The sequence below is a fragment of the Natator depressus genome, chromosome 2 (genome assembly GCF_965152275.1).
Source record: "Natator depressus isolate rNatDep1 chromosome 2, rNatDep2.hap1, whole genome shotgun sequence".
Lineage (NCBI taxonomy): Eukaryota > Metazoa > Chordata > Testudines > Cheloniidae > Natator > Natator depressus.
Genome location: NC_134235.1, coordinates 97,526,859 through 97,596,411, shown reverse-complemented (window position 1 = coordinate 97,596,411; position 69,553 = coordinate 97,526,859). Strand labels below are relative to the sequence as shown.

General features: G+C 44.3%; 1 protein-coding gene across 1 annotated transcript; it reads left to right on the top strand.

Moving 5' to 3' along the window:
- Positions 1–33,668: 33,668 nt before the first annotated feature.
- On the top strand, positions 33,669–69,309 carry LOC141982528 (lysine--tRNA ligase-like). Its single transcript, XM_074944721.1, has 14 exons — positions 33,669–33,752; positions 39,583–39,658; positions 46,122–46,287; positions 52,603–52,696; positions 54,129–54,315; positions 55,717–55,842; positions 59,439–59,558; positions 60,437–60,599; positions 61,015–61,188; positions 63,817–63,902; positions 64,936–65,021; positions 65,901–66,027; positions 67,503–67,646; positions 69,207–69,309. Exons 1-14 carry the CDS (start codon positions 33,715–33,717, stop codon positions 69,273–69,275), a joined length of 1,656 nt encoding a protein of 551 aa, XP_074800822.1. The 5' UTR covers positions 33,669–33,714; the 3' UTR covers positions 69,276–69,309.
- The last annotated feature ends 244 nt before the right edge of the window (positions 69,310–69,553 follow it).

The following is a 69,553-nucleotide window of genomic DNA, read 5'->3' as shown; positions in this document are numbered from 1 at the left end:
AGTCTGTTTTTGAAGTCTTTTTGTTGTAATATTGCGACCTTTAGGTCTGTAATCGAGTGACCGGAGAGATTGAAGTCTTCTCTGACTGGATTATGAATGTTATAATTCTTGACATCTGATTTGTGTCCATTTATTCTTTTACGTAGAGACTGTCCAGTTTGACCAATGTACATGGCAGAGGGGCATTGCTGGCACATGATGGCATATATCACATTGGTAGATGTGCAGATGAATGAGCCTCTGATAGTGTGGCTGCTGTGATTAGGCCCTATGATGGTGTCCCCTGAATAGATATGTGGACACAGTTGGCAATGGGCTTTGTTGCAAGGATAGGTTCCTGGGTTGGTGGTTCTGTTGTGTGGTGTGTGGTTGCTGGTGAGTATTTGCTTTAGGTTGGGGGGCTGTCTATAGGCAAGGACTGGCCTGTCTCCCAAGATGTGTGAGAGTGATGGGTCGTTCTTCAGGATAGGTTGTAGATCCTTGATGATGAGCTGGAGAGGGGGCTGAAGGCGACGGCGAGTGGCGTTCTGTTATTTTCTTTGTTGGGCCTGTCCTGTAGTAGGTGACTTCTGGGTACTCTTCTGGCTCTGTCAATTTGTTTCTTCACTTCAGGAGGTGGGTACTGTAGTTGTAAGAATGCTTCATAGAGATCTTGTAGGTGTTTGTCTGAGGGGTTGGAGCAAATGCGGTTGTATCGTAGAGCTTGGCTGTAGATGATGGATCATGTGGTGTGGTCTGGATGAAAGCTGGAGGCATGTAGGTAGGAATAGCAGTCAGTATGTTTCCGGTATAGGGTGGTGTTTATATGACCATCGTTTATTAGCACTGTAGTGTCCAGGAAGTGGATCTCTTGTGTGGACTGGTCCAGGCTGAGGTTGACGGTGGGATGGAAATTGTTGAAATCATGGTGGAATTCCTCAAGGGCTTCTTTTCCATGGGTCCAGATGATGAAGATGTCATCAATATAGCGCAAGTAGAGTAGGGGCATTAGGGGATGAGAGCTGAGGAAGGGTTGTTCTAAGTCAGCCATAAAAATGTTGGCATACTGTGGGGCCATGCGGGTACCCATAGAAGTGCCGCTGAATTGAAGATATACATTGTCCCCAAATGTGAAATAATTATGGGTGAGGATAAAGTCACAAAGTTCAGCCACCACGTTTGCCGTGACATTATCGGGGATACTGTTCCTGGCGGCTTGTAGTCCGTCTTTGTGTGGAATGTTGGTGTAGAGGGCTTCTACATCCATAGTGGCAGAGCAGAGCGGCTGGTGGAGTGGAGCAGTTTGTGGGATGGCTGGTGGAGTGGAGTGGAGCCCCATGGAGAGGTTGGGGCAAATCGGCTTTGGACCACGTAAGGTGCCCCTTAACCCCCACCACCACCATCTTCACCCAGGTTGGGAGGTAAAACTGCAGATAAACTTTCGAACTCTGGCACTGCACTGACCAGGGACAGAGACTTTTGGGTTGTTGGACTTTTGGGACTTTGGGTGACTTTGGGTTGCTGGACTCAAGAACCAAAGGGAAAGGACATGCCCCAATTTGCTTGGGGTGGGTTTATTTTGCTCATGGGTTGTGTTATGAATCCTGTTGGCGGTGTTTCCCCAACATAATGCCACATTGTTTCTCTCTGTTATTAAAAGGCTTTTGCTACACTCAGACTATGTGCTTGCGAGAGGGGAAGTATTGCCTCTTAGAGGCACCCAGCGGGGGTGGTATATATTTGTCCCAGGTCACTGGGTGGGGGCTCGAGACAGTTTTGCATTGTGTTACTGGAATGGATCCCCTAGATACTGAACCCGGCCCTTGTTGCTGCCAACTCTGACGGGCAGAAGGGTTACACAAATATTCTCTGTTAAAGTATTTTTTTTCCTGAAACTTTCTTCATAACCTTGAATGTTTTTATGAGTAATTTATTCTTTCAAAGTGCAGCACTTTGGCATGGCCTCTAAAACAATTCCTGAACACACTCCAATTCATGACTTGTTGAAATTCCTCTCTCAATTAGCATAGGTTTCCCCCCAGCTTATTTTTTAGCCTACTGCATGCTATAATAGCACAAGAAAATGCTCTTTTTTCACCCTATTTACTAAGAAAATTAGAATTTTAATATAAATCACCTTTTTTCAAAGTCCTTTTTTTCAAATTCATCAAAATAGAGCAAAAGAGCTCAGTATTGTCACAAACTTTTAGATAGCTTATGAATACTGTACATCTGATAGCTAAATAGTTGTTAGTACTGGAATATCTTCAAACTTTCAAAGATTCAGTACTTAAAAGAGAACATTAATATTTCTCTGAAATGTTGCTGGATTAAAGACCATTAAGCCACATTAGGATGAGAAAATACCACACCAGAAACCTCTGAGGATTTTTGTTTTGTTTTGGTGGATGTGGGAGGTTCTAGGGCTTTAACTCTTTAATCAATGAGTATTGTATTGCCTGCTTCTCCATGGGCCCAGTCCAAACTAATGAAGTCAACTGAAAGGCTTTTCGTGAAGTCAGTTGAATTTGGATCAGACTCCAATACACAGAAAGCTTACTCAGCTAATTAGTTGCAGAGTAGTGGGATGATGAATGTTGCAGAATACATCACATATATGGGGAGTAAGTGTATCCCTGTGATTTATAAACCCACCTGTACTATTCCCACAGCCAGATGAATGTGTCTTGGCATCCAGGAGCTGCAGAGTTAGGACTAGGAATTAGTGCCACTGGATAGGGTTTTTCTTGCTTGTGATAGTGTGACAGATCCTAGCAAGCCACACTACCCCCAAAGCTTGTTAAGAATCCAAGCCTTCATGCTCTGGGCACCCAGCTTCTTTCCGAAGCCTAAGCAGCCTTCAGTGCTGGTTCCTCCCTTGGCCTCTCTGGTATATTTCCTGGGCACTGACTCTCAATTTGCTACCCTTTCTTGGAAATGGGGCTTTTCGGTCCACCTGAGGACCACCACTGACTCTTCAAGATACCCTAGTTAAACACACCCCTGTCCCAGAACTCCACCCCTGGTTACACTATAAATGTTTCAGGGGCACACAGTAGTTGTGAAGCAGTCACAGTATAACACCTTTATGCTCTTTTATATTTAATCAGACACAGGAGAGTACAGATCATGTCCCTGCCTCAGTTTCCTCATCATTCCAAGGCATTCTTTGGGCTGGTGTTTGAGTCCCTTGCATTGTCCAGAGTCATTGGGACCGTCTGGGCTTAGGAAAGTGGACAGACAACCCCCTTCTCATTAAGCTGTCACATGCTTGGTGACTTCTCCCTGGAACCCCTTATCCAGTTTCTGTGACCCTTCTCTTCCCTTCTCCATGCTTCCTCTTGCTGTCTGGTCCTGTTTCTCTGTGTTTCTTTAAACTCCACCTGGTCTCTTTTGTTCTCATACCAGTAAGTTTCCACTGCTCCTACCTTCCCCCTCCTTCCTCAAGAGGAATCATCTAAACCGTTTTTTCTAACGGTACAGCTGCTTTTTAAAAATAATCTCTGTGAGGTCTAAGTACCGTTATTAATCTTAAGTATTTCCCTTTGTATTAGCTGGTCTCTGTGTACATGTTACAGGCCCTGTCAGCAATGGTGGATCCACATATGTATAGGCACTCATAAGAGAGCAGTATTTCATAATACAACTTCACAATATCAATCAGAATTCATGAGTTGTACAGATAAAGCCCCATTCATCACAAGTAGTAAACCTGAGCTAAATTGCAAGATCTCTCTCTCCTCTCAATCTCTTCCCCCTTCTCTCTCTCTATATTTTTGTTTGAAAAAATGGAGTACCATATAGAGAGAATGCCGCAATTATTAATGATTTGGAGTGTGACTGATACCTGATTCAGAATTGATTTGAACACAATTCCAGCCTCCTTAATACTTTAAGTTTCTCAAATATTGGCCCTCAAAAAAAGAATTCATAATGATTCAAGTAGATTTAAGTAACTTAATACAATTTGGTCTAAAAAACAAATGAAACCTTTTAAAATGCAACACAATTAAATATAAACAAAATAAACATTTACAACTATTAAAATAAACTGAAATCCCTCTCCTAAATTCCTTGTGTACCCAAACTTGTAGTGAAATCAGTGAGAGTATTTGGTGCACAGAGAATGCAGGATCTGGATTTTTGGAATACGGGTGCTGGCTTGATACAAAAAAAGGAAAACTATGAGAAATGTAATGAACAGAAGTCACCATCATTGGTGATCCCTTGATTCAAGGATAATCTCTCCCATGGATTTACATATGGGCTCTGAAATGACTCAGGAGCCCAATCCTGGAACCACAGATCCGCCCTCAGTAGTAATATTTCAAATCCTCTAAAATAGTTTGCCATTTATCTTTTCTGGTGCGGGGGAGGCAGGGCTGGTTTGTTGCCAAACATGCAGATGTTTCCTGGCGGCATAGGTGCTGGAACAATTTTAAAATTGTAAAGGGGGTGCTGAAAGTCATTGAACAAAACTGTAAACCCTATATATGATAGAAACCATGCTGCTGCACCCCCAAGACCCCTAGTTCTATGCCTGGTGGGTCAGCTGCCCACTGAAAGAAATTTTTTATTCTTCCTTCCTTCTCGCTCTCTTTTCAGCTTCGAGGGCAAGGCGCTTTTCCTCAAAGCAGCCACTGCCTGATGGAGGATGTGGGGCCATTGAGATTGGTTGGTGGCTTGCTCCTCCCAGCTTGTGATGTCAAGAAGTAACCTACAATACGTGTCAAATGACCTATGTGTGCAAAAACAAAATAGGCATGTGAGTAGAAATCGCATACCTCATGCATTCATATTTACTTTCATATAATACAACTTCTGACAAGTTATTCTGGGAAAGAATTTCTGTCCCATCTGGGAGTATATTCAGCTGGCTTCTAGTCAAGTATTCCCTGCCCTCTAAAACAGTTTGCAATATATCTTTTCTGATGGGCGGCAGGGCTGGTTCCACTGTTGCTAAACTTGCAGTCGAACCACACCAGGGACTACTTGAAATACTAGTGTGGTGGTTGCTGTCCATGCTGTCGTGCCACGTGGTGCAGAGAATGAACTGTTTTGTGCTGAGGGCTCTGGACTGATAACTTAAGCCCAACTGGAGAATCAGGATATCTCTGCATCTCTTGTGACTCTCACACAAATGGTAAGTCCTACCCTCTTCCTGTGTAACAGAAAAGCTCTATTCACTGTTTCTCTTTCACCATAGTCACTACTTGTACTGCTCCTGGTTATTGTCATCCTCCAATTCATTTCCCTATCCCTGAGTGACATTCGGAGGGGTTTGCCCAAACAGTCATTCCCAACAACAGTCATTCCCAACAGTCATTCCCAACATTCTCAACAGTCATTCCCAACAAGGAGGGTTATACAAGTTGTGGACCAAGGGCATGTCTGCATGGAGACACTCAGGAAAGTTAAGCTGCATTAACTAAAGGTGTGATGTTAATTTGGTATTAAGCTCCTGGATGGGTGCTTTCATTCAGAAGTAAAGTGGCCTTAGTTTGCTGTAGCTGAAACTAAAGCAAACTTGGGCCACTTGAATGAGTATGTCTGAATGAGTGTGTCTACACAGGGATTTAATGCACTTTAAATTCACACTTTAATTTGGCTTTACTTCCTATGTACACAGACCCCTGCAGCTCCGCATGGGTCTAAGACAGCTCTTGGGGTGGTGAGGTCTTTGACATTTATCCTTAACTTGAGGCTTGTTTTGGGGATTATATATAAATGCATGCTTTACCCTTCTACCTTCAACAGGGCAAGTTATGGCAATCCAAAGCACTATGTACTCCATGATGTTCTGTCCCTGCAGGCCTGCTTGCATGCTGGAATAAGTTTAGGCCCCACAGCAGGAGCCCCGCAAGCCTGCGTCACTTGATACAGGCTCTGAGACTCCGCTGCAGGTTTTTTACTGAATTGTAGACATCCTATAACAAAACCAAACATCTTGTCAACATATTAAACTTACCATAGCACAGGGAACCTGGGTAGAGTAGAGTAGAGGGGACATTACCGTGTGTGGACGTGAGGGTGACAGTCCTACCTAAGTCTTGTAAAATAACTGTTGGCCAGTGAGTCAGATTCTGGGATATGTCTGTCTCAGGTCAACCTGTCATACAGGGTTGAGATGCAGTGGATTTCAAGCCTTAAGCTAACTTTATATTCTACAATTGAACAGGAGAAAAGGAATACACTGAGTTTTCAGCAGAGGGAGCCATTGGCACAATGTGTAACTCTGAAATGGGAAATCCAAACAGACTATTTATTTTTTCAGTAGTATGCCATAATCATGTGCTATACCCCATCTGGTCTCTTAGGCCTTGTCTACACTACGAAATTAGGTCGAATTTATAGAAGTCGGTATTGTAGAAAGCGTTTTTATACAGTCGGTTTTGTGTGTCCCCACACAAATGCTCTAAATGCATGTAGTCGGCGGAGTGTGTCTACAGCATCGAGGCAACCGTCGACTTCCGGAGCGTTGCACTGTGGGTAGCTATCCCACAATTCCCGCAGTCTCTGCCACCCATTTGAATTCTGGGTAGAAATTCCAGTGCCTGATGGGGCTAAAACATTGTCGCGGGTGGTTCTGGGTACATATTGTCAGGCCCCCCTTCCATCCCTCCCTCCCTCCATGAAAGCAAGGGCAGACAATCGTTTTGTGCCTTTTTTCTTGAGTTACCTGTGCAGACGCCACACCACGGCAATCATGGAGCCCGCTCAGCTAACCGTCACCGTATGTCTCCTGGGTGCTGGCAGACGTGGTACTGCATTGCTACACAGCAGCAGTTTATTGCCTTTTGGCAGCAGACAGTGCAGTATGACTGGTAGCCGTCGTCAATGTAGTCCAGGGTGCTCTTTTAACCGACCGCGATGAGGTGAGGGGTGCCTGGGCAAACATGGGAGTGACTCAGCCAGGTCATTTCCCTTTTAAGTTTCATCTCATGACGATTCAGTCCTAGCGGCAGAGCACTGTCTTTTTTAATCTGCAGCCAGCAGAAGATGGTGGCCAGCAGTCACTCTGCACCGTCTTCTGCCGAGCACCCAGGAGATGATGATGGTTAGTGGTCGTACTGCACAGTCTGCTGCCAGCAAGATGTATAAAGATAGATGAAAGTGGCTCAAAACAAGAAATAGACCAGATTTGTTTTGTATTCATTTTCTCCTCCCTCCTTCCGTGAAATCAACGGCCTGCTAAACCCAGTTTTGAGTTCTATCCTTGAGGTTTTGCGTTCTATCCTTGAGGGGGCCATTCTGTTTCTCGCAAAGCCACCCCCTTTGCTGATTTTAATTCCCTGTAAGCCAACACTGTAAGCCATGTCGTCAGTTGCCCCTCCCTCCGTCAGAGCAACGGCAGACAGTCGTTTCGCACCCTTTTCCCTGGATTGCCCGAGCAGGAGCAGACACCATAGCACAGCAAGCATGGAGCCCGTTCAGCTCACCACAGCAGTTATGACCATTGTAATCGCCTCGCACATTATTGTGCAGTGTATGCAGAACCAGCACCTGAAAAACCAGAGGAGGAGGCGACGGCAGCGCGGTGATGAGGACATGAACACACTTTTCTCTAAAACCGCATTCCCCTGCAATTTGGAGATCATGGTGTTAATGGGGTAGGCTCATGCTGTGGAACGCTGATTCTGGGCCCAGGAAACAAGCACAGAGTGTTGCAGGTCTGGGATGATTCCCAGTGGCTCCAAAACTTTCACATGCGTAAGGGCACTTTCATGGAATTTTGTGACTTGCTTTCCCCTGCCCTGAAGTGCAAAAATACCAAGATGAGAGCAGCCCTCACAGTTCACAAGCGAGTGGCAATAGCCCTGTGATAGCTTGCAAAGCCAGACAGCTACCGGTCAGTCGGGAATCAATTTGGAGTGGGTAAATCTACTGTGGGGGCTGCTGTGATCCAAGTAGCCAACGCAATCACTGAGCTGCTGCTATCAAGGGTAGTGACTCTGGGAAATGTGCAGGTCATAGTGGATGGCGTTGCAATGGGATTCCTTAACTGTGGTGGGGCAATAGATGGCATGCATATCCCTATCTTCGGACCGGACCACCAAGGCAGCAAGTACATAAACCACAAGGGGTACTTTTCAATGGTGCTGCAAGCACTGGTGGATCACAAGGGACGTTTCACCAACATCAACGTGGGATGGCCGGGAAAGGTTCACGACGCTCGCATCTTCAGGAACTCTGGTCTGTTTAAATGGCTGCAGGAAGGGACTTACTTTCCAGACCAGAAAATAACTGTTGGGGATGTTGAAATGCCTATAGTTATCCTTGGGGATCCAGCCTACCTCTTAATGCCAGGGCTCATGAAGCCGTACACAGGCATCCTGGACAGTAGTAAGGAGCTGTTCAACTATAGGCTGAGCAAGTGCAGAATGGTGGTAGACTGTGCATCTGGATGTTTAAAGGGTCACTGGCGCAGTTTACTGACTCGCTCAGACCTCAGCAAAACCAATATTCCCATTGTTATTGCTGCTTGCTGTGTGCTCCACAATCTCTGTGAGAGTAAGGGGGAAACATTTATGGCAGGGTGGGAGGTTGAGGCAAATCGCCTGGCCACTGAATAAGCACAGCCAGACACCAGGGCGGTTAGAAGAGCACAGAAGGAAGTGCTGCGCAGCAGAGAAGCTTTAAAAATCAGTTTCATGACTGGCCAGGGTACTGTGCGGCACTTCTGTTTGTTTCTCCTTGATGAAAACCCGCCCCCTTGGTCGACTCTCATTCCCTGTAAGCCACCCGCCCTCCCCCCTTCGATCACAGCTTGCTTGCAAAGGAAATAAAGTCACTATCGTTTAAAAAACATGTATTCTTTATTAATTGATTATAAAAATAGGGAGATAAGTCACAAGGTAGCCCGGGTGGGGTGTGGGAGGAGAGTAGGAGGGAAGGAAAAGGCCACTTTAAAACTTGTTGAATGCCAGCCTTCTGTTGCTTGGGCTGTTCACTGGGGTGGAGTTGTTGGGTGCCTGGAGCCTCCCACCGCGCATTCTTGGGCGTCTGGGTGAGGACGCTATGGAACTTGGGAAGGAGGGAGGGCGGTTAAGCAGGGGCTGCAGCGGCAATCTATGAACCTGCTGCTGTTCATGAACCTCCACCAGACGCCGGAGCATGTCCGTTTGATCCCGCAGTAGCCCCAGCGTTTCCTCATGCCTCCTCTGATCTTCCTGCCGCCACCTCTCCACACGTTCATTGGCCACTTTCCTGTACTCTGCTATTGTGTCCCTCCACACAGTTCTGTCAGTGCCGGACGACTGCATGAGCTCAGAGAATATGTCATCGCGTGTGCGTTTTTTTCGCCGCCTTATCTAGATAGCCTTTGGGATGGAGGAGGGAGGCTTGAAACATTTGCAGCTGCTGGAGGAAAAAAAGGGAGTGAAGTATTTAAAAAGATACATTTTACAGAACAATGGCTATACTCTTTCACGGTGAACAACACTATTCACATTACATAGCACATGTGATTTTGGCACAAGGTTGCATTTTGCATCTTATATTGAGTGCCTGCGGCTTTGGTGTTAGAGATCACACACGCAGGATCGGGCAACAGAATTCGGCTTGCAGGCGGCCGTGGTAAGCCATAGTCTTTCAGCTTCTGCAACCTTCATAACAGCAGCCCCCTCCTTTCCCATACCAAGCAAAGCCCGTTGAGTTGGCCATTTACTGCTGCAGTTTTCCTGTTAACATGCAGCAGCAGAAACCAAACTAACCCCCTCCCCCCCGATCCAATTCTCTGGGATGATCGCTTTTCCCCTCCCCCCACCGCCTGGCTGGTATCAGGGAAGATCCCTGCTAGCCAAACGCGAAGAGCTCAGCGCCAATGGCACCCTCTCCCACCGCATGTCTAACCATGGGGAGGATTTCTTTTCAGCCACCGGCAAACAGCCCAGTAGGAACGGCCACCTCTGAATATCCCCTTAATCAAATTCCCCTATTTCAACCAGGTGACCATGAATGATATCACCCTCCTGAGGATAACACAGAGAGATAAAGAATGGATGTTGCTTGAATGTCAGCAAACACCGGGACCATACGCTGCCAGGCTTTGTCATGCAATGATACCAGATTACTTGCTACTAGCATGGCGTGGTAAAGTGTCCTACTATGGAGGACAGAATAAGGCTGCGCTCTCCAGAAAAGGCTGCAAAGGCTTTTAGAGTACCTCCAGGAGAGCTTCATGGAGATGTCCCTGGAGGATTTCCGCTCCATCCCCAGACACGTTAACAGACTTTTCCAGTAGCAGTACTGGCCACAAATGCATCCCAAGTCCTCAGGGCTACTTAATCATTAAAAAAACACTTGCTTTTATAACATGTATTATATTTAAAAAGGTATACTCACCAAAGGTCCCTTCTCTGGCTTCATTAGGTTGGAGGGTATTTCAGTCAGGTTGCTAAAAAAAATCCTGGCTGTCGGGGAGAACGGTGTGCTGTGTGCTCTCCCCAAGCTCGTCGTCGTCCTCCTCATCTTCCCCATCTGCAAAATCCTCAGCCATGGCGGACAGTATCCCATCCTTGGAGTCCACGGACAGGGGTGGGGTAGTGGTGGTGGCCCCCCCAGAATTGCATGCAGCTCAGCCTAGAGGCAGTATGTTTGGGGCTCTGTGCCGGAGCATCCGTTTGATTCTTTGGTTTTCTGGTACGCTTGTCTGAGCTCCTTAAGTTTCACGTGGCACTGTGTTGCGTCCCTGATGTACCCTCTGTCCCTCATGGCCTCTGAGATTTTTTTAAATGTTTTGGCATTTCATCTTTTGGAATGTAGTTCTGATAGCACGGATTCCCCTCCCCGTTCAGCGATCAGATCCAGTACCTCCCGTTCGGTCCATTCCGGAGCTCTTTTTCGATTCTGAGACTGCATAGTCACCTGTGCTGATGAGCTCTGCATGGTCACCTGTGCTGATGAGCTTGCCTGGCCAAACAGGAAATGAGATTCAAAAGTTCCCGGGGCTTTTCCTGTACACCTGGCCAGTGCATCCGAGTTGAGAGTGCTGTTCAGAGCGGTCACAATGGTGCACTGTGGGATAGCTCCCGGAGGCCAATACCTTCGAATTGTGTCCACACTAACCCTAATTCGAAACGGTGATGTCGATTTCAGTGCTAATCCCTTCGTTGGGGGGGAGTACAGAAATCAGTTTTAAGAGCCCTTTATGTCAAAAAAATGGCTTCGTTGTGTGGACAGGTGCAGAGTTAATTCGGATTTAACACTGCTAAATCTGACATAAACTCATAGTGTAGACCAGGCCTTAGTCACCCACCACTTTTTCCACCCTCTCTCTCTCTGGGCGTGTGTCATAAATATAAAGGGAAGGGTAAACCCTTTTAAAATCCCTCCTGGCCAGAGGAAAAATCCTCTTACCTGTAAAGGGTTAAGAAGCTAGGATAACCTCACTGGCACCTGACCAAAATGACCAATGAGGAGACAAGATACTTTCAAAAGCTGGGAGGAGGGAGAAAAACAAAGGGTCTGTGTCTGTCTGTATGATGCTTTTGCCGGGGCCAGAACAGGAATGGAGTCTTAGAATTTAGTAAGTAATCTAGCTAGATATGTGTTAGATTATGATTTCTTTAAATGGCTGAGAAATTAAGCTGTGCTGAATAGAACGGATATTCCTGTCTGCGTGTCTTTTTGTAACTTAAGGTTTTGCCTAGAGGGATTCTCTATGTTTTGAATCTAATTACCCTGTAAGGTATTTACCATCCTGAATTTACAGAGGTGATTCCTTTTATTGTTACTTCTTTTTTACTATTAAAATTCTTCTTGTAAGACCTGAATGCTTTTTTCATTGTTCTTAAGATCCAAGGATTTGGGTCTGTGGTCACCTATGCAAATTGGTAAGGATTTTTACCAAACCTTCCCCAGGAAGTGGGGTGCAAGGGTTGGGAGGATTTTGGGGGGAAAGACGTTTCCAAACAACACTTTCCTAATAAAATAAACCCAGATAGACGTTTGGTGGTGGCAGTGGAAGTCCAAGGGCAAAGGGTAAAATAGTTTGTACCTTGGGGAAGTTTTAACCTAATCTGGTAAAAGTAAGCTTAGGAGGTTTTCATGCAGGTCCCCACATCTGTACCCTAGAGTTCAGAGTGGGGAAGGAACCTTGACAGTGTGTCTGTGTTTCTTTGAGCTACATTATTCTTGCACATAAATATATAAAAATGAGAAACAGACAAATATTTAAAAAGCAAGCAATGCATCATTATTTTTTTTTAAAGAAAAACTCTAGGACATTTCCAGGGTGCTTGTTAGTGTGATTATTAAACAGTGTTTGTACTGAACAACATCAAAACAATGACAATAATATCTTGATAGTACCCCTTGTAACCACCTACACTAATTTCTATATGTTGTACTGCAGTCATTGCAAGGAAAAAAGAAAAAGGTGATCGTTTTCATGTTCATTAAATGTTTGTGAAAATATATAACACAATAAATACATCTATTTAATTTAAAAAATACTGAACATCTAATTCCACCATTAAATATTTAAACAACTCTGGTAAATTTTAATTGTATGAAAGTGAATGTAAAACTGGTCCCTTCTTAGGATATGTCTACACTACGAAATTAGGTTGATTTTATAGAAGTTGATCTTTAGAAATCAATTTTATACAGTCGATTGTGTATGTCCCCACTAAGTGCATTAAGTTGGCGGAGTGCGTCCTCAATACCGTGGCTAGCATTGACTCACGGAGCGGTGTGCTGTGGGTAGCTATCCCACAGTTCTCGCAGTCTCCACTGCCCATTGGAATTCTGGGTTAAGCTCCCAATGCCTGATGGGGCAAAAACATTGTCGTGGGTGGTTTTGGGTACATGCCATCAGTCTCCCTTCCCTCCCTCCATGAAAGCAATGACAGAATCGTTTCGTGCCTTTTTTCCTGGGTGACCCGTGCAGACGCCTTAGCACAGCAAGCATGGAGCCCACTCAGCTCGCCACTGCTGTTGTGAGCATTGTAAACACCTCGCACATTATCCTGGAGTATGTGCAGAATCTGGCTAAGAAACGCCATCATGAGGATAATTGTGAGGAGGACATGGACACAGACATTCCTGAAAGCACGGGCTGTGGCAATTGGGATGTCATGGCGGCAGTGGGGCTGGTTGATACAGTGGAACGCTGATTCTGGGCCCGGCAAACAAGCACAGATTGGTGGGACCTCAGTGTTGCAGGTATGGAATGATTCACAGTGACTGCAAAACTTTCGCATGCGTAAAGCCACTTTCCTTGATCTTTGTGAGTTGCTTTCCCCCACCCTGAAGCACAGGAATACCAAGATGAAGCTGCACTGACAACTGAGAAGCGAGTGGCGATAGCCCTGTGGAAGCTTGCAATGTCAGACTGCTACCGGTCAGTCGGGAATCAATTTGGAGTGGGGAAGTCTACCGTTGGGACTGCTGTGATCCAAGTAGCCAGTGCAATCACTGACGTTCTGCTATCAAGGGTAGTGACTCTGGGAAATGTGCAGGTCATTCTGGATGGCTTTGCTGCAATGGGGTTCCCTAACTGTGGTGGGGTGATAGACGGAACGCATATCCCTATCTTGGCACCGGACCACCTTGCCAACCAGTACGTAAACCGCAAGGGGTACTTCTCACTGGTGCTGTAAGCACTGGTGGATCACAAGGGAGGTTTCACCGACATTAGCGTGGGATGGCCAGGAAAGGTGCATGATGCTCGCATCTTTAGGAACTCTGGGCTGTTCAAGCAGCTGCAAGAAGGGACTTACTTCCCAGACCAGAAAATTACCACTGAGGATGTTGAAATGCCAATAGTTATCCTTGGGGACTCAGCAATTCACAGCAGGAAGCAATTCACAACTGACAGCACATGTGCTTTAGGTACCAGGTTGCATTTTGACTTTTATATTGAGCGCCTGCCAGTACGGTGACACATCACACATGGCTGGGGAACAGAATTTCCAGGCAGCCATGGTAAGCCAAAGGGTACGCAGGGTTGGCTTCTTCCGCCTTCATAACATGTGGGAATGATTTCAAACTGCAGCGCCCTCCTTTCCCAGAGCAAGTAATGCTAGTTGGGTTTCACATTTAAAAGGAGGGGCTGCGGTTTTCAGGTGGATGTGCAGCACACACCTCTCCCCACCCTGCCGTGTGGCTATTCTCCAGGATGATCCCTTTTAACCAAGCGCAAACAGCCCAGCATGAACGGGGTCCTTTTACTATTCCCTTACAAAAATTCCCCTATCACTCTCCTGAGGCTAACACAGAAAGATAAAGACCAAATGTTGCATGAATGTGACCAAAACCCAGGACCATTCGTTTGCATGCTTTGTGCTGCAATGATTCCAGACTACTTGCTACTGGCTTGGCGTGGTAAAGTGTCCTACCGTGGAGGATGAAATAAGGCTGTCCTCCCCAGAAACGTTCTGCAAAGGCTTTCAGAGTACCTCCAGGAGAGCTTCATGGAGATGTCCCTAGAGGATTCCTGCTCCATCCCCAGACATGTTAACTGACTTTTCCAGTAGCTGTACTGGCCGCAAATGCATCCCAATTCTTCAGGGCAAATCAAACATTAAACACTATTGCTTTTAAACCCTGTACTGTAGTTACAAATGTGCACTCACCAGAGGTGCCTTCTCCGGCTTCAGGGCTGGGGATCCCACCTTGGGAGGGTATTGGCTCCAGTGTGAGGAAAAGGTCCTGGCTGCCAGGGAGAACAGATTCACCTCTTGCCTGCTGAGCATTCTCCTCCTCCTCCTCTTCCTCATCCACAAAATCCTCCTCCCTGTTGCGTGAGACTCCCCCCTTGCAGGTGTCCACAGACAGAGTGGGGTAGTGGTAGGGTCCCCCCTAGAATGCCATGCAGCTGATCATAGAAGCAGCATGTGTGGGGCTCTGACCCCGAGCGACCATTTGCCTCCTTTGCCTTTTAGTAGGCTTGCTTGAGCGCCTTAACTTTCATGCAGCACTTCTGTGTGTCCCTGTTGTAGCCTCTCTCCACCATGCCCTGTGCGATTTTTGGCATATATATTAGCATTTCTTCTTTTTGATCGGAGTTTGGCCTGCACAGATTCTTCCCCCCCATACAGCAATCAGATCCATTGTCTCCCTTTCGGTCCATGCTGGAGCTTGTTTGCGATTCTGGGGGGACTGCATGGTCACCTGTGGTGCTGAGCTCGCCACTCTGACCAAACAAGAAATTAAATTCAAAATTTCCCAGGGCTTTTCCTGTGTACCTGGCTAGTGCATCAAAATTCAAAGTGCTGTCCAGAGTGGTCAAACTGGAGGTCTCTGGGATAGCTCCCAGAGGCCAATACTGTCGAATTGCGTCTGCACTACCCCAAATTTGACCCAGCAAGGTCGATTTTAGCACTACTCCCCTTACTGGGGAGGAGTACAGAAGTTGGTTTGAATAGCTTTTTAGGTCAACAGAACGGGTTTGGTTGTGTAGATGCATTCATTTAAAAATCGACCTAACACGGCTAAATTCGACCTAACCCCGTAGAGTAGACCAGGGCTTAGTCAACAGATCTGCTCCTAGGACGTATGCAGAGTCAATTCTGCTTAGTTTAGCAATTGAAATAGATTCTCACTGCTTTTTATTCCTGTCATAATCACAACACCAACATAACAAAGGTCCCATTTCAGTTAGGGAATCTTAGCAAAATATTCCCTCTGATGAGATCATTGGTTCAGATGCTAACTCCTTCAGCCTTAACGTAGAGAGCTTCAGGGCTTCAGCAGCTCATTCCAACACCATGTCAAATAAACCTACTCTGAGCTGCAATAGTTAGAGTAACAATGGGTTTGGCTAAAATTCCTTGTGCAGTTGCTGTCTAAAAGAAAGAGAGGACCGGAATTCTTGCTTATGTGTTAACAGAACTGAGTGCTAAGGGCTTGACCCTGAACCACTGAAGTCATGGGAATTTTTTCCATTGAATTTGATGGGAACAGAATCAAGGCTTTAATTGCAATTATGATACCAGGGAAATACATCCAAGCAGAGCTATGGTCTTTACTGGCATCAGGGGGCAGAATTTGGACATAATAGGTTTACACAGATAAAAATGAGGTAATTTGTCTTGCAGAAATTAAATACTGATGATGCAAGAGAAGGAAAGAACCCATTATGATTTTCAGCTTCCTGGTTGAATTGCAGGGCTGACAATTGAGATAAAATCTATTTGACCTTTTAAACTCAACAAATGTGCTAAGGCAATTGAGAGACAATCACAGATCTCCAGTATATTTATCAAAGTCCCTTTTTAAAGAAGGTTGGCATTTTAACATACTTTCATATTTACATTATATTACAAATATTACAAATATATTGTGTGAGAGAGACACACAAACACATTTGTAATGCTGTTATGATTTAAAAAAATACAAGAATTGTTGTATCAAAATAATTTTGCTTTAGGGCACACTCACGCATTCCTTGCACAGGCAAACTCTCACTGACTTCAAAATCCTCTCTCAGTTCAACTTTAAACTTTAGATGCAAGACGCCAAAGTATCTTTGCTTCTTTTGTCTGACTATTGCTAGAAAAAAATTGGACTAAAAATGGACCACAAAAGCTTTAGGAAAAGGAAGAAGAGGAAGTCTTTTGTTAAATGGTCTGCCAACGGATAGTTGGTTGTGTAAGTATTGTAGGGCATGTAAAACTGACTTAAGTAAAAAGAAAAGGAGGACTTGTGGCACCTTAGAGACTAACACATTTATTTGAGCATTAGCTTTCGTCAGCTACAGCTCACTTCATTGGATTCTGTAGCTCACGAAAGCTTATGCTCAAATAAATGTGTTAGTCTCTAAGGTGCCACAAGTACTCCTTTTCTTTTTGCGGATATAGACTAACACGGCTGCTATTCTGAAACCTGTCTTAAGTAAACAACTCCAGAGATGAATGGGTCCTCCTCAGAGCCCATTACAGCATGTTTCTCTGAAAAGGAAGCAAAATGAAGCAGGGTAGAAGGTAACCTGAAAGGATTAATCATGACCAGTCCAACTGAGGTAGAGAATCCAGAAGGAGCCCTGACTGAACTCATTTTAGATGACAGTCTTGAGAAATATGATACGCTATCTACTGCCAGATAGCCTGACAATCGATCACTGTTGGCCTTGGAGCAAATCAAAGTGGCTAGAAACATACAGAGAAGAATATGTTTCTCTGCCCAGATCTATCATGTCAATCAAATGTAAAAAGATACAGCACACAATTTTTTTTGTTCGAGATTTATTCTCCTTCCTCTCTCAGTCAGCTGGCTGCCTTCCTGAGTCTTGATGGAAGTTAGAAGTACTGGACCAAGGCAACTGCTTAACTCCAAGGGGCATAGTGGAGTGAAGATTAAATGTTGCAGATTTTTCTTTGTCGTTTGGCAGCACATACAACTGCAGTTCAGCTGCAGAGGGGGCACATTTTTACAGTAGCTGGCCAATAGAAGTTCATGGTGAATTTGAAATAAACTGTTCACTGCGCAGGAAAGAATCTCTCTTCCTGCAGTTGCAGACAGTTATTTGGGGTATCAGAGCTATGAACTCAGTGCAGGGGGTTTGCAGCCAGAAGGCCTAATTTCAACTTCCCAGGAAGCAGTTGATGTTCATCATTAGTTGGCATGAACATTTAAGGATGCAAAGTGAGTTTGTTCACAGCTGAATAGCACAAATCATACCTCTGCTACAGAGTGTGTATTGGAGTGAGCCCCCTCTGAAATGCACCAAGGGACCAATGCTGCTAGATGCTGAACTCTTCCTTGCAAGGTGCTGAGCATGACTTCAGTAGGATTTGAAGGATCTCCTTATATTACCTAATTTAGGCTGTAGCTTCGGGTGTGCGTAGATACAAAGCTGTGACTAGCCTATGCTAGCTGCCTCAGGCTTGCAGGGTTTGGGCTATGGGGCTTATGATGGGGTGAATTAGGCCAATTAATCTATAGGCTGCACCTGGAGGAAAGCCAGTGAGTGCTAAGGCCTAATCTGTGGCTGAAGTCCAGCTGTGGGAGAAGCTGGGCTGGATTTATAAAGCCAGGAAGCTGGTAACAAAGGGTAGCTATAGTCACTTTCTAGGAGTATGTTTGAGGCTATGGGCTTCAGTAGTTTGCAGTTACCCCCTAGGAGGAGGGAGTTTGAATGAGTACATCTAGAGGAGGAGGGGTAACTAGCTGTAGGAATGAGTCCAGGGAAGGTGCAGTGAACGGTTGCCAGGTACAGGGTCCCTGGACTTGAACCTGGAATAGTGAGTGGGCCTGGGTCCCCTACTAGCTACTGGGGAAGTGCCAGAGAAGACTGCCTGAGACCAGTTGTGTGGAAGAACTTTTGTACACCAGAAGGAGAACATATGCTGAGTCACCTGGCTGGAGTCCTGAAGAGGAGGCACTGGTTTCTGGAGCAAGAGAGGGGCCATAGACTGTGAAAGAGACAGAGTGTGGTGGAGTGCAACTGCCCAGAACTCATCCCCCAAACCCCCAGGAGCTGGAGGGGGTGCCATCTGTGGTGAGTAGAGTGCCCTGTCACAGGGCTGTTTAACTGCAGTGTGGATGTTTGGGTTCAGGCTAAGGCCCAGGCTCGGAGACCCTGTGAAGTGGGAGGGACCCAGAGCTTGGGCTGCAGCCCAAACCTCTACCCTGCAATTAAACCGTGCCTGAGTTAGCTGGTATGGGCGAGCCATGTGTGTCTAATGGCAATACCCTCAGTTAGTATCTGCTATACAGCAGTAAGACATGCTAGCAGTGACTCATGATCAACTGATAACTTCTGAAATAGCAGAAGTTTAATAATAAACCTTCTGCTTTTCCCAAGAATACAGTGATTTATCTTTCAAAACTGAAAGCAAATCAGCTGTTGAGTTTTATAGCTCCTCTGTGCCATGATTGTGTTTACTGCCAGAACCTTTTCAAAGGAGTACAAATTATTTTAAATTAGCAGGCCTGGGAGCAGGGCATGTTAAGATTGCTCTCCTTTTGCCACTTCCTAGCACCCCTGGATTGTCTAAAGCTCACTCTCTCTGGTGAGGAGATGTGCAGAGGGTCAGCTTACCACTCGGCATGTCCCTGTGGCTGTGTGTAGTTTGGTAGCTTCCTCTGTCTCTCAGAGCAGCACCTGTAGTTTGGCATTTAGCTAGGTCACTTCCCAGTCTCTCCCCTCATTGGGAAGTCCACAAACAAAACATGTTTCAGAGTAACAGCATGGGAAACTAACACAAACAGCCCATAGGAGGGGTGGGGGACACTCTCTCAGGGTGTATCTGCAGCAGGTCCTCCCTTCCTTAGAGATGAAGACCTTTGGGTAGCTGTCCTTTGGTCCTTCTTTCCTGCTCTATCCCCAAGTGAGCTGTTCTGTTCCTTTTAACGCCTCCTCCAGCCTGTTCATCTTTTGCAGGTGTGGCAGGTCAGGGCTGGCTGAGCCCAGAGCAGCCTATTAACCCCTCATTGCCTACTGTGGGGGTTTGTATACCCCATCACAGCAAATCATTCACTCCTCCGTGAAGAGGTGGTACAGCATTCCCAAAAGAGGAGGTCCTGCCCCATCTACTGCCTCAGGCCCCGTCTCCTCCTGCACTTGAGGCCCCACCCCCGGCTTAGCCAGAGCAGGCTGGAAGCCTCAGACTCTCTATCTTCCTGGGGTGGGGGAGCCAAGAGAAGCCCTGTGGACCCCCTCGCCCATGGCAGTTGGGTCTGTGTCTGCCCGTGTGTCTTATTCCAACCTGAATCTGGCTGGGGAGGGGGGCTCAGCCCAGCCATGGTAAGAGCCACACAGGCAGCTGTGGGGAGCCGCATACCCTCCACCTGCCAGGTGTGGGGGCCTGCAGTTGGGATATGGGCTGGGGGTTGCTCTTGCCCACTCACCCCAGGCAGGTGGAGAGTCTGCGGTGCGGCACTCCCCAGCTGGGCTCCAGCCGCTGGCCTGAGCGAGGCCTCAGTGGGGAGAGGAGGAGTGGGGCCTCTTGGCAAAAAGTGGATGGGCCAAGCTCATCCACTTTCAAAAAGTGGGAGGACCCTGGCCCCCCATTCCAGCCACTGCTTCAGTGCCTGTGTGCCCACCTACTGTGCTCATCACCATGGTATCCGAGTGCCTTGCAAGAAAAGAAAGGAAGAAGTTCATCCTTTGCCATGTGTTTTTTCTCATAGCTGCCCTGTGCCAGTGAGAGGTACTTTGTTAGCTCTTGTGGTGGTGGTTTTGTTGTAAATCACTGAAGGAAAGCTACGATATAAAGATGGGTCTTGTTCAGAACAGCAAAGCATACGATCCCCCTCCTCTCAGGAAGGGAGTTCAACAGCCATAGGCAAAAAGACAAGGAGTACTTGTGGCACCTTAGAGACTAACCAATTAGTCTCTAAGGTGCCACAAGTACTCATTTTCTTTTTGAGAATACAGACTAACACGGCTGCTACTCTGAAACCAGCCATACGCAGTTGCTGCAAAGCTCTGTCCTCGGCCATCATTAGTCATACTTTGTGTGGATAGCTCCATTGCTGAGGAGCAGAGTTGTTGTCGTGGTTGGTCCTGACCTGCTATAACATAAGGATAATGCTTTCTCTCTCTATATAGGGCTTTTATAAGGTTTCCCAGCACTGTGGTGAGTGCCTGCCTTATGGGTGTTATAAAACTCTGTAAACATTTGCAAGTACTGATTGTGCAGTGCCTTTCCTATGAAGCTCATAAATATCATGGAATTTTCAAAAGCCAATCTTGTCTTCAAAGTCAGTGTTAACTTCAATGGGAGAAGTTAGATTAACAGTGAATGCTTTTTAAACCCCCACTTACAATATATTGTATCCCTGCAAACCTCAATGAGCATCAATTGTATGTTGCAGGTATTTTAACAAGGGCACCCACAAAAATGTTACCTGTCATCTTCTGATAAGCACTGTGACTAGCAGGACATGTGCTGTAATCAGGTGTATGAGGGACTGGGAAATCAACAGTTTAAATGTAAACATTTTCTCAAAAAAGTGCTTTTTTATCTTAGTGGTTTATGATAGGAAGGAAGACCTGTGGGCTAGCAAATGTATGTTAGCTATCTTTTCCTGGAAATATTTTGTTTCTGGAAAGTACATTGACAGTATATATTCAGCCTGAAATGTAGGGGGCTGTAATGGGGCATGCTCTGTCCCCACCCTCTGATGCACAGAAACCTCTTAGCCGCTCCAGTGAGTGGTACCTCCATGTTATTAATTTACATTCCCATCACCAGCACCAATAGTCTTGTGCAGCTAAGTATTTACACTGGTTTCTTGCCCTTTCCTATAGGGCTACAGAGATCTCCCTCCCTTAAGATCTTGGAGCATACTGAGCTCAGCTAACCCAATCCTCTCTTCTTCACTGCCTTTCTATGTCCTTGTATAGCCCTCAGCTGATGGCTAATTGGTTCATCAGCCCCCAGACTGATCAGCTAATTAGCTGCATATTTCCCTATCAGCCTTCTCTAGGGGAACTAATAGGTGCCTAAGTGATCAGAGGGTTGGCTTACTAATTAGCCTCCAGCACTCTGTCACAGGGGCTAAAGAACTACATGGGATCCAAGGATATTCCTCTGTTATGTAATTTCAAAGGCAAAATATTTGCTCTTCAGCAGTACCGTTGAATCCAGGGTTAAGTCCTTTCCAGCAGAGATGATTTAATATTATCCAGTGATGGAGTCAGCTCCTTGGAAGCAGGGAAAACATCCCCACCTTCCTGTCACAGAGTGGACTAGGCCTTCAAAGAGAGAACTGCTCTAGCTCATCTGTACTTCATTAGCAGCTTTGATGGGTCCTCACAGGGAATAGGTATTCCTATCAAGAGCCAGAAGGGAAAAAGAAACAGTAAGACACTGTCACTGAGAGAAGATGGGCAGGAATTCCAATCACCTGAAAATACTTTTGTGACTCAACCACCTTTCAGCTCATCTATTCCTTGGATAACACACAAGGAGAGATGCCAACCATCTTGGTCTTTTATCATTAAAAGAATTGACCCTCAATAGTGCTGAAAAACATCAGATAACCAGTCTCTCAGTTTAACCAAAGATAGCCTTATATGTTACAAATCTGGAGAACAGGCTTACGGTGATTACATTGTTACTCTACTCCAAATTATGAGCTCCCAATTTTTCTTATTTATATTTGTCTTGTTCAGGACAGATCAACAGTTCTACAGACCTTACACACTTTTATCTAGGTTTTGTATGTACCATTTTAGATGTTAGTAGACCATAGCGTACAAGCAGCATTAGACCATAGTGACATTTCCACTAACTGTACATAACACACAGTTCATATATGGAAAACCTTAACAGAGCACACCTTGTGTCTAACAGATTTCATATGTATAAAAGTTACAACAATTTGATTGCTAGTAAATTTTCACAATAAACTACAAGGTGTTCTGGGAATACAGTTTGTTATACAACTTTTTGCCTATATAAAAAGCATTCTGGAAAGAGAAACGCTGCCCATGTCCTTTTGGCTGAAAATGGAAAAAGTAGCTTATATTCCATAAAGCCTTTAGAACCTCTCCTTTGAGGTTGCAGGATTCTTTTCTCTTTGGGTACCGATTGTTTGAATAGAAGGTGCAGAGTTGGTTCTGAGTGGGCAAAACAATGTTAGTTCTCCTGAGTTTTACTACTTTTATGGAAAGTGTGACACGATTGATGCAACTGTTTGCAACTCGAGGCAAGTGAAGTCAAAAGTAAAATGTATGCTTACATTTCATGCTCTGGCTTTTGTTTTACAAATACAATGAAAAGGAAAGGTACAGTTTTGAAAGGCCTTTAATGATCTCAGCATGTGTTTAAAACTTCCTGAAATAGTCCCCAGTCCTTGCCTCCGGTGTTATCCTTTGCAACAGAATGTCTCAGCTCACTGACCCATTTACTTATCTTAGTTAGCAGAGATAAAGTCTGAACTAGATAAAGTAATAGGAGGGAACACCCAGGGAACCATTAGGAATTCAATTAAACTAGCTAGAGACATAAAAGGTAACAAGAAAACATTCTACAAATACATGAGAAACAGACCAAGGACAGGCTAGGCTTATTATTAAATGGGTGCATGGGGGAGGGGGAAGAGACGTGATAAATGACTTCTTTGTTTCCGTTTTCATCAAAAAGGTTAGTAGCGATTGGACATCTAACATAGTGAACACCAGTTAAAATGAGGTACAATCTGAGGCTAAAATAGGGAGAGAACAAGTTAAAAATTACTGAGAGAGGTTAGATATCTTCAAGTCACTAGGGTCTGATGAAATACACCTTAGAATACTCAAGGAGCAGTGGGGGCAGGTTTGTATAATTTTTGGTGGTGCCCAGAACAGGTCCAAGTCTTGCCCCTCACACGTGCCTTGTAAGCTGACATATATTTAAAATGTAAAAATTTGAGGGTTCTGGGGTGGGGCTGGTTTGGGGTGTGGGAGGGGCTCAGGCAGAAGGTTGGGGTGCAGGGGTGAGGGTTGTGGAGTGGGGATGAGGGGTTCATGATGTAGGAGGGGGTCTCAGGACTGGGGCAGAGGGTTGGGGTGAGGGCTCTAGCTGGGGGTGCAGGCTCTGCAGTGGGATGAAGAGTTTGGAGTGCAGGCAGGCTGCCCCAGGGCTGGGGCCAGAGAGGAGGACTCCCCACAGCCAACTCCCCGCTGACAACAGCGAGCTCCAGGGGAGGGTCCCCTCCTCCTTCTTCCACCCTCCCGCCCCCAGCAGCACATTCGCCTTGCACTGCTGTCACTGCACATGCTCCTAGGGCCCCTCTCAGGTCCAGGAATCCCCCTCACCTCCCCTGTGGTGGGTGCTGGGGTGGGGAGCTGCCATCACATGTGCGCCTCCTCCCCTGCTGCTGCCCCTCACTGTGGGGTCGGAGATGGGGCTGCCCCTTGGCCCATGTGGGGCAGAAGTGGTGTGGGGCGGCCCTGTGCTGGTGGACGGTCCCACAGGAAAAGAGAAGGGTACAAGGCGGAAGGGCACGGGCAGGGTCAGCCTGCCCTGGCACTAGTGGATGGAGGCACTAGGACCCTGTGGCGGCAGTTGATGCCAGGAGCCAGTTGATGCCAGGCACACAGGGGGCCGGGGGACACTCAGGGGAGGTGCGCGGGGGTGGCAGGCAGTGGAGCTGGTCCCCCCGGGCCCTGAATATTGCTGGAGCTTGGGCACCACGGGCCCATATAACTAACTGTCCCTGTCAAGGAGCTGACTGAGGAGATCTGTGAGCCATTGGTGATCTCTTCAAAAACTCATGGAAGACTGGAGAGATTCCAAAGAAAGGAAAAGGGCAAATCTAGTGCTAATCAATAAAAAGGGGAATAAGGGCTACCTGGGGAATTACAGACCAGCTCAACTTCAATACCCAGAAAGATAATGGAGCAAAAAATTAAGCAATTTGCAAACAAGAATATAATAAGGTGTAAGTAACAGTCAGCATGGATTTGTCAAGAACAAATAGTGTCAAACAAACCTAATAGCTTTCTTTTGCCAGGATAGGGGGGAAGCAGTAGATGTGGTATATCTTGACTTTAGTAAGGCTTTTGATATCTCACATGACCGTCTCATGAACAAACTAGGGAAATGCAGCCTACATGGAGCTACTGTAAGGTGAGTGCATAACTGGTTGGAAAACCATTCCCAGAGTGTACTTCTCAAGTGGGATCCTGCAGGGATCAGTTCTGGGTCCAAGTTCTGTTCTATATCTTCAATCATTTAGATAATGACAGAGAGAGCACAGTTATAAAGTTTGCAGACAATACGAAGCTGGGAGGGATTGCAAGTGATTTGGAGGATCAGATTAAAATTTTAAATGGTCTGAAGTTAATTGATAAGGACATATGCAAAGTACTCTACTTAGGAAGGAACAATCAGCTGCACACATACAAAATGGGAAATGACAGCCTAGGAAGGAGTACTGCAGAAAGGGATTTGGGAGGTCATAGTGGATCACAAACTAAACATGAGTCAACAGTGTAATGCTGTCTCAAAAAAAGTGAACATCATTCTGGGTTGTATTAGCAGGAGTGTTGTAAACAAGACATGAGAAGTACCGGTAATTCTTTCACTCTACTCGGCGAAGAATAGGCCTCAAGTGGAATATTGTCTAGTTGGGGGTGCCACATTTCAGGAAAGATGTGGACAAATTGGAGAAAGTCCAGAGAAGAGCAACAAAAATGATTAAAGGTCTAGAAAACATGACCTATTACGAAAAATGGGGGGGGGGGGGGGAAATTGGGTTTGTTTCTTCTGGAGAAGACAAGACTCATGGGGACATAACCGTTTTCAAGTACATAAAAGGAGGAGGGAGGGAAAAATGGTTCTCATTTAACCCCTGAGGCTAGGACAAGAAGCAATGGGCTTAAAGTGCAGCAAGGGAAGTTTTAGACTGGACATTAGGAAAAACTTCCTAACTGTAAGGGTAATTAAACACTGACAAATTGCCTAGGGAAGGTGTGGAATCTCTCATTGGAGGTTTTTAAGAACAGGTTAGACAAACACTTGTCAAGAATGGTCCTCCCTTGAGTGCAGGGGGACTGGACTAGATTTCTCAAGATCCTTTCCAGTCCTACACTTTGACTCTATTCTATGATTTACAAAAAGAGGCCAGGAACATAAAGATGTACCTGGACACATGTGAACAGAGCACACTGTACAGAGATTTGTTCCTACAAAGTAACCAAGTCAATCCCCAAATGTGTAAAGTAGGGCTGTCAGGTGATTAAAAAAATTAATCAAACTGTTAAAAGAAAACCATTATCTTAATGTTTTTGGATGTTTTCTACATTTTCAAATATATTGATTTCAATTAAACACAGTGTACACTGCTCACTTTATATTTTTTGATTACAAGTATTTACACTGTAAAAAACCTGAAAGAGTATTTTTCAATTCACCTCATACAAGTACTATAGTGCAATCTTTATTGTGAAAGTGCAACTTACAAATGTAGACTTTTTTGTTACATAACTGCACTCAAAAACAAAACAAGGCAAAATTTTAGTGCCTGCAAGTCCTATTTCCACTCAGTCCTATTTCAGGCCTGTACTCACTTTCCGGTAACACTGTAAATAAAAGGGAAGCATTATCTCCTGTAAACGTAAACTAACTTGTTTGTCTTAGCGATTGACTGGACAAGAAGTAAGACTGAGTGAACTTGTAGGCTCAAAAGTTTTACATTGTTTTGTTTTTGAATGCAGTTATGTAACCAAAAAAATCTACACTTGTAAGTTGCACTTTCACAACAGAGATTGCACTACTGTACTTGTATGAGGTGAATTGAAAAATACTATTTTATCATTTTTTACAGTGCAAATACTTGAAATAAAAAATAATACACACTTTGTATTCTGTGTTGTAATTGAAATCTATATATGAAAATGTAGAGAATCTCATATCTAATACATTTAAATTGGTGTTCTAGTTAACATTGTGATTAAAACTGCAATTAATCACTATTTTTTTAAAAAGTAATCACACGAGTTAACTGCGATTAATTGACAGCCCTAGTGTAAAGCAATGTAGAGTAGATGTGATGTGTAAATGTGTATATAAAAGAAGAGGGTTTCTGTGTAACTTTGGATCTGTGATTTACTTTGCATCCACTCCTTGTGTTTGAATCTGATCAACTCAGCATAGCCTTGGTGTATGCCAAATAAAATACATAAGTGACAAAATCTGGAGTCAAACTAAGCATTTGGGAAGGAATCCCAACACACCTTAGCACCTCTCCTTTTGAGGTTGATGGATTCTTTTCTCATTGGACAGAGTGATTGTACTTCTACCCAATAGTAGAATTCCTTAAAACATGCTTTTATGAAAAGTAGAGGGGGAAAAAGGAACTAAACCCAAAGAAATGGCTACTGTATCTCCTGTATGCTCCTCTTAAGCTAAACTAGAGAAGGTACTGTCAGCTTAGTTACAGGAAAGCCTTGAGTCTTTTAAAGAGCGAGTTCCAGCTTTTCTCTCTCCTGAGGAGAGTTACAGCGTCATGCTATGTATGTAAAGAGATGTATTATCTAATTCCTGCTGCTCGGTCAGCTTCCGGCTTGCACATGCCCTTTCCCTTTTTATGTTTGCTTGCAGCGAGACATGAAATTTTAAACCTGCCTATTTCTATGACTGAAGGAAAGTTTAGCTGGGTGGAAGGCCCTTAAGGGATAATATTGATTACTGGTTAAATGGATTCAGCCAGGCTTCACTAGCATCAGGCTAGTCACAGATCAATTGCTGGTACAGGAAAGAGAATCTCTGCCCAGCTGATGATTATCAGGCCCCACGTCTCTTGAAAATTAGCTCAAAACAAGGTCATCTTATCATAGGCAGCTTGTGCAGAAATGAGCCGACTCTTAAACTGGTATAATGAGTAATATCCCCAACCCTTATCACCATGAGCACGCAACCATGAACCTACATATAAGGGAGGGGGTCATTCAAATGTATGTACATCTCACAAGGAGATGTGGTGGCTGGGCCCTGAGAAATTCAAATGGAAGCACTAGTATATGCTCTCATACTTCAGGCCTGGTTTTCAGTGCCTAGCAGAGAGGGGAATTAGAAATGGTATCATTCTTTCAACCACTTTCCTAAGTACATTTACTAGTTTTTACTTTTGTACTTATACCAATCTCAGTAATTAGAAAATCTTTGGCCAGCTGAGTTATTGATCAAGCGAGCTAGGTAGCCATTTTATACGTACATTCCTATTATATGTCTGTTTAACATTCACAGTTGTATGACTTTGCTTTGTACATTGCTTGTGAATACTATAACTTGAGTACTCTGATATTTTAGTCTCAGATGCTTTTCTGGAGATGTTACCCTTAAGTGAAACAATTGCTCACGGGGAAGATCTTTCTAATCCCCTTGACCTGGATAGAATAGAAACTGTTTGACCATGCTGGTTTACATGAGTTTCAATGGAGTTATGCTGATTTATGCCAGCTGAGGATCTTCTCTTCCCTCCCCCCTTTTCCCCCCAGTCTCTAGTGTATTGTGATGTGAATACTTGTCTAATTCCAGAACAAGCTGAGGAGACTGCTTGAAGAGTGCAACTCACAGGGTTGCACCTCTAAGGATATGTCTACGCTACAGAACTAGGTCAAATTTATAGACGTTGATTTTTTTAGGAAGTGATTTTATACTGTCAGTTGTGTGTGTCCCCACTAAGCGCATTAAATCGGCGGAGTGTGTCCACAGTACTGTGGCTAGCGTTGACTTTAAGTGCATTGCAGTCTCCACCACCCATTGGAATTCTGGGTTAAGCTCCCAATGCCTGATGGGGCAAAAACACTGTCAATGGGTACACGTCGTCAGTCGCCCCTCCCTCCGTGAAAGCAACGGCAGACAATCGTTTTGCGCCTTTTTTCCATGTGGACGCCATACTGCTTTCAGCAGACGGTTAGCAGTCCTACTGCACTGTCGTCATCGAACCACCACTTCTGCTGCAGCTTGGCTCTCCTGGTGCCATGAATCCACCTCGCAGGTCCTCTATATGACTGTCGTCATCCACCGCTTCTGCTGCAACTCTGCTCTTCTGCTCTTGTCTTGCCATACCACAGCAAGTGTGAAGCCCGCTCAGCTCAGCTCACCGCCACTGTTGTATCCTGGTGCTGCTGGCAGCAGACGGTGGAGTAGGTCTGCAAAACTGGTCATCCAACCACTGCTTCTGCTGCAACTCTGCTCTCCTGCTCTTGTCTCGATAGCAAATTTCTCCATGTTGGCTGTCATGGGCTCCTGCTGCCACTCTGCTCTCCTGCTTTCATGAATCCACCTTGCAGGTCCTCTCATTGTTCTCTATAAATATCTATTCTCATGGCATCCATCATCAGCCACCACTTCCACTGCAACTCTGCTCTCCCGTAGACGCCATACCACAGCAAGCATGGAGCCCGCTCAGATCACTGTGGCAGTTATGAGCATTGTAAACACCTCGCGCATTATCCTGCAGTATGTGCAGAACCAGAACCTGCAAAACCAGGCGAGGAGGCAACAGCAGCATGGTGATGAGGACATGGACACAGACTTCTCTCAAAGCACGGGCCCTGGCAGTTTGGCCATCCTGGTGGCAATGGGGCAGGCTCATGCCATGGAACTCCGATTCTGGGCATGGGAAACAAGCATAGACTGGTGGGACCGCATAGTGTTGCAGGTCTGGGATGATTCCCAGTGGCTGCAAAACTTTCACATGTGTTAAGGGCACTCTCATGGAACTTTGACTTGCTTTCCCCTGCCCTGAAGCGCATGAATACCAAGATGAGAGCAGCCCTCACAGTTGAGAAGTGAGTGGCAATAGCCCTGTGGAAGCTTGCAATGCCAGACAACTACTGGTCAGTTGGGAATCAGTTTGGAGTGGGCAAATCTACTGTGGGGGCTGCTGTGATCCAAGTAGCCAACACAATTACTGAACTGCTGCTATCAAGGGCAGTGACCCTGGGAAATGTGCAGGTCATAGTGGATGGCGTTGCAATGGGATTCCTTAACTGTGGTGGGGCAATAGATGGCATGCATATCCCTATCTTCGGACCGGACCACCAAGGCAGCAAGTACATAAACCACAAGCAGTACTTTTCAATGGTGCTGCAAGCACTGGTGGATCACAAGGGACATTTCACCAACATCAATGTGGGATGGCCGGGGAAAGATACATGATGCATCTTCTTCAGGAACTCTGGTCTGTCTGAAAAGCTGCAGCAAGGGACTTACTTTCCAGAGCAGAAAATAACTGTTGGGGATGTTGAAATGCCTATAGTTATCCTGGGGGACCCAGCCTACCCCTTAATGCCATGGCTCATGAAGCCATACACAGGCATCCTGGACAGTAGTCAGGAGCTGTTCAACTATAGGCTGAGCAAGTGCAGAAAGGTGGTAGAATGTGCATTTGGATATTTAAAAGCGTGCTGGCGCAGTTTACTGACTCAATTAGACCTCAGCTAAACCAATATTCCCATTGTTATTACTGCTTGCTGTGTGCTCCACAATATCTGTCAGAGTAAGGAGGAAACATTTATGGCAGAGTGGGAGGTTGAGGCAAATCACCTGGCCCCTGATTACACGTAGCCAGACACTACAACAATTAGAGCATAGCAGGGCGCACTGCGCATCAAAGAAGCTTTGAAGACCAGTTTCATGACTGGCCAGGCTACGGTGTGACAGTTCTGATTTGTTTCTCCTTGATTGGAACCCCCCCCCGGTTCACTCTACTTCTCTGTAAGCAAACTGACCTCCCCCCCCCCCCTTCGATCACCACTTGCAGAGGGAATAAAGTCGTTGTTTCAAATTCATGCATTCTTTATTAATTCATCACACAAATAGGGGGATAACTGCCAAGGTCGTCTGGAAGGGGAGGGGGGGGGGAGGAGGGAAGCACCGGGTGGGGTGGGGTGGGGTGGTGGAGGGAGGAAGGAAGCACAAGGGCACACTGAACTTCAAAACTTATTGAATGCCAGCCTTCTGTTGCTTGGGCAGTCCTTTGGGGTGGAGTGGTTGGGTGTCTGGAGCCACACCCCCCACATTCTGGGGCATCTGGGTGAGGAGGCTATGCAACCTGGGGAGGAGGGCTACAGAACAGGGGCTGCAGGGGCTGTGCTCCTGCTGCCTTTCCTACAGCTCAACCATATGCCAGAGTAGCCTCAGCATTGCCACCTCTCCTCTCTCACATCCCTTCTGCCCTCGCGTTCATTTTGTGCTTTCCTAGACTGACATTGCTTGCCTTCACGCATTTTGCTGAGCTCTTTCAGTGCGGGAGGACTGCTTGAGCTCAGAACATTTCAGCGTGAGTGTGGTTTTTTTCACCATCTTATCTGCAGTAGCCTCTGGGATGGAGGTGATAGGGGGAGCGCTGAAACATTTGCAGCTGCAGGAGGGGAAAAAAAGGGAGAGTAGTATTTTAAAAAGACACATTTTAGAGAACAATGGGTAGACTCTTTCACAGTGAACCAAGCTGTTAACATTACATAATACATGTGCTTTCAGTACAAGGTTGCATTTTGCCATTTATGTCGAGGGCCTGCCGGTATGGTGTGAGAGATCACACACGCAGGGCTGGGCAGCAGAATTCAGCTTGCAGCCATAGTCTTTTTGCGTCTTTAACCTTCATAACATGTGGGAATGGTTTCAAACAGCAGCACCCTCATTTCCCATACGAAGCACCCATTGGGTTGGGCATTTAAAAGGAAGGGCTGATGTTTTCGGGCTCACGTGCAGCAGAAACCCAACTAAACCAACCCCACACACCCAATTCTCTGGGATGATCGTTTCACTCTTCTTCTCCCCCCCCCCCCCCCCCCGACCGCGTGGCTAAGAGCGGGGTTGATTTCTTTTCAGCCACAGGCAAACAGCCCAGCAGGAACACTCATCTCTGAATGTCCCCTTAATAAAATTCCCCTATTTCAACCAGGTGACCGTGAATGATATCACTCTCCTGACGATAAGACAGAGAGATAAAGAACGGTTGTTGCTTGAATGCCAGCAAACACCAGGACCATAAGCCGCCATGCTTTGTTATGCAATGACAACTGGCCTGCCGTGGTAAAGTATCCTACCATGGAGGAAGCAATAAAGCTGCCCTCCCCAGAAACCTTTTGCAAAGGCTTTGGGAATACCTCCAGGACCGCTTCATTGAGATGTCCCTGGAGGATTTCTCCTCCATCCCCAGACACGTTAACAGACTTTTCCAGTAGCTGTACTGGCCATGAATGCATCCCAAGTCTATAGGGAAAATTAATCATTAAACACACTTGCTTTTAAACCATGTATTATATTTACAAAGGTACGCTCACCAGAGGTGCCTTCTCTGCCTTCAAGGTCCGGGTTGGGAGGGTATTGGCTCCAGGGTGATAAACAGTTCCTGGCTGACAGGGAGAACAGTTTCATCTTCTTCCTTGTCCCCTAAATCCTCATCCCTGTTGTGTTAGACTCCCCCCTTTTTAGGAGTCCATGTACAGGGGTGGGGCAGTGGTAGGGGCACCCCCTAGAATTGCATGCAGCTCGTCATAGAAGCGTCTGGGGCTCTGACACAGAGAGGCCATTTGCCTCTTGGGTTTTTTGATAGGCTTGCCTGAGCTCCTTAATTTTCACACGGCACTGCTGCCAGTCCCTGTTATAGCCTCATGCCTTTGGAGATTCCTCCCCCCCCCCCCCAATATTTTGGCATTTCGTCTTTTGGAACAGAGTTCTGATAGCACGGATTCATCTCCCTATACAGTGATCAGATCCAGTACCTCCTGTTTGGTCCATGCTGGAGCTCTTTTGCAATTCTGGAACTCCATGGTCACCTCTGCTGATGAGATCTGCATGGTCATGCCATGCAGGCCAAACAGGAAATGAAATTTAAAAGTCCCTGGGGCTTTTCCTGTCTACCTGGCTAGTGCATCTGAGTTGAGAGTGCTGTCCAGAGCAGTCACAATAGAGCACTCTGGGATAGCTTCCGGAGGCCAATACTGTCGAAGTGCCTCCACACTACTCCAAATTCGACCTGGTGAGGTCTATTTCAGTGCTAATGCCCTCGTCGGGGAGGAGTACAGAAATCAATTTAAAGAGCCCTTTAAGTAAACAAATGGCTTTGTCGTGTGGATGGGTGCAGGGTTAAATCGATCTAACGCTGCTAAATTCGACCTAAACTCGTACTGTAGATGGGCGGTGAGTTATATACACTCGTGGTGCCCGGGCTCCAGCAATATTCAGGGCCTGGGAGCCCAGCTCCACCAGCATTTGGGGCCGGGTCTCTCCCCAGGCCCTGCCTGCTGCCTCCCCGCACCTCCCCTGAGTGTTCCCCTGGCCCCCACTTGCTGCCCCCACTTGCCTCCCCGGGCCTCGGAACCTGCAGCTCATGCTGACTCTGCTCCCCCAGCTCCCCTCATCAACTGCTGCCACAGGGTCCTAGTACCCCCCCCCATTCAGTAATGGCAGGGCAGGCTGCCCTTCCTCCCTAGCCCTGAGCCTCTCCAACACCCCAGACAGAGCCCTCATCAACCCTGCACCCTAATCCTCTGCCCCAGCCCTGAGCCCCTTCCCACACCCCAAACCTCTCATCCACAGCCCTCACCCCGCACCCCTCCTGCCCTCAAACTCCCTCCCAGATCCTGCCCCCTCCCTCTGCACCCCCTCCCTCCTAGAGCCTGCACCCTTCACCCCCTCCTGCCCCATCCCAGAGCCTGCACCCCTCCTGCACCCTAATCCACAGCCCAAGGCCTGTACCCCAGACCTCCTCGCCCCACCCAAACTCCCTCCCAGAGCCTTAAGCAGGTGGGGGCGGAGTTTGGGGGGGGGCTGGGTTCTGGGTACCACCAAAATTTCTACAAACCTGCCACCCATGAGTGTAGACCAGGGCTAAGAGTCAGTGTAAACAATAATTCCTGTAAGCATTTAACAATGGGAAGTATGTTTCTTCCTACTCCTCTGAGCTGAATACGTAAAAAAAAAAAAAACAAAACTGGCACTGTGACACCACACTGTATTGAATTAAAGGAATTGGACTCTTTTCTGGTAAATGGGTGGTGGCTGCAAGTCTTTAGATAACAGTGTTTATATTTGGATAGGGAAAGTGAAAGAGGAGATATGTTAAACTTTAGTCATTTGGACCCCAATTAAAAATCCCCTTATATATTATCCCCTCATTTTCAATTCGTTAATCTTTATAGGTGCCCATTTAATGTCTTAAAAAAACAAGAGCAGTCACAAATCTAGGGTAGAGCATGAAGTTTAACTTTCACTTTCTAAATTTCTGACACTCACATGACTACCTTCAAGTGTCCATATAAAGCTAAGTGAAAGAACAGATCAAACATTCCATGCTGTAACTTATGCTGTAACTTCATCTGCTCTCAGCTTTGCAAAGATGACAGATCCAGGAAAGATTTCAGCTGTCTCTTCAGGGTAAGTCATTGTTGCCAAACAGGCCATCATTATGAGAAGTGTTGTGAAAAAATTGAAATTCAATTTTTTTTAAATATTCCAGTTCTAATTTACGTATTGTTTGCAAACTAATTGTCAGTTCATTAACATATAAAGCACTCTAATAAATGCTATGTGCAATTATGATTACACTTAATGTTTTGTCGTTGCCTTCTCTCAATTTAATATTTTGTCTTGCGATATATTGCATGAGGAGTTCCAGTAGTATCCGTTATGGGATTGCGAGCTGGAAAAGAGAAAATCTTTCTCTTTAATTTTGCCAGTAGAAAATGTAGTAAATACTGTTGTTTTTTTCCCCCCACACCTTGATATTTTCAACTACTCTGGAAAGAAAATACATGTTTTGAGACGAATGGGCCATTTCTTGCTTTAGTGTGGGGGATAGGTATCATTCAGCTCTACTTACTGTATTTCTATGATTCGTGGTCACCTCTTTTTGTGATGCAACACATTAATTGCTATGGCTATCCGTATTTCTATTTTAAACTTCTTTCTCTTGAGGTAAGAATAGAATCTGTCTACTGACTTTCAGGGATGAATTACAGGCAATTCTGCAATTTTACATAATGTCATGGAATGAGTCACCCAACTGCCGACTGGAGTGAAAGTCAGTCGCTGGAAGATTTCCCCATTATAGGGCCAGGACTCTGTAATAATCAAAGTAGTGATGACTCCAAAGAAGCCATCCCAAGTTTTACACAGGGCCAGTCCATGAAGGAATAGACCAATGTGGGAAATAGTTTCAAGCTGGTACAGTAACTCCTCACTTAATACTGTAGTTATGTTCCTGAAAAATGTGACTTTAAGCGAATCCAATTTCCCCATAAGAATTAATGTAAATAGGAGAGGTTAGGTTCCAGGGAAATTTTTTTCACCAGACAAACTATATTTTTGATACACACACACACACACACACACACACACACACACACACACACACACACACACAGTATAAGTTTTAAACAAACAATTTAATGCTGGCACACAGCGACGAAGATGGTGAAGCTTAGTTGAGGTGGTGAAGTCAGAGGATGGGATATTTCCCAACGGATGCCTTACTGCTAAATGATGAACTAGCATTTGGCTGAGCCCTCAAGGGTTAACCCATTGTTGTTAATGTAGCCTCATACTCTGCAAGGCAGCATGAATGGAGGGAGGGGAGACAGCATGGCAGACGGAGAAACACACCCTGTGTGTGGGGGAGAGATGCGCATTGCCCCTTTAAGTGTGCTGACCCAACTCTAAGTACATTGCCTTTAAAAAGATCAGGACGTTGAGACAGCAGCTGTGGTCTCTCTGTCCTGTCCCCACCCTGCCCTATATGGAGAAGGGATAAGCGCGGGGCAGGAGTAGGGGAGAGGGGGACACCCTGACATTAGCCCCCCACTTCCCCCCTCCCCTGCACAGCAAGCAGAAGGCTCTGGAGAGCAGCTCCAAAGCAGGAGGCAGGAGCAGCACATGGCAGTGGGGGGAGGGACAGCTGAACTGCTGGCAATTGATAGCTTGCTGGGTGGCTGCCGCACAGGAAACTTAGGGGAGCGGGGAGCTGATGTGGGGGGGGGGCGGGGGCTGTTGGTCCACCCTGGTTCCAAGCCCCCACCAGCTAGCTGCAACGGGCTGCTCTTCCTGCAAGCAGTGGACAAAGCTGGCGGCTGCCAAAGACTTATAAGGGAGCATTGCACAACTTTAAACAAGCATGTTCCCTCATTGATCAGCAATGTAACAAGGTTAACCGGGACGACTTTAAGTGAGGAGTTTCAGAGTAACAGCCATGTTAGTCTGTATTTGCAAAAAGAACAGGAGGACTTGTGGCACCTTAGAGACTAACAAATTTATTTGCGCATAAGCTTTCTTGAGCTACAGCTCACTTCATCGGATGCAAGTGAGGAGTTACTGTACCTAACAATGTCAGGTGTGTCCAGTGAAGCAGCTTCTTCTTTCCCCTAATAGTACATCTTAGTGTATTAAAAGGTCCTTTCAGATACACCAGTAAAAATATCAACGGTTTGCCCAAATCAGCTGGTTTGATTACTAGCATAAGTATGGAAGTATAACAATTTTAGATGGAACCCATTATTCCAGTTTTATGTCACAGAGTAAAAAAAAAATAAAACTTGTATATGCTGAAGGAAGAACTATAATTTTGTTATAATACTCCTTTTTGTAAAGGTTAGCTGGGCTACAAGTAGTTAACTTTTGGATGGAAGATGTTTCTGGTTTAGGAAGACTGAGAAAACAAATCCGCAGAGATTTTTCATCTGTTTTTCCTTTGCCATAATTTTGGGATAAAGCGCCTGTGTATGCAATACTGTAACATAGTGTGAAGACACTAAACAGTTAGAAAACAATTTCAGAGGCCAAAGGTGCAATTCACAGGGATGATACAACATCACCTGTAGTAATGCATTTTTGAAGAGAGTAGAACAACATCCAATTTCAGATATTCGGTTTTATGGTTGTGAATCCTAAGGGTGGCAATGGACACAAATACTTCAAGCAGTTTTGGATTGGTTTTTTTTTTTTTTTTTTTTTTTTTTTTTTTTTTTTTACAATATTTGATTTCTAGAGGAATCATCAAAGACAAGGAAACTTTCCATTCCTGGTGAAGGAATGAATTTAGAACAGTGTCCAAGATTATCTCTTGGCAGATAAGAATGTGTCCATTCCTTACATGTAACCTGTTGGTTCTGGGCAGCAGTGCATGCGTGCAGGATGTTGTGTACATTCATTGGATTGTGAAGAAATCAGAGTTTTATATGCTTGCTTTAGAAATTTCTTCCCCATTTATCTGATTTCTAGTTATGGGTCTCTTTTGTGGTAGCTATTAAGAATTCTCAGGGCCAGATCCTCAGCTGATGTCAATCAACATAACTCCATCAAAATTGTTGGAGATTCAACTGGTATAAATTAGTATATATCTAACCAACATAGCTCCATTGATTAGGTGATCTACAGAAGCTGAGAATCTGGCCCCTATATACCAGTGGCTAATAATAGGTCATTGCTCCAAAACCACAGCAAAGACTTGATGTTGTCACTTATCACAAATAGTTCCTCAGGGGTATAGGATGTTGATGGGGGGCAGTGATCAAATGTTTCTCTAGCCTCTCTGCATTCCTGTTCTGAGGCGTTCCTCATCTTCCACTTGATCACGTTGTCATAGGTCTTTGCCACCCCAGCTCTCTCTCGATTTTAGAGTAAATCAGCGTTTTTCCTTTGAGGTCAGTGCCTGAAGAGAATTGTCCTGAATGAAGCAGGTTCTCCAGGATCACTGGCATTTTTTGTAACTCTGTAGCCTGCCACGGTGGTATTTTGGGGTAAGGGATTTTCAGAGGCAAAGCTCTTTCTGGACTTCTGCCTCTTGGGTGGTGGAATGTGACCATGCAGTGGATGTCTTAGGTCGTCACCTATTTTTTTGTGTGTGGTTTTTATTGATGGTATGCTGTCTCACTGATGATACAGTCCCAGTGAGGCAGTCCACTGACAGTGTGGGAGTCCATTTCATAGTCCCTGTGATGGTCCTACAGGGTTGAGTTTAATATCAATTTTCTCTGCATGGCTTCTTTAAGCAGAAAACTTAAAGTAAATCCACTTTAGTTTCAGATGCAAAGAATACTCCAACATAATAGCTCTGAAAATCCACTACTCTGAAATCAAACATAATAGCACCATCTAGCTGTTATGTAGTGCTATTATGTTGGAGTATTCTTTGCGTCTGAAACTAAAGTGGATTTACCCTTCAGTTTTCTATTCACGGTCAAACTGCTTCAAGGATCCAATAAGGCTGCTGATGTGAAGAGGCTGTCTGTGGTTGAGACACTGCAGAGTTTTGAGCCGACGTTAGTGCCATAGGTAGCTGATTTATTTTCAGTGCAGGCAGAAATTTGCAGTTGATATTTATGGAAATTCTGCTTTGAGTCCTGCAGGACAAGACAGCCCTGGCAATAGTGGCTGGCAATCAGTTGGGGATGAATCCTCCAGAAAACTCAACACTTAAAACTTTTTAGATGATCAACCCACTAGTTGATCATTAGTGAACGGAACTGGATGATGCAACCTGGAGTCACCTGCAAATCCACTAGCCCTGACCAGGGCCAGATCCATCCCTGCACAGGCACCAGTGCAATGGACCGTGCTACTGTAACTTGCACCCCTTTTGCAAAGGCCCTCGTGGGGCTTTGTAGGGACATAGACTTGCCAGTGGAACAGATCTTCCCCAGCAACACCTTCCCACCCCCAGTCTGCCTTCTCCACCTGTACCCTGCACCTGCTGTGCCCAGCCTATACTCAGGTTTGGAATAGAGCTGACAGTGCTAGTAGAGCTTTCTGTGCCAGGGGTATTGCCCAAAGGTGGGGGCCTTACACCTGCCCTAGGTTCCCTTTGTGCTAGCCTCGCTGGAGTAAAAGGGCCACAGGGCAAGGATAAATCAGGGCCCATTTTGTATTAATAATTTTTAAACATTAACGAGCCTGAATCCTCAGGTTTGATAAGAGCAGCCCAGCTCCCACTGACTCCTGGCTCTCAGGATCAGGCCCATTGTTACTAAACATCATGACTGATCTTTCTCTACAACCTTTCATCAGTGGACCCCAAAGACGTGAACAAACCACATCTGCAGGAACTGAATTTCAGATCCCAATGACATGCTGCCAGTTCTGTGGGAAGGCAGCCATTATACAGTGAACAACAACATTTAAAACACCCCCCATTTCCTCCTACTCGCAGGAAAAAACAACCAACAGTTAGGACATAAATGCTTGGCCAGGATAAATAACGTTTTTTTCCACTTGAAACTTCAGGAGAAATTTAAGTGAATGGAATGTAACTATCTGATCTGAATTTGGCCAGAACCTGCCTGGAGTTAACACCCTAATTTCTATAGCAGTTGCCATTGGATCTTTAATGACCACAAAGGGCAGGACCTCAGATTTGTCTGAAATATATCACCCCTAGTTGCATACTAGGGCATTGGTTCACTTGCTATGTAGTCTTTGTGTAGCCACTCAGATATCTAGCATCATCTGTAACACATTTGATTAAATCCCCTCAATATGACTAAAAACAAAAGCTTGATTTTAAGTCACACTATTACATTAAGATTTCATATATAAAAAGCTTCACTTGTTACAAATGACTAGATATTTAAAATATTTTCATCTTACTTAATATAATGAATGTAGTAGTCCATACTTCAACTTTTTGGTTCACTTCTTGCATTTCATTAGGCTTGGGCAATGGTAATTTGCTTTTGTTTACAGTCCTATTCTTTTCAGTTTCACTTTGATCCTCATGAACAATGCTGCTGTGTTTGACCCTAAATAAAATACACGTATTTTTCTCACTGTTGCCAGCTCTCATGATAAAAATCATGAGGCTTTATTCTTCATAAAGCCTCAGCTTCTGGAGTCAGGTGATTATCTAAGACTCTCAGCTTCAATTTAAACAAAAGCACATTTCTAACCCTCACTGTTGTAGAGGAAAGCTTGCAAGCATGAAACATAAATGCTCAAAACCAAGAAGGCAAATAAAAACTCCAAATTTATTGTTTTTTAAATCTTATGAGTTTTTGGAGCCTGAATCATGATTTTTGAAAGCTTGGGGTTGGCACTGCTGTTTCATTGATATAAAGAAATCGGGGGTGGAATTCATTCATATTAAGGTTTGTAACCAAGCTCCTTTAAAAACATATTTAGATTTTTTGGGGAAGGTGCAGCATATTGGGCCTACAAGAACTGGCAGTGTCCTCTGAAAGTTCAGTGTGAATTCACTGTGGAGATTCTTCTTTTGCAGGGATTTTCAAACAACTAAGCCCAAGACTGTGTCTGACCAGGGAAAAGGAGAACCTGAAGAGGAATATGGACCCCAGGTGAGTATTCCCTGCTGAGCTATAACTGACTATAAGCAGGACTGGACTTAAACTGTTTTGAATCTTTTGAGATGTGCTGCTAATGGCCATTCAAAGAAGATTTTGTCTATTGCTCCTGGGGGAATTGTGCCACTGCATAATGCAGAATTAATGTTCTGCACAGACTTTAATTTTTCCTGCAGAATTGGTGCTGCTGGCTGCTGCTAGGGGCTGCTGGACCTAGCAGAACCCAGCCCTGCTTGGTCACATGTGCAACCAGGCCCTCTCTCTGCATGGTAGCTGCCAGAACCAGTGAGCTGTGTCCCACGGGGAGAGGCAGCAACACCTGGGAGCAGCAGGGAGGGGGCTGCTGCTTTCTGGGAGGGGAGACTGAGGGTGGGGAGGACAGCTGGGAGGGGGTGTGATTCAAGCTATTCTGTGGGTGACCAAAACTTTAAATTGTGGTCCTCTCCTCTCCTCTCCCTCCCCTTCCCCCCCCACCCCCTGCTTTCAGGAGGTATAGGTCATCTGCCCAGTGGGACAATAATGAAGCTGCGCAGAGCCTGCAACTGGGCTCTGAGTGGGAGGGGATGTGGGTATCTGGCCCTGTGGCTGGGCTCTGGGTGTGTGTGTGTGCAGGTGTCTGGTGTGGCGGGGACCCATGCAGCCCTCTCCAGCACACCCGAATACCCTCTTGCTGCGTGTGCACACACGTGCGCACATACACACACCCATCCAGCACTCCTGGCAGAATCCTTTATTTGGAAACTCGAAATATGGTAAACCCTACGGGGGTATGGCAAAAAAAGGAGAATTGACTAAAAGACCAGGGGGGCAGAGTTCCCCCCCCCAAGATGTGCCCAGCTGGCACACGTGACACAGCCAGCCTGAGCCGCCCAACAAAAGCATAACCGAGAAACAGGAACGAGGTAGTCATAGGCATTTCTTTAACACTCTACTCCTGGGACACACTCTTTCACTGTCTGTATTGTTACAGACATATTTGCTGACAGGTATTTTTAAATTACCAAAATAATTGAAACTGGTGTGATTATATTGTGGTGTTTTGACACACAAAATATGCAAAATTTTTAATTTTGGGGAATTCTACCCCAAAGAGTCTATACACAATTGGACTGGTATAATTACAATTCAAAATCAGTTTAGTTAAACTGGTACAAACCCCTGTGTGGACATCCTTGAATCCATGTAATCATGGTTTACTTACCCCCTCCCCGGTCTGTGAAGTGACAGGTAAATTATGGTACCATATAAAAACTCATTTCACTATTAAAACAAACAATATGACGCAGAGGCAACTTTTGATATTCATTGTGTTTTAATTGAATCTCACAAGATGTTTATCTCTATCTCTATTATATTAACATGAGAATTGGTCAAACTCACCACAGCACCAACTCTGACTCCTGTTCCTACTTGTTCCGCTGTCTTGGTACAAAGCAGGAAGAAAGCTGGTTACCCTGAGACCACTACTAATTTGTTTCAAATAGATTCTATAGTCCACTACCAATTCACCTTAACTTTAGGTACCCATATTTGAAAATGTTGGCCAACATTTTATATAGTAAAGTTGATTATATGTAACCCACACACTTTCTGGGTGTGGTTCTCGGTTTCATCTAGTGGCACCAAGACCACTTAGAGAGAGTTAAATGAGTCTGCTCTATAGCCTTAGCAAACAGCCAGTTGGCTTTTAGCTCATGCGGTAGAAGCTCATGCACTAAGCTCCAGAGGTCCCCAGTTCGATCCCACCTGCTGATGACCAGGGTCTGTCAGCATTTCATATACACATTATTATAAGCCGCTATACAAATTGTAGCATAGCAAGGCAATGGAGGTAGTAGCACTGAGACATACAGCTTCACTTTTCTAATGATGAGACTCCACATCCATGAAGAGAACAAGTCCTGAATACTCTGTTCCTTAATTAGCCTCCAATAGTATTAAATGTAATCTTGAATACATCACTTTCAGTTTAGCTGTGAAGTGTTCTCAAAGGTTGGGGTGCAGGAGGAAGCTAAGAAGGGAGGGGAAGCCAGTTTTTCCACCCCAGCATATGGGTACCTGTGGAAGAAGTGATAGTACAAGCGATTACTCAGTAGTTACATTAGAAAGAAACACCCTTGGTTCATTCAATAAAGCCAGCTGCCTTGCAGAGGTGAAGGAATTAGTAACGTCACAAGGTAGAATATTGCTGCTCATGAGCAATATGTGGAGATAATGAGCAGATCTGTATGTCTCAAAATATATTCTTTGGTCCTCTTTTCCTCCCCCCTTGATTGTATATTGGCTTCAAAAGGACAGAGTAGTTGGTGGAATATTAGCTCAGAGTTCTTATTCATATGTTACAGAAGGTATTTGTGTCCCATTGTGATTGACTCTGCTATGGTGGCCATCCTATTCTGATGTTTGCCTTTTAGCTCTTCAACACTTCAGCTGTTTGGAACAGATGATAGAACAAATATATATGTATTTTTTTGTTCAAATGAAAAATTTTTTTCCATTGATGCAGAATAGATATCCATCTCCAACTATTTCAGATTTCCCCATGTATCCTTGTGAATTATTTGGAATTCATGCCAATTAGTGCTCAGGCTAGTTAGAACTCTACCAGAAGGTGAATACAGCCCAATGTACAATAACCATGAGGGATATAATAAGATTTACACCTGAATTACATCAACAAAATGTACTGTTGCATGGTGAATGGTTTTTTGGTTGAAGAACAAGGGATATAGCTGTGTTAGAACAATCTGTAAGAATCTACTCAGCAGTTGAGGCCCATTGCTCAAGCTTGATATTATAGCTCCACTTTAATCCAAAATGGCATCTGTGTGGCCTCATAGATGTTTGCAACCTCCTCCTATGGAAGTGAGTCCTCACTCCCCAAGAACAACATATGGCTCTTCATTTTTATAGAGGCTAGCCTAGAACAAAGCAGTGTTTTTTTTTGTTGGTTTGTTTTTTAAATCATCAATGCCTTTGAGACCAAGGCTGGATTTTATAGTAACATAACTGAAGTTAATGGCCAAAGCTGATTTACCGTGGTCAGTTGCTCAGCTGACTTTGCAGTTTGAACATAGTGGGTGTGTTGATTTTTTGGATTGTAGAAGAGTTTAGAATCATGAACGGGAGTTAAATTAAAATCTTAACCACTACATAAAAGCACTGTGAAGAGCAGCTACTCCCCATTATCTTTTATTGGACTAACTTCTGTCGGTGAGAGAGACAAGCTTTTCAGGTGATACTGGGTTCCTCTCTCTGTAAGCTCAAACTTTTGTCTCAAACAGAAGTTAGTCAAATAAAATATTAACTCACCTACCTTGTGTCTCTAATAGCCTGGGACCAACATGGCTACAACAACACTGCATACTCCCTGTTATGTTGTTTTTTTTAACTAGTTTTTAGGAAAGGCATGGAGTTTCAAAAGTAAAACCTTCAAAAGGGCTCTATCCTTTCCTTTGAATCCCACTGCCGTTTAATAGATTGTTCAGTGTTCCTTACTGCCAAACAGATGGCTGATGTCACAGGAGACATTTAAGCAGCAACTCTCAGGTAAATTCAAACAGTAGGCCAGCTGAGTGATTGCAATTATCCTAGTATTTTGAGTTTAACATGTGAAGTCCCTCTTTGTGGAGGCCTTAATAATAAAGGGTTTCGCTTCCATTTCCACTGCTGTAGATTCTTAGCAAATTAGCAACCGATTGTGTAAACTGCAATCTTGTGATTCCACATATGATTTATAGCCGGGCATCAAGTCAATAGCCATCAAAGGGGAAAGTTTAATCCAGCCTATAAATCAATTCCAAAGTCCTCTGTTGAAGCAAAACAGTCTGTTCTTTATTCTGATGAACTGCAGATGTATGCTAGCTCAGGCATATTACAGGAGTGGGAGCCTGGTAATTGTTGAAAATATGGAAAAACAGCATGCTAAAAGGGTAATCCTGTGTATTTCTAAACTCAAAATAGTATGCTCATCTATGTGTATATAAAACACAGAAACCAACTTCAGACATCTGATCTCTCTCTCTCTCTCTCTCTCTTAAACCAGATCCTTGACAGATTTAAATCAGTGTTGCTCCATTGATTTACACCAGCTGAGAATTTGGCCTTTTATTACTAAAATAAGTAAGAAGCAGGAATAGGCTATAACATACATGTTTAATAATGATGATCAAAGGATAGATACCTACCAGAGGAAAGCGATTCCATGATGCAGCTTGCTTAAGAGACCAGTAGATGGCAATATCCCTTATCTTTATCAGAATTAGAAATACCTTGAATCAGTATATGCCAAGGAGTTTCTCAGTGGTATGGAGACCCTATTATCTAGCAATTTGTGTCTCCAAATATTGTCTCACTTCAAATTCCAGTTAGCATGAGGATAGAGAAGCAGGGTGGATAGATCTAGACAGAATGTCAAGATAAATTATTCAGTTGCTCCCAAACTGAAACTACCATTTAAGAAACTATGAGCCAGATTCTCAGCTGGTGTAAATTGACATAACTCAGTTGAGGTCAATGTCTGTGCCTGTATTAGAACAAATGGCTTGCCGCACCCCCTAGTGTTAAGTTTGCCAAGATTAGCTCCTTACAGCTTCTGAAATGTTTGTAGTTTGTCATATGAGAAGCGGTCATTTTTAGGACCCAGAATTATTTCTGATTGTGCTGCTTTGGAAACCACTATGTAAACTGGGACTGGCCACGGAATCATCTAGTGTAAGCCCCTGAATCAGAAAGAAGTGGAGTTAACACATTGCTATCATCCTTCTTGTTTGGTATTCGATCAAGGAGGGTGAGGCTGATGGCTAAAAGTTCCTGTTTTTGGTAACATATGCAGGAGGAAGGCATGTGGTGACCAGTTCTCCTTGTTGCCATATAATTCTCAATTTCATGTAACAGGTTTTATTATTTGTTTGTGTTACAGTAGCACTGACAGGCCTCAGTCAGGGATTGGAGCCCCATTGTTTTGGGCCCTGTGTGTGCGCGCGCACACACAATAAAAGACCATCCCTGCCCCAAAGAGCTTACCCTTCTTTTCGCATGTCAAGCTTTAGTTGACGAAAAAAAATTGCTCCTTGTTTACCTGCTTTTGAATATTGCTGATTGTTGGGTAGGTTCTCTTAAGAATTTCTGATTTGGAGAAAGTTTGGCTTAAGTGATTCACCCAGAATCACACAGGAACTTTGTGGCAGAGGCAGGGATAGAATCCAACCCTCCAGGGCAGCATTCAACTGCCTTAACCATGAGACTGTCCTTTCTCTTTCACTAAACACCTTCCAACGTCCGCAACAAATGAGACATGGATCCTACAGTCAGCCTTCTTCACTATCCATTCTTGATTTCATTTCCTGATTCAACCAGGCACCATCTACTCTGGCTCCCTCATCAGTTCTGTCATGTCTCACATCTTTCCAACTGGTTCTGAGTCTCTGGCCTAGTCTATACTAGGTGAGTAGGTCGGCGTAACTACCTCGCTCAGGGGTGTGAAAAATCCATAGCCCTGAGTGGCAAAATTAAGCTAGCCTATGTCCCTGTGTAGACAGTGCTAGGTTGATGGAAGAATCCTCCCAATGCCATAGGTAGTGTTTAAACTGAAATGCTGTGCGGCGCTGCTGTAGCATTTTAAGTTTAGACAAGCCAGTCTCTCCTCCCCCCCCAGCTCCCTATCCCCATCTGCACTTTCCTCCCTGCAGGTTCAGCTTTTCTCCCCTGTGTAATCAACTCTGATGGCTTCCTCCTCTATGCTGCCTGAGCCATGTAGGGGGGTCACTGAGAGCACAGGAGAGACAGGTTCCTTGTTCTCCGTTCCGGTGTCTGGGACTGGAGATGCAGCACAGCCCACGGCAGCCCAGAGCTGCAAGTTCAGAGGAAGTCCTGCTCCGTGCCAGGCTGCAGCATGCCCAGTGTAGACCGCATCGGCAGGGAATTGTAGCTGCTAAAATCTAAGCAGCATGCACAAACGGCAATATTTTTCAAGGGCTTATAACTTGGCCACACTCTGGCAGATTTTTGTGGGGATGGCAAATAGCACATACCTGACACACAGGCCTCCCGCAGCCAGATTTCTAGTTCCCTGCTCCCAAGCATGGGGGTACTATAGCTTTTCAAAGAAAAGCTCATCTGAATTTTTTAACATGTTTTAGCCAAACAACATCTAGCCTTGTTCTCAGAAACAGCCAAACCATTTTGGCTGAAAATCTTTAAAAAAACAATTCAGCCTGAGGCAGACACTTGGCACGGGAAAACTGCAGCCCGAACAGTTAACGTGTGGCAAAGTTATAAGCAACTGAAAACCAGGTCTTATAATGAGAAGTATCATGGAACTTTAATAATAGGAGGTGCTACCAGCCCCCCTCATAATAATAGTGCATATTGCAGCACATAATATAAAGTTATACTATTGACACTGGACTATAGATCATTTGTAAGTCCTTCACTCTGCTCCAAATCTTCATTGCAGCAATACCATCTGATTCGAAGTGGTTTTGTCCAGCAGCTGAAAGAAAAAGGGGAACAGCCTTACCCACACAAATTCCATGCAGATACTACACTTGCTGAATTCCTTGCCCAATTCAGCTACCTCGGAAATGGAGAGCAACTTCCTGACAAACACTTATCTCTGGCAGGTTAGTACATGACAGGGTAGTAATTTCTAATTGCTCCCAAAGCCCCCATTTTATTTATTAGTTGTTCATATGGAAGGGTGAGTTGCAGTAGAGCATACATTTGAATGAGGTCCAATTACTTGGTCATATTGTGTGTCTTTTCAGATTATGTACTACTATGCAACAAAAGTAAAACAAAATGTCGTCTGCTCTGATTTCGGAGAGGACCACATGCTTTTTACTCTGTTTCTCTAATGCTAATGTCCATTAAGCTATCTGGTTCTGGGCATCAAGCAGTCTCTGAGATAGCTTGGACTTAGCCTGTAAAATCCAGCATCTGAAAATCTCTGCAAATGGGTAGAGAGCCAGGGAACAACATAAACTTGGACATAGTATTTTTTTCCTTTTAAATAGAAATTAAGTTTACTAAGTCTTTCATCCTTAGAGACCTGCTGTTACTGTTGCAGGTGACAACATCACATATATATACATCCGATGAAGTGAGCTGTAGCTCACGGAAGCTTATGCTCAAATAAATTTGTTAGTCTCTAAGGTGCCACAAGTACTCCTTATATTCATGAGGACTCTTTTTCTGAAATTTAATGTTCTTCTGCGCTATTTAGGTGATACTGCAAATTGCAGATAACCAAAATCCTATCTGAATTTGACAGGAGGTCTCTGGCTTATGCTACAACAGGTTTTTGTCAAAATACATTTAAGTGAGCCTTGGATAAGGCTGAGTAGAAAGTGTTCTTTGACAATGTCTGCAGAAATCTTAAACTAGGGTTGCCAACTTCCTTCTTGCCGAGCATCCCTACCCTGCCCCTCCTCCGAGGCCCTGCCTCATTTCCCCCCCCCCCCCCCCCCCCGCATCGCTAACTCTCCCCACCCTCACTCATAGAATCATAGAATCATAGAATATCAGGGTTGGAAGGGACCCCAGAAGGTCATCTAGTCCAACCCCCTGCTCGAAGCAGGACCAATTCCCAGTTAAATCATCCCAGCCAGGGCTTTGTCAAGCCTGACTTTAAAAACCTCTAAGGAAGGAGATTCTACCACCTCCCTAGGTAACGCATTCCAGTGTTTCACCACCCTCTTAGTGAAAAAGTTTTTCCTAATATCCAATCTAAACCTCCCCCATTGCAACTTGAGACCATTACTCCTCGTTCTGTCATCTGCTACCATTGAGAACAGTCTAGAGCCATCCTCTTTGGAACCCCCTTTCAGGTAGTTGAAAGCAGCTATCAAATCCCCCCTCATTCTTCTCTTCTGCAGACTAAACAATCCCAGCTCCCTCAGCCTCTCTTGATAAGTCATGTGCTCTAGACCCCTAATCATTTTTGTTGCCCTTCGCTGGACTCTCTCCAATTTATCCACATCCTTCTTGTAGTGTGGGGCCCAAAACTGGACACAGTACTCCAGATGAGGCCTCACCAGTGTCGAATAGAGGGGAACGATCACGTCCCTCGATCTGCTCGCTATGCCCCTACTTATACATCCCAAAATGCCATTGGCCTTCTTGGCAACAAGGGCACACTGCTGACTCATATCCAGCTTCTCGTCCACTGTCACCCCTAGGTCCTTTTCCGCAGAACTGCTGCCTAGCCATTCGGTCCCTAGTCTGTAGCGGTGCATTGGATTCTTCCATCCTAAGTGCAGGACCCTGCACTTATCCTTATTGAACCTCATCAGATTTCTTTTGGCCCAATCCTCCAATTTGTCCAGGTCCTTCTGTATCCTATCCCTCCCCTCCAGCGTATCTACCACTCCTCCCAGTTTAGTATCATCCGCAAATTTGCTGAGAGTGCAATCCACACCATCCTCCAGATCATTTATGAAGATATTGAACAAAACCGGCCCCAGGACCGACCCCTGGGGCACTCCACTTGACACCGGCTGCCAACTAGACATGGAGCCATTGATCACTACCCGTTGAGCCCGACAATCTAGCCAGCTTTCTACCCACCTTATAGTGCATTCATCGAGCCCATACTTCCTTAACTTGCTGACAAGAATACTGTGGGAGACCGTGTCAAAAGCTTTGCTAAAGTCAAGAAACAATACATCCACTGCTTTCCCTTCATCCACAGAACCAGTAATCTCATCATAAAAGGCGATTAGATTAGTCAGGCATGACTTTCCCTTGGTGAATCCATGCTGACTGTTCCTGATCACTTTCTTCTCATGTAAGTGCTTCACGATTGATTCTTTGAGGACCTGCTCCATGATTTTTCCAGGGACTGAGGTGAGGCTGACTGGCCTGTAGTTCCCAGGATCCTCCTTCTTCCCTTTTTTAAAGATTGGCACTACATTAGCCTTTTTCCAGTCATCCGGGACTTCCCCCGTTCGCCATGAGTTTTCAAAGATAATGGCCAAGGGCTCTGCAATCACAGCCGCCAATTCCTTCAGCACTCTCGGATGCAACTCGTCCGGCCCCATGGACTTGTGCATGTCCAGCTTTTCTAAATAGTCCCTAACCACCTCTATCTCCACAGAGGGCTGGCCATCTCTTCCCCATTCTGTGATGCCCAGCGCAGCAGTCTGGGAGCTGACCTTGTTAGTGAAAACAGAGGCAAAAAAAGCATTGAGTACATTAGCTTTTTCCACATCCTCTGTCACTAGGTTGCCTCCCTCATTCAGTAAGGGGCCCACACTTTCCTTGGCTTTCTTCTTGTTGCCAACATACCTGAAGAAACCCTTCTTGTTACTCTTGACATCTCTTGCTAGCTGCAGCTCCAGGTGCGATTTGGCCCTCCTGATATCTTTCCTACATGCCCGAGCAATATTTTTATACTCTTCCCTGGTCATATGTCCAACCTTCCACTTCTTGTAAGCTTCTTTTTTATGTTTAAGATCCGCTAGGATTTCACCATTAAGCCAAGCTGGTCGCCTGCCATATTTACTATTCTTTCGACTCATCGGGATGGTTTGTCCCTGTAACCTCAACAGGGATTCCTTGAAATACAGCCAGTTCTCCTGGACTCCCTTCCCCTTCATGTTAGTCCCCCAGGGGATCCTGGCCATCCGTTCCCTGAGGGAGTGGAAGTCTGCTTTCCTGAAGTCCAGGGTCCGTATCCTGCTGCTTACCTTTCTTCCCTGCGTCAGGATCCTGAACTCAACCAACTCATGGTCACTGCCTCCCAGATTCCCATCCACTTTTGCTTCCCCCACTAATTCTACCCGGTTTGTGAGCAGCAGGTCAAGAAAAGCGCCCCCCCTAGTTGGCTCCCCTAGCACTTGCGCCAGGAAATTTGTCCCCTACGCTTTCCAAAAACTTCCTGGATTGTCTATGCACCGCTGTATTGCTCTCCCAGCAGATATCAGGAAAATTAAAGTCACCCATGAGAATCAGGGCATGCGATCTAGTAGCTTCCGTGAGTTGCCGGAAGAAAGCCTCATCCACCTCATCCCCCTGGTCCGGTGGTCTATAGCAGACTCCCACCACTACATCACTCTTGTTGCACACACTTCTAAACTTAATCCAGAGACACTCAGGTTTTTCCACAGTTTCGTACCGGAGGTCTGAGCAGTCATACTGCTCCCTTACATACAGTGCTACTCCCCCACCTTTTCTGCCCTGCCTGTCCTTCCTGAACAGTTTATAACCATCCATGACTGTACTCCAGTCATGTGAGTTATCCCACCAAGTCTCTGTTATTCCAATCACGTCATAGTTCCTTGACATCACCAGGATCTCCAGTTCTCCCTGCTTGTTTCCAAGGCTTTGTGCATTTGTATATAAGCACTTGAGATAACCTGTTGATCGCCCCTCATTCCCAGTATGAGGCAGGAGCCCTCCCCTCACAGACATTCCTGCCTGTGCTTCCTCCCAGTATCCCGCTTTCCCACTTACCTCAGGGCTTTGGTCTCCTTCCCCCGGTGAACCTAGTTTAAAGCCCTCCTCACTAGGTTAGCCAGCCTGCTGGCAAAGATGCTCTTCCCTCTCTTCGTAAGATGGAGCCCGTCTCTGCCCAGCACTCCTCCTTCATGGAACACCATCCCATGGTCAAAGAATCCAAAGCCTTCTCTCCGACACCACCTGCATAGCCATTTTCATTTTCACTCACTCATTTTCACCAGGCTGGGGCAGAGGGTTGGGGTGTGGGAAGGGGTGAGGGTTCTGTCTGGGGTTGTGGGCTCTGGGGTGGGGTCAGGGATGACGGGCTTTGGGTGCAGGAGGGGGCTCCAGGCTGGGGGGGTGGAGCCGAGGGGTTCAGAATATGGGAGGGGGCTCCAGGCTGAGCAAGGGCATTGGGTGAGGGAGGGGGTACAGGCTCTGGGTGGGGGGGTGCAGGTTCTGGGGTGGGGCCAGAAATGAGGGTTTCAGGGTGTGGGAGGGGGTTCTGGGCTGGGACAGGGGGTTGGGGCGCAGGCTTACCTTAGGCCGCTCCCAGTCAGTGGCACAGCGGGGCCAAGGCAGGCTCCCTGCCTGTCCTGGTACTGCACTGCACCCTGGAAGTGGCCAGCAGCAGGTCCAGCTCCTAGGCAGGGGGCTGGGAGGCTCCATGTGCAGCTCTCGCCTGCAGGCACTACCCCCCCAGCTCCCACTGGCTGTGGTTCCCGGCCAATGGGAGTGTGGTGCCGGTGCTTGGGGCAGGGACAGCATGTGGAGCTCTGTGGCTCCCCCGCCTAGGAGCCGGACCTGCTGGCCGCTTCTAGGGTGCAGCACGGTGCTAGGATAGGTAGGGACTAGCCTGCCTTAGCCCCCCAGCATCGCCAACTGGACTTTTAGCGGCCCATGGCGGTGCTGATCGGAGCCACCAGGGTCCCTTTTCGACTTGGTGTTCCGGTCAAAAACTGGATGCCTGGCAATGCTATCTTAAACCATTACATTAATTAGAATAATATGTAGCTCTATAATATTTGAGACTCTCAGAACACTTCACAAACTAATGCATTTAGCTTTATAAAACTGCTTTGAGGTAGGTAAGTATTACTCTACTGATTTTACAGGTGAGGAAACTGAAGCAAAGAAAGACTAAGGGACTATACACAGCATATCTTAACTAGAGAGTGACTATAAACTGATACTGGAATTTTGAGATGGTCCCATAGGGATCAGCCCCATGGTGTTCCTTGCCATCTTGATTGTGCTTGTGTACTGAAGGGAAGCATGGCTGTCAGCACAGATGGTTAAAGTATAATGTCACAGGAGGTGTCATACTGGATGAGATCAGTAGTCCATCTAGTCAGTATCCTGTTTCTGGCAGTAACAGCTGCTTCAGAGGAAGGTGAAAAAATGGTAATGAAAATGGTTACAGAATAATTTGCCCCAGGGAAAGTTCCTTCATGGCCAACTTTAGTTAGGGGTTGCCTTATGTCCTGAGGCAGGAGGATTTATGAGTTGAAGCTGAGGTGTGAGTCATACCTAGTAACCTGACCTCCCTCCCTGGATTTACGGGTCCAAATCCTGAACTGTGACTGAGGAGTGCTCAGCTTAGCAGTGGCAAGGGCATGCAAAAGTAAGTTTAAGCCACCTTTATCCTCCACTCAATCCCTGGTCATGTCATGCGGACTGGTCCCTCCCTGGAACTAAGAGCGGCTGCAGGAAGTGCAGGGGTACAAAAAAGAGAGAATTCTTTTAAAAAAAAATAAGACCCGCTCCAAAACAAAACAAAAACTTGTCTTCAGTTTTGATTGAAGGTTTGGGTTAGTCGTATGTGAAGCAGAGCAGTTATTCCTGCATTCATCACCTGCACCGATTCTAGTATCGCCTCCTTTGTATCGTGCGGAAGAGTGTATTTGTTCTAAATCATGAGCCTGTCAGTCTGTCACTGATATCAATCTTCTTCATTTTTCGAGGAATCTCTGAAACTCTCTATCAGCATGCAGGTGTCCTCTCACAGGAGGCTGCTAACCACTGTAATCGTCTCTTGCTTTGAAGTTATCCAAGAAATAGATCAAGCCCTATATTAGAACAGAGAATTTCAAAATCCTGCACCTTGATTGGAAAGTTCACTTAGTCTGCTCTGTGATTATGAATAATCCTAATGTCTAATAGAATGTGGCACTAGACATACACTTCTCCTATAATTATTTTCAGGCTTTGCAACTCTACATCATAAGTTCTCAAACTATATTCTGATTATAGCCAGTGCTCAACAGAGCCTTTTCTGGTAGTCCAAACTGGGGTTCTGGGTGGGGAGACGGGTCAATGAGATGGTCTCTCTCTTATCAAACAGTCCAAAGAAAGAAAAGGCTGGATAACCCCAGCTCATCCATACAGACACCTGTGGTCTGAAGCAGTCAGGTTAGTCGCTAGACATGGAATTCTCCCAGCATGTTGTTTGTAGATAAATGACCAAAAAAACCCCTATTTTATTTATTTATTTACAGGACGAATTCATGCCAAGAGATCTGCTGGTGCAAAGCTCTTCTTCTATGATCTCCGGGGAAATGGATTTAAATTACAAGTTATGGCCAATGCTAAGTGAGTAAATGTTACTTATGAATAATGTGGAGCCTATATATACACACGTACACACTGCTTCTTTAAATCTGTTGCAGGGAGCCTGGGAAGGCTGCTGGCAGAAGCTTTGCAGTGAAGCAGAAAGAGAGAGAGAGTGGCTTTAGGAATAAAGCTGTTTACCTTATTCTAATGGTGTTCCTTGTTCAGTGTTAGAAGTAAGCAAACCTTTCTGTGGTCCAAACCTAAAATTCAGATCCAGATCCAAACTACCCTGAACTTTGTGGTTTTAACCCCTTATTGATAGTGCTCTTCCAAGCAGCTGCTCAGTAGCTCCTAGGAAGCTTAATTAGTTAATATTTGCACAATGCTTCAAAAGGAATAAAGCTCTATAGGGGTGACCCAAAGTACACTGATGTGATGAGTCTCCCCACTCACTTCAATGGGCTTCTAACCATAGCCTAATTAAAGGCTAAGTATTTTTACTCTTTGGCTGGGCAAACTATTTGTTGTGAATAATTGTTAGTCATATTTGGCTCTTTTCTGCTCATGAATTCTACAGCAACAGATTAGGGTCTATACCTTTGTTCACACTTAGCATGCAAACATTCAGCAAATGATTTCTAACGGATTTCAACTTGTTTGTTGTTCTTGAACTGTTTGCTGTGATGTTCTATTTTGATTGGACACAGAGAGGGGAGGTAGCGCCTTAGCTGGGGTAAATCAGACATTGGATGTCAAAGGAGCTATGCTGGTTTACCCTAGCTGAGGATGTGTTTCCTGAATGCAAGTGTGACTCTTATAAAATCCAGTTTTCTGGTGTGTGCTTGGGAATAGGAATTTGAAATTTGCTTTCTGCAATATTCCCTTAAAATGTTCTATTTGGGCAAATATTCCTGCGAGTGAACATGTTAGACTACTGGCAGAAAGCAAATACAAAAGGGATGTGAACATAGTCAAAGTGAATGCATGTGAAAATCTGAAAGAATCTTTGGCTATTTGCTGTACTTGTCTATTTATTTATTTTTTTTGACTGCTTACATTCCGAAAATGATGATTTTAATTTCTATTAACCAACCCAGTGGTTTAGTGGAGAAATCCTTTTTTTGAATAGTTATAGTATCAAGGGGCAAAAAAAATGCAATATAACTCAAATTTGGGTAGTGTAGTCAAAGTTGACTGATCTTTTCAATCACATTTAAGCAGTTAATTACTAGTGTAAATTCATAGTGCACTTCATTTAGGTGAATTTTTATTTAAATTATTATTGTAATCTATTATATTCTACTCTCAATAACCATAAATAACTATTTCAATCAAGAAAGAAATATCTTAAACTAAAACCATCCTTGTAAAAAAATATCCTAACTGTGCTAAAAGTTATTTTTTACCTTAGACAGAAAGCTAATGGTTTGGAAAGGATTCTACATTTCTAAGTCAGCTGCTTCTTTGTCAGATTTTTTAAGTCTGAAGACCTGTTCACTAAGACCATAGATAAGCTGCGGCGAGGAGACATCATAGGAGTTTTGGGATATCCTGGGCGAACCAAGCATGGAGAACTTAGCATCATAGCTACAGAAATAATGCTGCTGTCACCATGCTTGCATATGCTGCCTCATCTTCATTATGGATTCAAAGATCAGGTAACTTCAATCAGGGACAATGGCTGGGGAGCCCATCAGTAGCTGCCTGGAAGCAACTGTTCCATGGGATTTACTTTAGGTTCTTTTGTACAAGTAAATTCATGTTGGCCTGTTTTTGTCTGTACAGTTTGAACACAAAGCTATGGATCTCATATCATACCTTGAATTAATATAACACTTTTCAGCCCAAACTGCTACAAAGTGCTTTATAAAGAATATGCATTCAAACACCATTACTGAATTTCAGCCACTGCCGGAGTGCGGGAGGGCAGAAGCCAGCTTGTTCAGAGAGGGAAGGGGCAATTTTATACAAGGATATTTGGGCAGTTATTTCCAAACAAAGCTGATAGTGTGGGGGGCTAGGGGCAGCCTGAAGGAAGGCAGACAGACTGTATCCACTGAGGCAGAGCAATCAACAGGGAAAGGACCAAACTGTGAGTAAGACTTGGCTGGAAGCCTGACACCCCCTTCCCACCTTTCCCCCCCTTTTCCTTGACTAGGAGCAACAACTGGACTCTGAGTGAGTTGGGAAGCCCCCATCTCCCACCATCTGGGGCTCTGAATTATTGAGACTTTTTGTTTTCCCTTCAGTTTGGGGCATGGCCCCAGCCTTCTGCTTGCAGCGAAGGTAGAAAGCAGCCCAGGGGAGGCTAATCTGGATTGGCAGCCAGAAGGGACAGAGCCACCCCGTCCTCTCTCCCCTTGAGCCCCCAGATGGGACCTGGTGGAGAACGAGGGCCTAGGTCCCCCTACACTTCCCTTCTCCCTCAGCCACCTGAGAGATCCCAGAGGACTTCAGGGGACAATGAACTGTGACTTGGCTGCTGGGCCCTCTGGACTGCCCAGAACAGTAGTCCCAAGACTCAGAGAGAGCGAGAGTTTGGCTATGGCCTGACCACTAGGCCTGATGGCCCCCAAATGAAGCCTGCTACAGTACCCAAAAAAGATCCCATCTCAGAGTTCTTCGTGGCACTCAATATACTTACTGTGAAGGCTGAGTCGGACTTGCCTAATTTGAATCTACAGTTCAAGGGAGTCTAGGTATGCCAAGGCTGATGCTTAGACCACAAATACATCCCTGTGTTGTTGTGTTTTTTTTACACTTGGTTAATGTTATGTTTCAAAAGGAAGGAATTTGGGACAGTTAAACTGAAACATAAACTTCATTTTAAAAAAGTGGGATTTTATTTTTTAATTTGGATTTCTGTTTGGCAGGTCATAACATCTGCTTTCTTCTCGCTCCTTTCTGGAATGCAGGTTATTCTTCCTACTGAGGGAAATATCTGAATCAAAAGAAATGCATACTATGTAGTAATTTGATTTAATTTTGAATGTTGGTTTAATAGCTGGATATTGTGCTTCATCAGTATCTATATTATCATTTTTTGTGGTTCTTTGTAGGAAACCAGATACCGTCAACGTTACCTAGATTTGATCATGAATGACACTGTGAGGCAGAAGTTTATTACCAGGAGTAAAATTATCACTTACTTACGAAACTTCCTGGATGATAATGGATTTCTTGAGGTACGGCCTGAGAAGATGATTGATGTGATGGTTGCATTATGTTATGACATGTTTCATAATTATTCAGATACTTTAATATTTTAATGGCCAAGGCTTTCAAAAGTGATGCATGATTCTGGGTGCTCACTCAACCTGAGACATGTTTAATGGGTCTTGTTTTCAGCTGAAGGATGCTCAGCGCTTTCTGAAAATCAATCTCTCTCAAGGTGTGTCAAGTTGAGCGCCCAAAATCATTAGCTGCTTTTGAAGACTTTGGCATATGTGTTCAAAGCACTGTACAGACATTAATTCTCACAACAGTCCTCACAGGTAGGTGGGTAACTATTCTCCATGCTTTAGGGGGTGAAACTAAGAGAGAATGGTTAAATGACTCGCCCAAGGCCAGTATCGCCTGACTCCATTTCTGTCCTCCTTCCTCTAGATCACACCATCTTACGTGGTATAAAAAGTATCTTGTTCATTACTGGAAAAGGCTTGATTTGCACTGATCTGAATAACTAAGTGAAAGACATTCACATGCTAAATTAATCGAAGTAGGTTTGATTGGTGATTCGTAGGCAGTTATATCTTCCATAAAGATACATGTTCCTGGTGTTTAAAATTCGAAGGCAGGTAATAGTGCCATATATAGCAAGCCTAAAGTGTGGCCTGAAGGCTATGCGTGGCCTACAGAGTTCTAAAATGGAGCCTGCAGCTTCCCTCCAACTCACTGTGTCTTATACGTAGAAGAGAGGTCCATGGAGAGGAGTGATTCCCCAGCCGGATGCAAATTCATTTCAAATGGTTCTGTTTTCTTTGGTCTTTTTTTGCTTCACCACCAATCTTCCTTGACATATGGTTAGATATTGCTTATTAAAGTGCAAGTTACTGTTATGATTGTGTAGGTATGTTTGGTTTCTAAAATACTGATCTGTAATTCATGTCCTTTACCAGGCAAAGCTCACATTGAAATCAGTAAAGACTGTAGGTGCAGGCCTGGATGTAGTCTCCAGGCTGCCAGCAAATTGCCAGTGTAGCCCTCGGGGTCACCAAGTTTTTAGGGCCCCTCAACTGACACTGTGTATGTGTGCATATGTTTAAAAACTCAACACATAATTAAGGAGTCCCAACAAGTGCCTCCATTGTGTATATGGACACATACTCAAACAACATGGACATAAAATCTTGTCAGTGTTGTCTTGCAGCATGTTAATTCAAATGAACATACCACAATGGAATATACAGAGATATTAGTTGCTGGAAGCTTATTGTACATGTTGTTAGTTTATGCTGAATTCGCATCTAGTTACTGTGCCAATTCGGAGGTCCTTTGTGATCCGTGCCAGTGGAAGTCAGAAGAACTGGGCTGGGCTTCCTCCCATTCTAGACCCAGAATATGGCCCCGTTCTGACAAAACCATACCTGGGTACCATTGCTACTTCATCAGAATCAAACTTTCTCTGTGAAACATTTTTGAATCTGCATTCTCCGATTGCAACAACGTTCTGTTAGACTTTCCAACCAGCTCTAATTCTAAATCAGTTAGCATAGGTCTGGAAGGTGGGATTCCTAGTGAGTAAAAGTAACACTAGCTCGGCTCCAGCTAGCACACTAAAAATAGGAGTGTGGAAGTTGTGGCGTGTGCTTGAGCTAGACACCTGAGTCCAAGCCTTCCCAGCCCTGGCTCCGAGCGTGGCTAGCTAGCCCAAGTCACTGCCTGCGCTGCAACATCCACACAGCCATTTTTAGGGCTCTAGTGCAAGTCTGTCTACTGATGCTAGGAATCACACTTCCCAGATGCAATGTCAACACATCTTTAGGCACTTCTGAAAATGTTACCCCAAGACAAGTCTGTATCTTTTTCTAGTTCTAATCACCAAGATCAGGGGTGGGCAAACTACAGCCCGGGGGCCACATCCGGCCCTCCAGACATTTTAATCCGGCCCTCGCGCTCCCGCTGGGGAGCAGGGTCCGCTCCGCACAGCTCCTGGAAGCAGCAGCATGTCCCCCCTCCGGCTCCTACATGTAGGGACAGCCACGGGGCTTCATACACTGCCCCCACCCCAAGCGCCTGCAGACAGGGCAGTGTGCAGAGCCGTCTGGCTGTGCCTCCACGTAGGAACTGGAGGGGGGACATGCCACTGCTTCTGGGAACTGCTTGAGGTAAGTGGCACCCAGAGCCTGCACCCCTGATTCATAGATATTAAGGTCAGAAAGGACCATTATGATCATCTAGTCTGACCTCCTGCACAATGCAGGCCACAGAATCTCACCCACCCATTCCTGCGATAAACCTCTCACATATGTCTGAGCTATTGAAGTCCTCAAATCATGGTTTAAAGATTGATCTCCCCCACCCCCGAACCCCTCATCCCCAGCCTCTCCTGGAGTCCCCTCCCACCCTGTGAACTCCTCATTTCTGGCCCCACCCCAGAGCCTTCACTCCCAGCAAGAGCCCACACCCCAACCCCCAATTTCATGAGCATTCATGGCCTGCCATACAAATTCCATATGTGGCCCTTGGGCCAAAAAGTTTGCCCACCCCTGACCAGGATAATAGTTCTGAGTGTGCCACTGAATTTTCTTCCATTCTGATTCTTTTTTGGGATGTTCTAACAAAAAAGATGCATCTTATAGTGTTACCTGAATAGAGGACCTCATCCAGCAAAGACTTTCCTCTGAAGCCAATACTTACTTCTACTTGAATGCTTAGTTACACATGTACTTAAGAATGTACTGGATCAGAATAAGAGTGAAGCTGGGTCTTGTCCTGTCCTCGTCTGTGACAGTGTTCTAGAATATTGTGCTTGCAACTGAAAAGTCTCTACTTCCCGCCCCCTTACATCTTGGCCTTCAACGCCATTTTTTTTAGTGCAAAATTCAAAAATGTGGATTTGTGCTGTCAGGAATTTGGCACATTTACAGAAAAAACACGAACAGTTTCTTTCTGCGGGTGAGAAATTCACCTTTTACTTTTGTGAATAAAAGAGTCATGATTAGGACAAATCATTTTGGGGGAGGGTTGCTTTTTAGTATAAACTAGTGGCAATATTGGTGAGAATCATTTTGTACCGCTGATGTTGTTATTGTACTTTTCTCTTTTTACAGATTATGGTTTAGAAGAGTTAATCTATTTCTTGACTATAATAGGCTGAACTCAAACTCCATGTGGAAAAATGTAATGTGTTTTTCAATCTAAATGGCTGTCTGTCTGTCTCCAGTTCATCCTTGTGCTTCTTATCTGCTCGGCATGTTGTAGGGGAATTGCTCTTTCATAAGGGGGGAGCTCAGTGGTTTGAGCATTGGCCTGCTAAACCCAAGGTTGTGAGTTCAATCCTTGAGGGGGCCATTTAGGGATCTGGGGAAAAAATTGGGGATTGGTCCTGCTTTGAGCAGGGGGTTGAACTAGATCTCCTGAGGTCCCTTCCAACCCTGATAGTCTCTGAGTCTAAGTCTTTAAGGCAAGAAGGGACCATTATGGTCATTTAGTGCAACTCCCTGTATATAACACCGGCCATAGAACATCACCCAATATTTCCTGCATCAAACCAGTAACTTCTGTTTTGAGCTTCAGAATATCTTTTAGAAAGACATCCAAGCTCTTTCTTCTTTTAAAGGTGGAGACTCCCATGATGAACATGGTAGCAGGTGGTGCAGCAGCCAAACCTTTTATCACACATCACAATGACCTCAACATGGACTTGTATATGAGGATAGCTCCTGAACTATACCACAAGGTGCAGCAACTGTATGATGTCTGCTTACGTGCCTAACAATGATATGCAATGCTCTCACTTTCCCACAGGGCAAGATTGTCCATATATTTTTGCATTCTAGTGTTGTCTGTATAATTCTATACACAGGTTAAGCCCAAAAACTTGGAGTCTGTTATATGAATTACATAGCCTTCATTTTCTAGCTATCAAGAGGTTCTCACAGGTAAGTAGATTACTAATGTTTTTAATATATATGTAAATGAATAAAAATTGTACTGCTGGCAATGACAGATTGTTCTGGAAATGTTCTGTGATGACTAAGTATATCCATTTGGCTTAGGAATCGGTGTCATTCCTCTGTGGATAGGTAGGAGTTATTGAATCATATCTCTCACGCTGGTGCTGCAGTATGATTTAAAGCTACCTAAGTCTTCATGGATCTGCCTGTAACATTTGCAGTTCATTTATACTTAAGAAAATCAAATACCTGCCAATTGCAAAACATCTCTTAAAAAAAAGTGGGTTTAGACTGTGTTTTATATATTGGTTCTCAGTCCCAAATACTAAGGATTCCCCTTCTGTAAGTCCTCTTCCACAGCAAACCAGCCATTGGAAAGCAACAGGCAGTCACTGGGAGTTGCATATACAGAGGGCTTGCAAGACTGGCTGGCTCTTATTATTTCAGTGAAGGACTGCAATACAGAATTGGCAGGAAAAACTGGCAAAGATCACATCCCCATATATACTGTTTCACCTAACATATGGTGAATAGTATGGCTAATCATCCATTGTTAGACACTTGGAATGTAGAATTATTTTTCCCCCCTCCCCCCCCGTCCTCTTCCCCCTATCACCCCGGAGAAGAAAGTCACTAGGGAATATCTGGATCTTTTTCCCAGATGCTAGTAGTTGGAGGTCTGGAGAGGGTATATGAAGTTGGACGTCAGTTCAGAAATGAAGGAATTGATCAAACCCACAATCCAGAATTCACTACGTGTGAATTCTACATGGCTTATGCAGATTATTATGATCTCATGGACATCACTGAACAGCTGCTGTCAGGTATGTCCTTGGGTGATGATTGTATACATTCGTTAATGAGTAACTTCAATGGTTTGGGTTGGGTGACGCTCAAAGACAATAAAGCTGTGGGAAAAGATACATAACTTTTATTTCCCAAATAAAAATGGAAGCAATTGACAAATATAAAGGGGAGGAGGGGGGATAATACATTCTTGATTGGATAATATTGAATAATTAGACCCAGGGAACAAGATCTGAGGGGACAGGAGAAAAATTTCCCTGGTTTCCCTCTTGCAAATAAATTGCTGTATATAATTATCAGGTAATCTCTGTTCTGATCAAGAGATACCAGACAATATGTTGCAAGTTATACTGCAGCTGCTTGTGTAAAAGTCCAGGAATTCAATCAGGTTAAGATGACTTCTCTGACACCTCACATTTTACTTACCCTAAGGCATGGTGAAGCATGTGACAGGTGACTACAAGATCACTTACCATCCGGATGGCCCTGAGGGAAAGGCAGTAGAAATTGACTTCAGTCCTCCTTTTAAACGAGTGAGAATGATGGAAGAATTGGAGAAAGTCACCGGAGAAAAAATGCCAGCACCAGAAAGTCTGGATACTAAGGGTACATTAAATCTGTCAGGGCTTGTCTCTGGATTTTGAATGGTGTAATGAATTAAGTAGTAAAACATTTTCATTTTAAAGTTATTTGACATTTCAATGATCAGTAAAGAAATTTTTGTCTCACAGGATTTGGAATTGCATGATATTCTCTCGCTTCTTGTTACAGTATATTTCACACCCTGGTTAAGTTTCACCTCTATGGTGAGGAAAGAAGTCTCTGTGTGTGTCTCTACCTTAATACCAATATTTATCATAAAGTGTATAGTTTTCCATTTAGAGTCCCTTTCCCCCCACTTATTTACACTTGAATATTCTTGAATATTCTCTTGAATATTCCTTTGATACAGGAATGTTCTATTCTCTGCTTTCAGCCCAAAGATGATTTTTTTTTTTTTTAAAGTTTGGGCAAAATTGGTTCCACTGTATTTAAATGATGGAAATGTGAGAACACTTTCGTATTGCAGTGAAAAATTACTGACTACAAAAATGCCAGGCCTGGCATATGAATAGGCCTAAGTAAGGGATGAGTTGCTATTCTGGTGTTAAAGAAAAGTGATTTAGTAATGCAAAAAGGTTTTTATATGGTTGCCCAAACACACACGTTTAATTTACATGATTATATTAGCATGAATTACTTCCTGTCCAGCTCCAGGGTGTAGCATCAGGAATACATACCAGTGTATGTTATGTGAAGTAACCTATATGAGGACTCTGATTAGGGGGCTCTTTATTCCAGCCCTGTGGAAGAGGAGCCATAAGGCAGGAATGAAGAAGTAGCTGGCTTCCTGCCAGGGGAGTCCAACTCCTGGGTAGGAATGAGGCGATATTCTTGGGCAGGGATCCCATACCCCAATAAAGGGAAAAGAAAGAGGAGCTGCCTCAGTTCATCTTATTTGACACATGCTTCTGGCTCTAAAGGGAATAGCAATTCTTCTTGGAACTTGTCCTGTGAAACAAATTTTGAGATGCTGGTGAATACTGCTAAGAGTTCCCAGACCCCAGCCAGTGGAGGAGGTGTTAATAGTTTCTGCTATTTGCTCACACTGCTTTCCTCGTTCTATTAGAAGCATTTGGTGGATGGGTTTCTCCGTTCAGAGCTAACTCTTTAAGCCAAAAAAAAAAAAGTGGTGTTTGGTGTGAAATAACATGAATAGAAACACACGTGCAACGAGATTTAATGGGGTGGGGGGAGGGGAATAAAAGCTTATGCAGATAAGAGGAGTGAGCCAAGGATGAAGGAAAAGACCAAGAATGGGTGGAACACTGGATGAGGGGGGAGAGAAGAAATACAGGTGTGGCTGTTAGAGAATGGTGGGGGAATGATGAGAGGTGGCAGAAATCCTGGAGTAGTGGGTGAGAGAGGTAAACTTCAGTCAAAGAAGGGGTGGTTGGGAAGAGTATAAGGAACAAGAGAAAAGTGTCTTTGTAGGATACCTTACATAGTGTACACTGGGGGAGAGGAACAGTCATGGCTTATACAGATGGTTCTTGTAAGTGGGGTATACAGGAAGGTTGCTGACAGAAGAGCACCTTTCTAGTTGGGGTCCTGGGATTCTCAGTCATTGCTTCCTGTCCCTTTTAGCTTTTGTTCTCCCACATTCTGACCTAGCAGTGGTATAAAAGGAAACATAAGAATTGTACACAGCCCTTGATCTAAATGTCCATCGTTATGCAAGGAAAGCAACTGGGCATGTCTAGGGGATAGATATATTTCTCCGTTTGCAACTGGCTTGCGTTAGGAAATGCAGGCTAATGGACAGATTGAAGACAAAGCTACAGTTCTCTCAAGCTCCTCTCCTCACATAACGGTAATGAAGCACAGCAGAACTCTGAGGATGAAGTTAGAGTTTTCAATGGAACACAGAGGTATCACTGTACAATTAAGATTGCAAATGCAGTACAACCTGGTTTATATCCAAAAAAGTGCAAGGACAACACATTTGGATAAATGGAGGTCAAGTAAATTAGGGGCAGCAACTTAAGAAAGCAATTCATGCTGCGGATGTGATTCAGATAAAAGGGAGTTGTGCTCTAAATGGAGGTTGGACAAACATGATTATTCTGTAAAGGTTTTCAAGAATGTAGCAGGCGAGGTGATTTAAGATGAGGGAACAGAAACATGAGCCATATGCTCTAACATGAGCCATATGAAACAATGGGTGTTACCATCACTCTCGTTACAGTGTGTATGGTAACACCCATTTTTTCATGTTCTGTGTGTATATAAATCTCCTCACTGTATTTTCCACTGAATGCATCCGATGAAGTGAGCTGTAGCTCACGAAAGCTCATGCTCAAATAAATTTGTTAGTCTCTAAGGTGCCACAAGTCCTCCTTTTCTTTTTGCGAATAAAGACTAACATGGCTGCTACTCTGAAACCTTTAAATTTCCTGACACTATGCTTTTCTAGCTCCTGTTCCTATCTTCTTTATGGATACAATTACAAGCTTATTTATTGGGCAGTTTCCAGAGTTTGTATTTTTCTGTTTGTCAAAATTTAAATTGAAAGCAGCAGTTGATACTGAATGTTGAGAGGAAATGTACCTTTCTTTTGTTCCACTGCAAACAAAATTCATTCGTAACTGAGCTCCTTTATTGACACACAGTTATAATTATTTTCATTTACAGAAGCCCAACAGTTCCTTGACAAGCTATGTTTGAAGAAGCGAATCCAATGTTCTCCTCCTCGGACTACAGCAAGACTTCTAGATAAGGTTTTCTTGTATTTTTTTTTTCCCTGCTTATGTATAATTTTTCTACATTTTCCAGTGTTTGGTTACGTAATACTTAAAATCTTAATATGCTAGGCTGTGTGTTTTGGGGTGACATCAATTCATATTTCTGTATGGTTCTTTATATATAAATCACAGATGTATATCTTGGCTGAGATTTTACTGAAACTTGATCAAAGATATTTTCATCATATGATTCTTCTAGAAGATCTTTTAGTGGTGTTTTAGTTAGCTTTGAATAGATGTCAGTAATTTCAGAATTATTCTGGTGTATTCAACTGTATGTTTAACAACATTCCAAGTAGCCTAGACCGTGTGTACATTGTGGTTTACCATAGTGCATATAATATGCTATAATATAGTAACTAACTAACTAGAGTGATTAGAGCTGGCGTTTTTAAAGATGAGGTTTTTCAAATGTGAGTTGTGTGCTTAACTGCCTGAGATTGCTTTGAAAACTTCAAAATATTAGAATGGATTATAGATTTTTTTTCCTTTTTGTTCCCACTATTGAGGAGAAATAGTGATATCTCTTCTTCTGAAGCTTAACTTCTCCTTAACTGTACTCACAGTGATCAAATTGTGTGGTCTTTACTCCATTCTCATCCTCTGAAGACTTACTGCCATCTTTGATACAGTGAAGTGACTCTTATCTTTGAGTCTTTCTACCCAGTAGTCTTTGAACTCTGTTCTCCTGGTTCTACTACTGCTTTAATGTATTTTCAGTGTTAACTCTCATAGCTCCTCATCCTCTCTCATATTTTCTGTCAGCTTCCCTCTCCCAATGAGACCCAAAAGTGGGCTTGGATTCAATGTCCACCCAATATGCCTTCAAAGTGGTTTTAGGACCTGCCAATATCCCTGAAACTAGTTGGTCCTGACAAAATTGGAATAATCTCTCAAATATTGGGATGAATGGAAGTCTTACTGGTGCCATCTGGGATAATAAGATGACACTGAGAAAAAAATGAAATGCAAGTAAAAGGGAAAAACAGAAGTCTCTGTCTCTTTGCAGTTGGTAGGTGAGTTTATTGAAGTTTCCTGCATCAACCCCACATTCATTTGCAACCATCCCCAGATCATGAGTCCTCTGGCTAAATGGTATGTAACTTCAGTGCAAGTGTTGGATTTTTAAACTTGAGCTAACCATGTATTCAGTTCATTTCAGGGTTCAGTAAAGCTATCTATTCGTCAGTGTTTTTTCTATTGAAAGCTAAATTATGCCTTCTGTTCACATTATTGTTTTGTGATACTATGGTATAAAAGTTAATCAGCTGCTGCCGCTGTAGTTGAGGTTTTTGAGTTCCAGCAAAATGAATCCCATCAAGATACATTAGTTTCATGGACCCACACTCGGTCACAATTACAGTACATAAGGACATAGGACTCAGATTTTCAAACAATTGTTTATGTGCATGTAATTTAGGGCATTAATATGTCAAAGTAAGGTGATTGTTCCCAGAAACCAGCTACACAGATGTCTGTTACCTGTACTATGCTCACACTTATTTGCACCTACAAAACTGAGGGCACAAAAGTGGAAGTCTGGTTAAGGCCAGGATGCAAATATGTCTCAAAGTCCATTTTAAATAACCCATGATACATTTTTCTGGAGGAAACAGCCATTTTCACAAGCACTTTTTCATCCCTGCAACAACCACTTTTCTCTCTTTCAGGGGAAGAAAAAAAATGTTTAATTTCCATGACAATTTCACTGTTTTGGCTCTAATTTGCTGGTAGTGAGTTTTTTTTCTTGTCACAGCTCTAATAACAAGTATGAAATAGTTTTAATTCAGAAAATAAGTTGCATATGGTATAATTAAGTGGCTTTCTACAGAACTAGAGGAAAGATGTTTGAAAATGAAGTCAAAACCCTAAATTGTTTGTATGGGTTGAACTCTTCATTGCAATTTTTGATCCCGATCTGCAGCAGGACACCAAAATGTTAAATTGTGTCTCATGATTTGTCTTTCTAACCAGGCATCGTTCAGAGAAAGGCCTGAGTGAACGTTTTGAACTCTTTGTGATGGAGAAGGAGATTTGCAATGCTTACACTGAGCTCAATGATCCAGGGAGGCAGAGAGAGCTTTTTAAGGACCAATCGAAGGTAACATCTTTCAAAATTACAACACTATGAACTAAAACAGCAATGAACGCAAGCTCTTGCCTTGAAAATTAACAGCCACAAGACAATATGTTGTTGAGCCAAATGCTGAACTATGTTCTCTGCACTGCAGCTGAATTATTGTTTGGGCTAAATTTGCTGTGCTTAACTCAGAGGAGGCTTTCATCTAAACGTTCATCTGCTTTCAATTGGGTTTGGGTAAGATATAATTTAAAAAATCCTTTGAATCTTTTATTTGTCATCTGTCTGACTTTTAAAACCCTGTGGTATTACAGAAGCATGGTTAAAGATGGGTTTTCTTTTCACATCCACAGACATTTTTGTCTACATTTATTTAGCATGTTATGAGCTTTTTTCAGAAGGCAGGAAAGTGGTTTTCTCTAACAACCCAAATTATAAAGAGAAATGTTCAATTTCTATTTTTTTTCTTTCTCTTGCTAGTACCAATACTTCTAGTTTGTGATTGGCTGCAAAGGGAAGGTTTAAATGTAGTGCTTAGTCAGTTCTTCAAAATGTTTTGGGCCCATGACACTCATTACCAGTTACTTTTTTTTTTTTTAAGGGGTCCACAGCAGAAATCATATTGAGCTTTTTGACTTCCTAGCTATACTGTATTTGTGTGACCTTCCCACATGATGCTGCATTTGGCTCACATTTCCATTCTGAGACTTGGAGGTGGAGTGTGCTGACTGAGCATACCACCATCTGGATGCCTTGTCTATTTCCTCAGTTAAGTCTGCTCTATGGAAGTGCCTGAACTATCTCCTAACTTTACATCCAGGGATTAAGAATCCTCCCTGCTCAAACAGCCTCACCAAGGACACTTTAGCGAGCTGGAAAGTAACTAGTATTACATGGTGAATTGTCTAGCAGAAGGCCTTCCTCAGCGCTTAAATTCTCAGAGTGTTTCCTGGAGGCTTGGGGCTTCTGCCCCACAGGTTTGAAAATGTTTATCAGAGCTCCGCTCCAGCTGAATTTAAGCCAGGTTTTCCTATAGTGAATGACCATCTTGTATCCTGCCATCGTCAGCCTAAGGAATAATTCACTCATAAGTCACAACCAAATCTCTGCCCTTCTGAGCTGCTGCTAAGGTGATATATTTTTTTAAGGATCTTCTTTATCATGGGGAGAAGCTAATTGTAGGTCTATTTGAAGAACACGTTTATATAGCTCCAGAAGGACTGCAGCTCTGCTACACAACTGTGACTCAGTCAAGGAGAGAGACAGACAACAGCCACCCAGACTGAATGACTAAACACCAGCCTCTTCCCGGCTGACCGAAAATGCTGTAGCTTCAGCAGCACTTGTCAGTAGAATATCAGGGTGTTACTTGGGACATTCAGCAGCACTAAATACAGCTGGAACTGCACATCTTTTACCACTGAGTTACAAGCACCTGGAGGCTTGCTGAACAGGTATTTGAAATACTGTATGTTCATTCTGTTTTGGGGCCTTAGGCTAAAGCAGCAGGTGATGAAGAAGCCATGAGTATTGATGAAAACTTCTGCACAGCATTGGAATATGGACTTCCTCCTACTGCTGGCTGGGGGCTAGGAATTGACCGTCTTGCCATGTTCCTCACAGACTCCAACAACATTAAGGTGGGTTAAGCTGTAATTAGAAAACAGCAAAAGGTAGACCAGTAGTTTTTATGCCTATAGTTACTGTTCTGCTATTTTTTTTCCATAAAAGGCAAAATATTATTTTGCTTCCCTGCAGCTCTTTGCTGTTTGTAAAGCAGGCAGAAATGAGGATGCAGAATAGGTATAAAATATCCTGTACTGCAACTTTCCTCAACCTGTGAGATGTCTCCTATGCCCAGGAAATGTGAGGGGGGTGGGGGTGGGTGTGGGTGTGTGTGCGCGCGCGCATGCAGGGTTGCATGTGCATCCTTACTGCAAGTGCTACTGCTTAGGGCATGTTTGCATACGCCTCCGCTTTCCCCTTCATAACGAGCGATGGGGTGGAAAGAGCAGCCAGGCTGCTGTGAAGCCCAATGTCACTCTGGCAGCCACCCACCAACTTCTGAGTATCTCTGACCAGGAAAAAGGTGAGATGTGGCAGTTGCAACAGAGTACAGCTTGATCATGTTGGGGGTGGATTGAATCAAAAAAAGTTTGGAACCCCTGCCCCATCTCTTTCTTTGTGTATTCCAGAACTCCCTGAAAAGCAGTACAGTACGTAAAGCTCCGTACTTCAGTATTAGACACCTACAGCTTCTTGCAGTAAATTACAATAGGTGACTAGCATTAAGGTCAAATTCAAAAAGCACTTATCCATATATTTTAGACGTGTGTCTCCCTCCCCCAGTATCTAAGAAACCAGGTGTGGTCCTGTCTCTGTACCCTCATCTGGGCCAAATTTGTATGACCCTTCACTGGGCAGCCACAACAACTCTATTACCTTTTTAAGTACCTCTTTTGACAACTGTATTTATAGCACTCATCCTTAACTAGGGGGCAGGTGACTGGGCATGGAGGCAAATACCAATGCCAGTCCAGACCATGAATTAGGAGAGCAGGAGTTGTCAGTGTAATTACAACTTAATGTACGTGCCTTAACTCTACCTCTCCGGCCAATGGTGCTGAGATGCTTAGAGAATTTAAAGGGCCTTCAGAAGACCCAGGGCCTGATTCTCACTTACCCAAAGGCTCTCTTACATTGATCTGTACGTAAATAATATTTACTCCCTCTTTAGGACTCCTTTACTACTAGAACAGGATAAAAGAGCCTTGACTGTGAATAAGAATAAGGTTGAGAGTTTGCTTTTATCAAATTAACTGAAGTGAATCTAAAGCCAATAATTAGTGTTGACAAGTCTTGCAATCTTACTGCAAGTCTTGTGGTAGTTGATGTTTAACTTACCTCAGCTCTTGCAGACAAGTGTTTTTAGGTGAGAATCTCTGCTTTCTTCCTTTCCTCTCTCTCTTTCTCCTCCTCCACCGCCCCCAAGTTTCTAGCCCTTATAGTTGCAGAGAGAAGCTTGAAAAAGTAACGTAAGTGCACTGAAGAGGCTCAAAAATTGAAGGACTAATAAGAACCAAACTTTTTTTTGTTTTAATCCAGTTTCATGACTTTTTGGGAACCTAATGATTTTTTCAAAGTTTTGGGTTTGGCAACACTGACTTGTGGTGTGTGTGTTTCTCCCTACTCTGCTTTAGGAAGTGCTGCTATTCCCAGCAATGAAGCCCATTGAAAACAAACCTCAGTCAGAGAAACAAGAGAACTGAAGTGCAGTTTAGAGCTAAAGGGCGAAGAACTAACCTAATATCAGAATTTCACATGGAAATTTCCAAGAGTGTTGAGACAATGTGTTAAAGAAAAATACATAAATACAGCGACTCTACTGCAAAAATATGGCATTTTACTAACTAGACTGACAACATAATGACACATTTTGTAAAGGGAAAGTGCTGTATAGGGACAAACCTTTTTCAAGGTAGAATGCAGACTCAAGGTTAGCAGACTTAATATTAGATATGCCAGCTGCATGTGCCTAATGGTTTTC

What these genes read in the sequence shown, in the direction of transcription:
- LOC141982528 (XM_074944721.1), top strand. Translation starts at nt 33,715, where the DNA reads ATGACAGATCCAGGAAAGATTTCAGCTGTCTCTTCAGG. An exon ending in CTCCTGAACTATACCACAAG is followed by an intron (nt 59,559 to 60,436) that starts GTGCAGCAACTG and finishes TCTTTTTCCCAG; the next exon opens with ATGCTAGTAGTTGGAGGTCT. An exon ending in CACTGAACAGCTGCTGTCAG is followed by an intron (nt 60,600 to 61,014) that starts GTATGTCCTTGG and finishes ACTTACCCTAAG; the next exon opens with GCATGGTGAAGCATGTGACA.